General features: G+C 45.9%; 1 protein-coding gene across 1 annotated transcript; it reads left to right on the top strand.

Moving 5' to 3' along the window:
* Window positions 1-34,318: 34,318 nt before the first annotated feature.
* On the top strand, window positions 34,319-62,047 carry LOC120977557 (myelin protein zero-like protein 3). The gene is made up of 3 exons (XM_040405555.1): window positions 34,319-34,455; window positions 61,075-61,452; window positions 61,941-62,047. Exons 1-3 carry the CDS (start codon window positions 34,392-34,394, stop codon window positions 62,039-62,041), a joined length of 543 nt encoding a protein of 180 aa, XP_040261489.1. The 5' UTR covers window positions 34,319-34,391; the 3' UTR covers window positions 62,042-62,047.
* The last annotated feature ends 10,042 nt before the right edge of the window (window positions 62,048-72,089 follow it).

The raw sequence follows: 72,089 nt of genomic DNA, 5'->3' as shown, positions 1-72,089 counted from the left end.
AATTTTGTGTCTATGAGGGTAAAGATCAGACCCTGGAGCCGGTCGGTTGCCCTGACTACCTGGGGAGCAGTGGGAAGACAGTCTGGGACTTGGTGTCCCCCTTATTTGGCAAGGGGTACCATCTTTATGTGGACAATTTCTACACAAGTGTGCCCCTCTTCAGGCATTTGTTTCTAAAACAGATTGGCTGCTGTGGCACCGCGCGAACTAGTCGCCGGGGCTTCCCCCAACGGCTTGTTACCACTCTTGCAAGGGGGGAGAGGGCTGCCTTGTGTAACGAAGAACTGCTCACGGTGAAATGGAGAGACAAGCGTGACGTTTACATGCTCTCCTCCATTCACGCAGACACGACAATCGAAATTGAACAAGCAACTGGAGTCATTGAAAAGCCCCTCTGTGTCCACAACTATAATTCGCTCATGGGAGGGGTGGACTTCAATGACCAGATGTTGGCTCCTTATTTACTTTCCCGCAGGACCAGACGCTGGTATAAGAAGGTGTCTGTATACCTAATTTAATTGGCTACGTACAATAGTTCAGGAAGAGATCCTCGAGAACCTCCTGTATCCAGGAGGTTCCGTGGCCCCAACCACCAGTGTAGTGAGCCGTCTACACGAGCGAAATTTCCCCAATGTCGTTGCTGGTACCTCAAACCAAGCGCCACCCCGGAAAAAAATGTCGTGTCTGTAGCAGGAGTGGAATAAGGCGTGACACCCACTATTTCTGTCCTGACTGCCCTGACCACCCTGCCCTATGCTTAGGGGAGTGTTTCCGGAAGTACCACACACAGGTACACTATTAGTATAGGGATTGCGTGACACAGGACAGGCACACAGGGGTCTTAGGGCCCTTTCACTCACAGCTGCTGCAAACCTCTCCTTTCCAAAATGGGGTCACTTGTGGGGTATTTATACTGACCTGGCATTTTAGGGGACCTAAAGCATGAGAAGTAGTTTGGAATCCAAATGCGTAAAAAATGCCCTGTGAAATCCTAAAGGTGCTCTTTAGAATTTGGGTCCCTTTGCGCACCTAGGCTGCGGAAAAAGTGTCACACATGTGGTATCGCCGTACTCAGGAGATGTTGGGCAATGTGTTTTGGGGTGTCTTTTTACATATACCCATGCTGGGTGAGAGAAATATCTCTCTAAAATGACAACTTTGTATAAAAAAATGTGAAAAGTTGTCATTTACAGAGATATTTCTCTCACCCAGCATGGGTATATGTAAAAATACACCCCAAAACACATTGCCCTACTTCTTCTGAGTATGGCGATACCACATGTGTGACACTTTTTTGCAGCCTAGGTGCGCAAAGGGGCCCAAATTCTAAAGAGCACCTTTAGGATTTCACAGGGCATTTTTTACGCATATGGATTTCAAACTACTTCTCACGCTTTAGGTCCCCTAAAAATGCCAGGGCAGTATAAATACCCCACAAGTGACCCCATTTTGGAAAGAAGACACCCCAAGGTATTTTGTGAGGGGCATGGCGAGTTCATGTAAAATTTTATTTTTTGTCACAAGTTAGTGGAATATGAGACTTTGTAAAAAAAGAAAAAAAAAACATTTTTCGCTAACTTGTGACAAAAAATAAAAACTTCCATGAACTCACTATGCCCATCAGCGAATACCTTAGGGTGTCTACTTTCCGAAATGGGGTCATTTGTGGGGTGTTTCTACTGTCTGGGCATTGTAGAACCTCAGGAAACATGACAGGTGCTCAGAAAGTCAGAGCTGCTTCAAAATGCGGAAATTCACATTTTTGTACCATAGTTTGTAAATGCTATAACTTTTGCGCAAACCATTAAATATACAATTATTGCATTTTTTTTATCAAAGACATGTAGAACAATAAATTTAGAGAAAAATTTATATAGAAATATAGTTTTATTTGAAAAATTTTACAACTGAAAGTGAAAAATTTCATTTTTTTCCAAAAATTTCGGTCAATTTCGATGAATAACAAAAAAAGTAAAAATGTCAGCAGCAATGAAATACCACCAAATGAAATCTCTATTAGTGAGAAGAAAAGGAGGTAAAATTCATTTGGGTGGTGAGTTGTATGACCGAGCAATAAACCGTGAAAGTAGTGTAGTGGAGAATTGTAAAAAGTGGTCTGGTCATTAAGGGGGTTTAAGCTAGGGGAGCTGAGGTGGTTAATATACACTCACCTAAAGAATTATTAGGAACACCATACTAATACGGTGTTGGACCCCCTTTTGCCTTCAGAACTGCCTTAATTCTACGTGGCATTGATTCCACAAGGTGCTGATAGCATTCTTTAGAAATGTTGGCCCATATTGATAGGATAGCATCTTGCAGTTGATGGAGATTTGAGGGATGCACATCCAGGGCACGATGCTCCCGTTCCACCACATCCCAAAGATGCTCTATTGGGTTGAGATCGGGTGACTGTGGGGGCCATTTTAGTACAGTAAACTTATTGTCATGTTCAAGAAACCAATTTGAAATTATTCGAGCTTTGTGACATGGTGCATTATCCTGCTGGAAGTAGCTATCAGAGGATGGGTACATGGTGGTCATGAAGGGATGGACATAATCAGAAACAATGCTCAGGTAGCCCGTGGCATTTAAACGATGCCCAATTGGCACTAAGAGGCCTAAAGTGTGCCCAGAAAACATCCCCCACACCATTACACCACCACCACCAGCCTGCACAGTGGTAACAAGGCATGATGGATACATGTTCTCATTCTGCTTACGCCAAATTTGGACTCTACCATTTGAATGTCTCAACAGAAATCGAAACTCATCAGACCAGGCAACATTTTTCCAGTCTTCAACAGTCCAATTTTGGTGAGCTCATGCAAATTGTAGCCTCTTTTTCCTATTTGTAGTAGAAAGGAGTGGTACCCGGTGGGGTCTTCTGCTGTTGTAGCCCATCCGCCTCAAGGTTGTGCGTGTTGTGGCTTCACAAATGCTTTGCTGCATACCTCGGTTGTAACGAGTGGTTATTTCAGTCAACGTTGCTCTTCTATCAGCTTCAATCAGTCGGCCCATTCTCCTCTGACCTCTAGCATCCACAAGGCATTTTCGCCCACAGGACTGCCGCATACTGGATGTTTTTCCCTTTTCACACCATTCTTTGTAAACCCTAGAAATGGTTGTGCGTGAAAATCCCAGTAACTGAGCAGATTGTGAAATACTCAGACCGGCCCGCCTGGCACCAACAACCATGCCACGCTCAAAATTGCTTAAATCACCTTTCTTTCCCATTCTGACATTCAGTTTGGAGTTCAGGAGATTGTCTTGACCAGGACCACCCCCCTAAATGCATTGAAGCAACTGCCATGTGATTGGTTGACTAGATAATTGCATTAATGAGAAATAGAACTGGTGTTCCTAATAATTCTTTAGGTGAGTGTATATTACAATTGGTAAGTTTATTATCTTTGCAAACAACTTTTATGGGAAGAAATATTAATGCACTGTCATCCATATATGTTTACAGGTAGTTTAGTGATTTTGAGTTTTACAAGAATTTGGTTAAATAATTCATGTACACAGACACATAATAACTATAAATAACTGCATATGAGGTGTTAATCTTTAACTTTTTTTGATCCACAGGATCTACAGAATCCACAGAATGTTCTGTTAAAACAATCTGTATCGTGATAGAAGCCACCCGCTTAGCATCTCTCGCCATCATCATCATCCTACTAGGTGTAATCGTCAAGAAGCTGTCCTAATCTGTTGCTGATATGAATATATCTTTCTCAATAGCCAATGTACAGTCTAGTCTAAAGTGGTAGTCATGATTCTGCAGGCTTTAGAGCTAAAATCTTTTAGCATTCCCTGCTGGCTTTATGCCTGTGTTCTGAGGAGTCAGAGAAACGCCCCCACCACACACTGAAATCTATTCACTAATCTAAGCTGTTAAAGGGGTTTTCTGGGGAAATGTTTTTTTTTAAAGGGTTAAAAAATAAACCACACTCACCTTCAACGATCCCCAGCTGCAGCCTTTCAACGCCGGTTCACTCCTCGCTCTTCACTTCCTGGTCCTGGCTTGAAACACCACAAACAGCAGGAGAGGTCCACCCGATCAATCACTGGCTGAGGCTGGTCCCTGGTAAGGCCGTGATTAGCTGAATGTGACTTTACTGGCCATTTCTGTGGTGTCGAGCTGGTACCAGAAAGAAAAGATCACTGGCGAGCGGACCGGCAGTCAGGCATTTTTGAGGGTATTATTTTTTTTTTACCCCTTGTGGCCCAATTTAAAAATTTCCACGGAAAACTGCTTTAAAGTTGTTTTACATCAGCAACGTTGTTGACTGTTTCCATTCAGCCAGCTGAATTGTGACTGCAGCTCTGGAGTACAATACTGGCTGTAAAGGGATAGGTAATGTAATGTATTTACAAAGCTACCCAATAATATAGATGACATCTGTATGTTGTGTATTGTAACAGCGTGGAGTCTTTCTGCTCAATTCTACTATAATGTTGCTGTGAAAATACTGTAAAATTGTAAATGTACAAACACGTCCTGTATGTAAAATTTATGTTGGATCTACAAAAAATAAAATATCATCTATACTGTCTTGGGGGATGCAAGAGGGTACTAGTGATGTCTCATCGTTTGTCTCTTTTTTTCAGTCCTATAGCGTTTGCATGGAACAGCAGATCATGCGCTCGAACACTACTGCATCCAAACTCCAGCTGACCACAGCCATGTGCATGACAAGGAACAAGAGACTCCAGAAACCCATTCGAGTGATTGATGGCTCTGGATTGCTTTAAGCTTCTGTCCTATATACATCAAGTGCTCAAGAATTCTGTAGAAAAAGTAGTTGAGCAGTAAAGTGCACAGAGGGCGGGCCCAAGTTACTCAGTGCACCTTTGCTCTTTCTGCCTTCTCTGTCAGCCCTTCCTTCTCTTCTTCATTGACAGGGTCAGGTTTCTGTGTAGACATCTAGGCTGGCCCTGTCAATCAAGAAGAAGAAGGAAGGGCTGAGAGAGGAAGCAGGAGAAGCAAGGTTGCACAAAGTGGTTGGGTCCGCCCTCAGTGCACTTAACAGCTCATTTTCATGTGGAATAAAAGGCCTTTTTCTGCAGAATGAAGCAACGGATTGCAACGTGAAATGTATCATTATATTCAGCTGAGCTAGCCCTACAAGTCCTTGAACCTGGTGTAACAGTGAATTTCCTGGTGACAGACTCCCTTTAAGGGGGTATGGACATCTCACAGGATATGCAATAAATAACCAATAGGCAGGGGGTCAACATCTAGACTACACCAGGAGAATAAGGCCTCATACAGATAGTTTTTTTTATGCCAATTCCTCAGTGGAATGCTTCAAATTTGCCTCCCGTTGTTTACAGTGCCCTATCTTGCCACACTGAGAAAGGTGCGGAGACCGCGGTGGGTGACCACATGCTGATTATACCCACATGGGGCTAATCAGCGTGCAGAGCGCAGCAGAATTTGCCTTGGCTTTCTGCCGCAGGTTCTATAGGTAAAATATTCATCAGATTTTTCCACTGAACATACCCTAGGAGTCTGACGCAGCAAAGTGATGTCTAATGCTTGGATCATTACGAGTTCTCTTAGACGCAATGCAGCCACTTTTTCTTGAGGCAGATGCAGGTTTGTACTGGCAAAGGGGGCATCCCGTCCCATTCATGATCAATACGGCCTATTTTTAGGAAGGGATACAATCCAGTTCATGGCTCTAGATGTTCAGAACCTTATCATGTTCACCTGAATGTAGAATACCGCCTGTACCTCCAGCCCAGTAACCGGAAGTAGACCCCAGCTTCATTTCATGCAGAAAGCTTAGTCTCATTGCTTTGGTACTAAATGACCCCAATGATCTTAGGTGGTTTTGGTCCTTGTGCTGTGTGAGTACATGCAAAACCTTGGGCTAGTTGTCAGATGAGAGCTATGCTAATACTTCTTCTTCTTGTTTATTGTGTGATATCCTGTGTTAACCACTGCACCCAGTACCATGATGATTGTGTCGTGCTGCATACACTATACGGACACGGGGCTGGGGGGTGAAACCACTGGCTGAACCAGAAATGCATAAGTTAATTGTTTCCAGACTGAATGCACATATCATACACAGATTTTTACTTTCATTACTATTTATATAGCTATTAGTAGAGTATGATGTTTAATATCTCGAGACCTACTCAATCTACTTACCTATCTATTGGACCAGAGGAGTAACTACAATTACTTCTTCACCATGTCCCCATACAGTGACTCTATAAACAATCCATAATTGCATCTATAGTGGCATTTTGTTACAAGTGCATAACCAGTACAGCTTTCTCTAGGGAATTCAGGGTGAAGTCGGCCTGATGGGTGCGCTAGTACCTGATTGAGATGGGCTTTGGCCTTCATCTGTTCCAACCAATCAGATAATAACATAGATTTACCATCAAATTTGAGCACATTCATAATGACAGCCCCCATAGCGACGATAAATTGGGGTCATAGTTCTTCTGGTAGCTTCTGCACCTTTCAGCTGTGGTTCATCCTGTCGACTATGCCAAATGTAAGACAGAATCCAGACATACGCATCAACCAGTAGTTATTGCTCCAATGCAGAAGTATGATACTGACGGACTTTGCACTGATTTTGGGGAGCTCGACCACCGCAGGAGTGCTCACCCATGCCAGGAGGAGCTTCAAGGTGACTGAGGTTGCTGCAGCCCCTCTCTACCATGTCGCCCCTCTCACCAAGGGGTGTATATTCTGTGGTCTGCATTAGTCACCTTGAAGAACTGGCTCAGCATCTCTGTGGGTCTTCATGGGAAGCTGATCCACCTTGCATGAGGACCAGCTACACTCAGCAACAGGGTTATGTCATCCGCCATCGTGGCGCTGCAGTTAAAGAGAACTGCTGTGCAGATTACAGAACACAGTCCAGATGCAGATTGCGTGTTAAAATAGGGCGCTGGTGGAGTCATGTGACGTGGCCATCGTCACATGACTCCTGAGCTCTGATGCAGCCGAGCCCTATTGCAGTTGCCACGGGAACGGCCGTCCCGCCTCCCGGAACTCCGCATCGTGACAGTACCCCCCCTTTTACGCAGGGCCACTGGACCCAAGGCCCCAGGCGCCAGCTTCTCAGGATGTTCCATATGAAATTTCTTAACAAGTCTAGAGGCATGGACATCCTTAGCTGGTACCCAGGACCTTTCCTCCGGTCCGTAGCCTTTCCAGTGCACCAGGTACTGTAAAGAGTTATGGACTCTCCTAACATCCAAGATCTTGGAAACCACTAACTCCTCAGAATCATTAACCAGTACCGGCGGCGGAGCGGACTGTGAAGGAACAACAGGAGTAATATGTTTTTTCAGCAGAGATTTGTGGAAGACGTCATGGATGTGGAAAGCAACTTCAATCTAAAAGACACTGGATTAATTACCTTCGTAATCTCGTACGGACCTATAAAGCGAGGTGCAAACTTTTTGGAGACCACCTTAAGAGGCACATTTTAAGAAAATAGCCACACCTTATCCCCAACCTGAAAATCCATCCCCTTAGAACGTTTCTTATTAGCTTTTATTTTTTGGCTATTTTGAGATTTTTCTAGGTTCGACTGAACCTGAGCCCAAACTGTGCACAGTTCTGACAAGACCTTATCCACCTCAGGGTAAGACGAGGAGACGGATGACCCAGAATGAAAACAAGGATGGAAACCGTAATTACAAAACAATGGGGAGACACCAGCGGAGGAATTAAAATGGTTATTTATCGCAAATTCTGCCAAAGGAAGGTACTTAACCCATAACTGTTGATCATCAGAGACATATGACCTGAGAAACTGTTCTACAAACTGATTAAGTCGTTCCGTCTGCCCGTTACTCTCAGGATGATAGGCAGACGAGAAGGACAATGAGATTTGGCACCTCTGACAGAAGGTTCTCCAAAATCTAGACACGAACTGGACACCCCTATCAGACACAATGTTCCCGGGGACACCGTGCAAACATACAATTTTTTTCCACAAATACAGAGGCCAGAGTCTTAGCATTAGGAAGCTTAGCAAGGGGAACAAAATGTACCATCTTACTGAACCTGTCGACCACTACCCAAACCACAGTTTTACCCTCAGCAGGTGGCAGGTCCGTGATAAAATCCATAGAAATATGAGACCAGGGTCTACTGGGAATGGGTAGGGGTCGCAACTCACCAGCATGGCGAGTTCTAGGGGTTTTAGACTTGGCACATATCTCGCAGGCCAACACATAGGACTTGACATCCTTGAATAGGGTGGGCCACCAGTAAGACCTAGATACCAGCTCTTTAGTACTCTTGATACCAGGATGTCCATACAAAACAGTCATGACACTCACCCACAGCCGGAGACGGAATTGTTCAGGAACAAACAACTTATCTGTTGGTGTGGGTGCTGAGGCCAGATGTTGTTCTGCCTTAATAAGAGACGCAAGATCTTGGGACATGGCTGCTAAAAAGACATTAGCTGGCAATATAGTTTCAGGCGGTGCGTCCGTCGGCTGAAACGCACAGAAACTCAGAGATAGAGCATCTGTCTTCCCGTTCTTACTTCCTGGCCTGAAAGTGATGGAGAAATTAAATTATGTAAAAAACAATGCCCATCTGGCTTCACGGGGATTCAACCTCTTAGCAGTTACCGTTGTGATCAGTAACAACGGTAACACAATGTTTAGCCCCCTCAAGAAAATGTCTCCACTCCTCAAACGCCCATTTAATGGCCAGCAATTCACGATTCCCCACGTCATAATTTCTCTCGGTTGGAGAAAATTTTCTGGAAAAGAAGGCACAAGGCCTTAAATTAATAAGACTAGTGGGACCTTGAGAGAGGACCGCCTCTACTCCGTCCTCGGAGGCATCCACCTCAACAATGAAAGGTCTCTCTTTATCCGGCTAAATCAAAACAGGGGAGCAACTGAAAGCCTTCTTAAGAGTTTCAAATGCTTTAGTAGCTTCAACAGACCAGTTCTCCAGGTCCGCCCCTTTTTTGGTGAGGTCGGTCAAGGGCCTAGCAATTACCGAATCTTTTTTTTATAAATCTACGGTAAAAATTAGCAAATCCTAAAAAACATTGTAAGACCTTTAAAGGGATTCTGTCATCAGATTTTACCCCTATAACCTAAAGATATCCTCATGTCCGGACTAATAAGAAGAATCCTAAGCTGGCCTTATTAAACCTCACTGTAGCTCTATTTGTCCAAAAAACTGGTTTTTATAACCTGCCAATCACTTACTTAAGGTGCCCAAGGGGAGGTCCGTTAATACAGGGTGCCCGGCCGCACCCCTCGCCGTCCGGTGCCCAGCGCCGCCTTCCGTCTTCATCGCCGCCTTCCCTGTCTTCAGCGCCGCCTTCTACAGCTCAGCGCCGCCTCCACAATCCTCCCGTCCCTCTGCCAGATCCCGCGCCTGCGCACTAAGCTCAGCCAATCTGCAGGTCATATTAGGGTTGAGTGAAGTGCGCATCAGGCCGGCGCATGCGCACTTCACTCAATGAAGCCGCTGCCAGGAGTCCGCACGGGCGCATCAGGCCGAGCCTAGTGCGCAGGTGCGGGATCTGGCAAAGGGACGGGAGGATTGCAGTGGCGGCGCTGAGCTGTAGAAGGCGGCGCTGAGCTGTAGAAGGCGGCGCTGAAGACAGGGAAGGCGGCGATGAAGACGGAAGGTGGCGCTGGGCACCGGAAGGCGGCGCTGGGCACCGGACGGCGAGGGGTGCGGCCGTGCACCCTGTATTAACGGACCTCCCCTTGGGCACCTTAAGTAAGTGATTGGCAGGTTAGAAAAACCTATAAATATATCACCAGTCCGCAAAAATTGCTATGCAGCAGGTCCGAAAAGTGATGTGGGTTCAATCACGTTATAAACAGGTACAATATATGGGGTTCGGACCGCGCTTCTAGTCCAGGTCAGTGTGCAAGTTCTTAGTCCTTCTTACTTCTTCGTTCACAAAGAGAGCCTGAGGGCTGCAAATATCCCTTAAGTAGATATCCTGCAACCAATGGAATTATAATAGTGTGAGTCCGTATGTGACAGTAACCTGCATTGCACTGATTATACTCACAAGATGTGTATCACACAAAGCGTAAATGTAATCCCTCCGTGGTAAGTTGCACTTGTTCTATCGGAACATCCACGTTTCCATACAATCTGGTTAGATCCCCACACGGACCCAGATGGTGTATACCTCAGACCAATCTATATTTCTTTTCTTCAGATTCCTGAAGGTTTTCTGTGGACAAGAATGGCTTCTGCAATAGTGAAGCTCCGTATTCCTTTTTAAAAACTTTTTATTTGTCCATACTTACAAGACAACTTCTTAAAACAGCTTTTTAAAACACATAAAATTCCCAGCGTCTGCTGCTTCTGCCCGACCCGGGTTTCACTCCTAGAGCTTCGTCAGGGGCACACTTGTTTTCACCCTCCCCCTCCTTCTTATTCATCCATTGCAACTAATCAGGAGTCAGGTGTGTTCCTCCACAGTATTTTCCTATCCTGCTATTAACCCTATACTGGACTCTCCTCATCCCCAGGGGAAAGAAGGCAGATATTATTAAGTCCCTATTCACATGAGCATGCTTTTTTGTACATCATTTGTTCGCTAATTCAATACAGCTTGCAGGTCGAAATCCACGTTCAGACCTCCCAGCTGTAGTGTACCTAATTCGTATATCCACTTGGTTTCTTGCCTATTAATTTTTTCCAAAAGACTGCCTCCCCTTCCTGTAAGTCCGCATACAGGAACATATAAGAAATATAAAAAAAGGTCTTGAAAGTCATGGAGTATCGGCCCATTATAAAAGATACCACCAAAAAAATCCAGAAGGTCTAAAGTTTATGGGAGTAGAATCCGTACAAAACCATTGGAGGGGAGGCAGTCTTTTGGAAAAAATTAATAGGCAAGAAACCAAGTGGATATACGAATTAGGTACACTACAGCCGGGAGGTCTGAACGTGGATTTCGACCTGCAAGCTGTATTGAATTAGCGAACAAATGATGTACAAAAAAGCATGCTCATGTGAATAGGGACTTAATAATATTTGCCTTCTTTCCCCTGGGGATGAGGAGAGTCCAGTATAGGGTTAATAGCAGGATAGGAAAATACTGTGGAGGAACACACCTGACTCCTGATTAGTTGCAATGGATGAATAAGAAGGAGGGGGAGGGTGAAAACAAGTGTGCCCCTGACGAAGCTCTAGGAGTGAAACCCGGGTCGGGCAGAAGCAGCAGACGCTGGGAATTTTATGTGTTTTAAAAAGCTGTTTTAAGAAGTTGTCTTGTAAGTATGGACAAATAAAAAGTTTTTAAAAAGGAATACGGAGCTTCACTATTGCAGAAGCCATTCTTGTCCACAGAAAACCTTCAGGAATCTGAAGAAAAGAAATATAGATTGGTCTGAGGTATACACCATCTGGGTCCGTGTGGGGATCTAACCAGATTGTATGGAAACGTGGATGTTCCGATAGAACAAGTGCAACTTACCACGGAGGGATTACATTTACGCTTTGTGTGATACACATCTTGTGAGTATAATCAGTGCAATGCAGGTTACTGTCACATACGGACTCACACTATTATAATTCCATTGGTTGCAGGATATCTACTTAAGGGATATTTGCAGCCCTCAGGCTCTCTTTGTGAACGAAGAAGTAAGAAGGACTAAGAACTTGCACACTGACCTGGACTAGAAGCGCGGTCCGAACCCCATATATTGTACAGGTTAGAAAAACCTGTATTTTGGACAAATAGAGCTACAGTGAGGTTTAATAAGGCCAGCTTAGGATTCTTCTTATTAGTCCGGACATGAGGATATCTTTAGGTTATAGGGGTAAAATCTGATGACAGAATCCCTTTAAGGACGATGGCCTTACCCAGTCCATAATTGCTAATACCTTGCTAGGATCCATTTTAAAAGCGTGAGGAGTGAGAACATACCCGAGATACAACATTTCTTGTACCCCAAAAACACATTTCTCATGTTTGGCAGCCAATTGATTCTTCCTCAAAACCTCCAATTCTTGTCTAACATGAGACACATGACTCTCAAAATCAGGGGAAAAAATCTAATCATCATCAAGGTAGACAAAAGGCATTACAAGATATTCGAAGTGTGCAGCTGGAGTATTGAAATTATATGCCCCCTTCAAATGAATTTTAGAGAACCAGGAAGCCCCCATAACTTGATTAAACAAATCAAGAATCAATGGGAGGGAGTATTGATTCTTGATCGTAATTTTATTTGACTCCCAATAATCGATACAAGGTCTGAGGCCTCCATGTTTCTTTTTGACAAAGAAGAATCCCGCCCCCATAGGATATACAGAAGGCCTAATGTGTCTCTTACTGAGACTCTCTTTAACATAATCCTCCATGGCCTTGCATTCAGGTCTAGAAAGATTATAGATACGTCCCTTGGGAAACCTTGCACCCTCTACCAATTAAATGGCGCAATCACAAGATCTATGCGGCGGTAGCAACTCTGGGTTCGAGGAGGAGAAAACATCCATATATTCCTTTAAGACTAAAGGCAATGTATTGGATTCTGCGGAGACCCCCGCTTGCACCACAGACAAGCACGAGCCGCATTCAACCCCCCATTTCACCAGTTCCCCCTTGGTCCAGTCAATAATGGGATTATGTTACTGGAGCCAAGGGATTCCCAGTACTACCTCTACTGGTAAGTTTTCTAGAACCAACAGGGAGCATATTTTAGAATGACACCCCCCCACAGTCAAGGATATCTCAGGGGTGGAATACTTCATGGTACCACCCACCAGGAGGGTGGAATAGATAGCCATGATGTGGATGGGAGTGGGTAATGTCAAAATCGGAATACCCAACCTTAATGCAAATTTCTGATCAATAAAATTGGCAGCAGAACCAGAGTCAATGAACGAACTACCAGAACATTTGTTAGTACCCATGGAGACAGTAATAGGTACTAGTAACTTATTCTTGACCACATTAGGAAATACCTGGTTCTTAAGCTCCCCCGTCTTGGTAGATTTACCATAAGAAGGTCTCTTGGAGCACTGGTTAATCCAATGGTCTGACTCACCACAATAGAAACAAGCCCCTTGTCGGCGATGCTGATCTCTATGAGTCATCCCGACCTGCATGGGTTCCTCAGAAGAGAAATGGGCTCTGCTCATAGGACAGACCTCCGACTGGACCACTTACTGGGAAAAAAGCAAACGTTCCTGCCGTCTCTCTCCCTAACACGTCTGTCAAGTCAAACAGTGAGTGTCATAGTCTCTTCTAATGTCTCCGGAAGCTGGTAGTTCACTAATAGGTCTTTAAGATTTTCAGACAAACCTGACCTGAACTGGCTTTTTAGGGATGGTTCATTCCAGCCAGAGGGAACACACCATCTTCTGAACTGGGTGTAATACTCTTCGGCAGGTTGGTCTCCCTGTACCAAAGCCTTAAAGGGTTTCTGTCACCCCACAAAACTCATTTTTTTTTTTTTGGATAGTTAGATTCCTTATAGGGCGATATAGGAGAATATAATAGTCTTACTTACTTTCATGCGGCCGATTCTTTATAAAACGAAGTTTTATAATATGTAAATGAGGGCTCTACCAGCAAGTAGGGCGCCTGCGCCGATGACGTCTTCTCTTTCGGTGATGTCATCGGCGCAGGCGCACTGAGGAGACGAGCCTTCTCATCTCAGAGCGCCTGCGCCGAATGACCAGAGGCGCGCGATTTTTGAATTACTGACAGGGCCGGCCGGAGGAGGAGATCACGGCTGGCCCTGTCAATCAACACGGCGAGGGGGCGGATTGCTGCTGCGGCTACCAGCAAGTAGACGCCCTACTTGCTGGTAGAGCCCTCATTTACATATTATAAAACTTCGTTTTATAAAGAATCGGCCGCATGAAAGTAAGTAAGACTATTATATTCTCCTATATCGCCCTATAAGGAATCTAACGATCCCAAAAAAAAAATATGAGTTTTGTGGGGTGACAGAAACCCTTTAAGAGTGATCTCAGCTACCATGGCCCTGTCTGGTTTATCATACAAGGTTCCCAGTGCCTGGAAGAACCCCTCGACAGAACTGAGACAACCAGCGTCAGAAGGCAAGGAAAAAGAGCGTAATCTGAAATAAAGCTTACAATTCTGTTTGAAAGAAAGAAACTTGTTACGGTCACCAGAAAATGGTTCAGGAAGTTTAATCTGATGCTCCATAAGATGGCTAGATGAATGCAGGGTAGAGACACTCTGACCCGACTCATGTAAATTGAGTTTCTCCCCCATTTCCTGAACCATCTGAGTCAAATTAGAAACATGCTCCATCAGAGTAACCAAAGGATTCATGGTAACAGTGGTAATTTGGGCTTGTTCTGTCACACACACAGAGGGTGGGGAAGTGACCAGTGAACACCACCCGCATCCCGATCCCTGCCTACTTGCCTCGCAAGTCCTAGCGACAAGGGACAACTGGTCAACAAACCCTTAGCTAGGAAAGTGGCCAGCAGATTGCCTGTTTAAATAGGGCACTGGTGGAGTCATGTGACGTGGCCAGCGTCACATGACTCCTGAGTTCCGATGCAGCCGAGCGATCAGCTCGGCGCTCAGCCCTATTGCGGTTTCCACGGGAACGGGCGACACCGGGCTCGCTGATGACGCGAGCCCCTGCCGCCCCCGCCTCCCGGAACTCCACATCGTGACAGCTTGTTTGTTTTGGATCACCTGCTTCTCCAGACATTCCAAAGCTAAGTGCTTGTTGCCTTTTCGGTTTGTTGTTCACTAGTGTGTTTTGTTCTAGGCCTCAGGGAGACGCGGTTCCTTCATCTCGGGATAAAAACAGCTGTCTCGTCTCCTGCTACCTATCCTATGGATCATCAGTTTTTAGCAGGGCCTAGGTATACGGCGTATAAGCATTTCCACCATCAGGATCGGCTCATACTGGCAGGAGTTAGGGAAAGGCCTAGGGATTACTAGGTCACCATCCCCCTCCTTAGCTTTTGAGGCCTAGACTGTTTTCTATTTCCTTTGTGTGTATCTGGTGTTTTCCCCTTTCCCATTACCCGTGACAAGTTCACAGTCAGCAATAGTTAAACAGTTAATAACATCACCTCTTCAGAATTACAGTGGTCAGCAAAACCTCTTGTGAGCCCGACCAAGACAAGTGTACATCACTGAATGGAATGACACCATCAAAATCAAAGCAGGCATACCACCATGTAGGGTAGAAGTCCTGAAACATAACCATATATTTCTTGTGAAAATACATTCCTCTAAAGCCTCATTCGCACGTCCATCTCCGTGCTCAAATCTGTGAGAAGGTGATCAGTGATGCATCCATGAAGCTGTCCGTGAAGGATCCGTGTTGGGTTGGTTTTTTGTTGTCCGTGTTGCATCCGTGAACAGCTGAATTTTTTTTTTCAAAGCATCTGTTCTTAATGATCCGTGAAACACGGATGCAGCACGGATGGCATCCGTGGTTTTCACGGACCCGTAGACTATAATGGGCGTGATGGATCCGTGAACACGGACAAAATAGAGCATGCATCCGTGCTAAAAACACTGACCCACGGACCGTGCTAAAACACGGATGTCTGAATACACACATTAAAATGAATGGGTATGTGTGCTGTCCGTGGAGAACACTTACAGCACACATCCGTGAAACACTGACGTCTGCATGAGGCTTAATTCTGAGAAATTCTTCTTTTTACTTCTATGCAAATAAGGTTTTCAGTGCACCATGGGAGGGGTCGCATTATTTGGAGCCCCTGGAGTCCCCTGTGCCATTGCTGCCGGCTCAGAAATCTCCCCTGAAGAGCAGTGGTGTCGCCGAGGGGGGGGGCCTAGAGGGCCCCCCTACATCACGCTGTGCCCCCCCATCTAAAATGCCCCCCCAACTGAGCGGCTGCAGCCGGGCACAGGGAGATGAGCGCTTCCATTGCGCTCATCTCTATAGTCATCTGCCTGTGCTGCGGCGGGGCAGGGGAGGGAGAGACGTGTCCCTTCCCCTTCCTCTGATAGGCTGCAGGCACTAGGCCGGCAGCCTATCAGAGGCCGGCACAGGCGGCGCGATGACATCATCGCGCCGCCTAAGCTATACAGCGCGGGACACAGGCTGGAAGAGGCCTGCATCGCATCGCTGACATGCAGGTAAGTATAAGTGTTTTTATTTATTTTTTTACAATAGTTTTACAGGCACATTAGGGGGGCTCTTGTTACTGGCACATTGGGGGGGGCTTATTACTGGAACATGATGGGGGGCTTATTACTGGCACATGATGGGGGCTTATTACTGGCACATGATGGGGGGCTTATTACTGGCACATGATGGAGGGCTTATTACTGGCACATGATAGGGGGGCTTATTACTGGCACATGATAGGGGGGCTTATTACTGGCACATGATAGGGGGGCTTATTACTGGCACATGATAGGGGGGCTTATTACTGGCACATAATAGGGGGGCTTATTACTGGCACATGATAGGGGGCTTATTACTGGCACATGATAGGGGGCTTATTACTGGCACATGATAGGGGGGCTTATTACTGGCACATGATAGGGGGGCTTATTACTGGCACATGATGGGGGGCTTATTACTGGCACATGATTGGGGGGCTTATTACTGGCACATGATGGGGGCTTATTACTGGCATATGATGGGGGGCTTATTACTGGCACATGATGGGGGGCTTATTACTGGCACATGATGGGGGATTATTATTGGCACATGATGGGGGCTTATTACTGGCACAGGATGGGGGGCTTATTACTGGCACATGATGGGGGGCTTATTACTGGCACATGATGGGGGGCTTATTACTGGCACATGATGGGGGGCTTATTACTGGCACATGATGGGGGGATTATTACTGGCACATGATGGGGGCACTTATTACTGGCACATGATGGGGGCACTTATTACTGGCACATGATGGGGGCTCTTATTACTGGCACATGATGGGGGCACTTATTACTGGCACATCATTGGTGGGCACTATAGGGGCATCTACTGAGGCCACAAAGAAGGTATTTTATATGGGGGGCTCTGTACAGTAGCATTTTATACTGGGACACATTATGGTGGGTACTATGGGGAAGGGGGGAGAGGAGTACTATGGAGTGATCTACGGGGGGCACTAAGAAGGGGTATTTTATACATGCAAATTATGGGGGACACTGATGGCATCTACTGGGGCACAATATATGGGGCATTTTATACTAGTACATTATGGGGGGCACTAGGAGGAAGGGGGGATAGGAGCACTATGGGGGCATTTACTGGGGGCACTATATAGGGGTATTTTATACTGGCACATTATGGGGACATTACAAGGGGGTATTTTTTGCACTTACACATTATAAGGAGAATTATTTCTACTGGGGGGGCATTATGGCGGGCTTTATTACTCCCCCATGGCATGAGCGCCCTAGTAGCAGCACCAGCCTCTTCTCATTAGGATAAAACACAACATCAGCTCAGCCGAGCCCCCGGCCAAAGTGTTGAAGTGGTGTCCAAGATCCCCAAGGGTCAAGCCAAGTAATTGTCAGTTTTCATGTAAAATATATTTGTTATACACATATAGCATACACTGTGCCCCACAATATACAGTATACCGCTACACTGTGCCACACAATATACAGTATACCTCTACACTGTGCCCCACAATGTACAGTATACCTCTACACTGTGCCCCACAATGTACAGTATACCTCTACACTGTGCCCCACAATATACAGTATACCTCTACACTGTGCCCCACAATATACAGTATACCTCTACACTGTGCCCCACAATATACAGTATACCTCTACACTGTGCCCCACAATATACAGTATACCTCTACACTGTGCCACACAATATACAGTATACCTCTACACTGTGGAGTCTAATCTATAAGCACCATTGTTCTGTGGCGGCGGACAGAAAATAATCTGGAAGTGCCCCTCTCGAGACCAGGCTCTGGATCCGCCACTTTAGGGAGGGGGATCTGTGGATGACACTGTTATAGGGAGGGGGATCTGTGGATGACACTGTTATGGAGGGGGATCTGTGGATGACACTGTTATGGAGGGGGAAATGGGGATGACACTGTCATGGGGTGGATCTGTGGATGACACATATAGCATAAGATGCTATATACGGTATGTGTCATCCACAGATCCCCCCCATAGCAGTGTCATCCACAGATCCTCCTCCCTATAAAAGTATCATCCACAGGCAACTAGGACATGTTGAAATCTGAGTGATATACACTCACCTAAAGAATTATTAGGAACACCATACTAATACGGTGTTGGACCCCCTTTTGCCTTCAGAACTGCCTTAATTCTACGTGGCATTGATTCAACAAGGTGCTCATAGCATTCTTTAGAAATGTTGGCCCATATTGAATAGGATAGCATCTTGCAGTTGATGGAGATTTGAGGGATGCACATCCAGGGCACGAAGCTCCCGTTCCACCACATCCCAAAGATGCTCTATTGGTTTGAGATCTGGTGACTGTGGGGGCCATTTTAGTACAGTGAACTCATTGTCATGTTCAAGAAACCAATTTGAGATGATTCGAGCTTTGTGACATGGTGCATTATCCTGCTGGAAGTAGCCATCAGAGGATGGATACATGTTCTCATTCTGTTTACGCTAAATTCGGACTCTACCATTTGAATGTCTCAACAGAAATTGAGACTCATCAGACCAGGCAACATTTTTCCAGTCTTCAACAGTCCAATTTTGGTGAGCTCGTGCAAATTGTAGCCTCTTTTTCCTATTTGTAGTGGAGATGAGTGGTACCCGGTGGGGTCTTCTGCTGTTGTAGCCCATCCGCCTCAAGGTTGTGCGTGTTGTGGCTTCACAAATGCTTTGCTGCATACCTCGGTTGTAACGAGTGGTTGTTTCAGTCAACGTTGCTCTTCTATCAGCTTGAATCAGTCGGCCCATTCTCCTCTGACCTCTAGCATCCACAAGGCATTTTTGCCCACAGGACTGCCGCATACTGGATGTTTTTCCCTTTTCACACCATTCTTTGTAAACCCTAGAAATGGTTGTGCGTGAAAATCCCAGTAACTGAGCAGATTGTGAAATACTCAGACCGGCCCGCCTGGCACCAACAACCATGCCACGCTCAAAATTGCTTAAATCACCTTTCTTTCCCATTCTGACATTCAGTTTGGAGTTCAGGAGATTGTCTTGACCAGGACCACCCCCCTAAATGCATTGAAGCAACTGCCATGTGATTGGTTCACTAGATAATTGCATTAATGAGAAATAGAACATGTGTTCCAATTAAGGTGATTGTATATTTTTTTTAAACCACAGACAGCAGGACTTTTCTACCCTGTTGCGGTTTTAGGTATTGGGTAAAGTATCGCAGCATTTCTAAGCATACTTGTGTAAATGTATCGTTGTTATAGCTGCCCCCCCCCCCCTACTTTTGTCCTGGCCCCCAGTGTGCTCCCCCAAAATTTGAAAGCTAGAGACACCACTGCTGAAGAGGAGAAGCTCTGGGCAGCATTACTGATGTGGAGATGTGCATCAGATGGAGGCCCTGCCCATGGTACACCAAAAACCTTATTTGCAGAAATATTAAAAGAAGCATTTCTCATAATTAGAAGATGGGATTTCCACAAGCACCTATCCTACATGGCAGCATGCTTACTTTGAAACCAATTTTGGAGGTGGCAAACTCCCTTTAACTAAGCCCCACTTTCCTAAGGTGTCCTCTATCTGACACTACCTCCTATGTCCGCTCACAGTTACTCTCTGGGACCGCTCAGTCCTTGTTCCATACGATTGGTTCTCAAAGGGTACACTTTAACATAAAATTGGCAGGGGCTTAATATAATGGTGGCAGTACTGTTCCTTAAAACACAGGCTTCCACACTTCCTACTCACTTTTCATCCCATTCTTATGTATCTTGCTCTCCTCCGTATCCAGTCAATCAGAACTAATGGCGAGAAGCCACTATGCAGCGTTAGCCATGACCTCGAGGTCCAGCCTGGCGCACCTTCATGCCGGTGTCAGCTACTGAACTCTACGCCTACTTCATAGGGACTGTTTGCCTCACTGTGGCCCCACTCACACCCCATCCTTGCTCTGCTCTGACATGGCCTTGTGCTTGAAAGCAATGATGCAGCTTCGATCTCTTGACATTTGCACACAGATATGTCCAAATATTGCCTTTTGCAGTTTCCCATATATATATATATATATATATATATATATATATATATATATATATATACACAGTTGCAAGAAAAAGTATGTGAACCCTTTGGAATGATATGGATTTCTGCACAAATTGGTCATAAAATGTGATCTGATCTTCATCTAAGTCACAACAATAGACAATCACAGTCTGCTTATACTAATAACACACAAATAATTAAATGCTACCATGTTTTTATTGAACACATCATGTAAACATTCACAGTGCAGGTGGAAAAAGTATGTGAACCCCTAGACTAATGACATCTCCAAGAGCTAATTGGAGTGAGGTGTCAGCCAACTGGAGTCCAATCAATGAGATGAGATTGGAGATGTTGGTTACAGCTGCCCTGCCCTATAAAAAACACACACCAGTTCTGGGTTTGCTTTTCACAAGAAGCATTGCCTGATGTGAATGATGCCTCGCACAAAAGAGCTTTCAGAAGACCTACGATTAAGAATTGTTGACTTGCATAAAGCTGGAAAGGGTTATAAAAGTATCTCCAAAAGCCTTGCTGTTCATCAGTCCACGGTAAGACAAATTGTCTATAAATGGAGAAAGTTCAGCACTGCTGCTACTCTCCATAGGAGTGGCCGTCCTATAAAGATGACTGCAAGAGCACAGCGCAGACTGCTCAATGAGGTGAAGAAGAATCCTAGAGTGTCAGCTAAAGACTTACAAAAGTCTCTGGCATATGCTAACATCCCTGTTAGCGAATCTACGATACGTAAAACACTAAACAAGAATGGATTTAATGGGAGGATACCACAGAGGAAGCCACTGCTGTCCAAAAAAAACATTGCTGCACATTTACAGTTTGCACAAGAGCACCTGGATGTTCCACAGCAGTACTGACAAAATAGTCTGTGGACAGATGAAACCAAAGTTGAGTTGTTTAGAAGAAACACACAACACTATGTGTGGAGAAAAAGAGGCACAGCACACCAACATCAAAACCTCATCCCAACTGTGAAGTATGGTGGTGGGGGGTATCATCGTTTAGGGCTGCTTTTCTGCGTCAGGGCCTGGACAGATTGCTATCATCGAAGAAAAAATGTATTCCCAAGTTTATCAAGACATTTTGCAGGAGAACTTAAGGCTATCTGTCCACCAGCTGAAGCTCAACAGAAGATGGGTGTTGCAACAGGACAATGACCCAAATCATAGAAGTAAATCAACAACAGAATGGCTTAAACAGAAGAAAATACGCCTTCTGGAGTGGCCCAGTCAGAGTCCTGACCTCAACCCGATTGAGATGCTGTGGCATGACCTCAAGAAAGCGATTCACACCAGACATCCCAAGAATATTGCTGAACTGAAACAGTTCTGTAAAGAGGAATAGTCAAGACTTACTCCTGACCGTTGTGCACGTCTGATCTGCAACTACAGGAAACGTTTGGTTGAAGTTATTGCTGCCAAAGGAGGTTCAACCGGTTATTGAATCCAAGGGTTCACATACTTTTTCCACCTGCACTGTGAATGTTTACATGGTGTGTTCAATAAAAACATGGTAACATTAATTCTTTGTGTGTTATTAGTTTAAGCAGACTGTGATTGTCTATTGTTGTGACTTAGATGAAGATCAGATCACATTTTATGACCAATTTGTGCAGAAATCCATATAATTCCAAAGGGTTCACATACTTTTGCTTGCAACTGTATATGCATTATTCCATGAGTAATGTAAAAATGAAAATAAGACATCATACAGTACATACATAAACTATTTTTAACAAAGCTAGAACCAGACCTGTACCACCTATGAATCCAGAGATCTCCCCATTCATTGCTGCAATTGCTCTTCTAGATTTTCTTCAGGCCGGCAGCTCAGGAGCATGTCTTTTCTCAGAGGGCATGTCCTGTCTGTCGCAGCTCTCTCTCTCCCTATCACAGCTCAGGGGCTTGTCCTTTCTGCTGTAGCTCTCTCCCTGTAACTGTCACAGCTTCTAACATTACAGGGAGTGCAGAATTATTAGGCAAGTTGTATTTTTGAGGATAAATTTTATTATTGAACAACAACCATGTTCTCAATGAACCCAAAAAACTCATTAATATCAAAGCTGAATATTTTTGGAAGTAGTTTTTAGTTTGTTTTTAGTTTTAGCTATTTTAGGGGGATATCTGTGTGTGCAGGTGACTATTACTGTGCATAATTATTAGGCAACTTAACAAAAAACAAATATATACCCATTTCAATTATTTATTTTTACCAGTGAAACCAATATAACATCTCAACATTCACAAATATACATTTCTGACATTCAAAAACAAAACAAAAACAAATCAGTGACCAATATAGCCACCTTTCTTTGCAAGGACACTCAAAAGCCTGCCATCCATGGATTCTGTCAGTGTTTTGATCTGTTCACCATCAACATTGCGTGCAGCAGCAACCACAGCCTCCCAGACACTGTTCAGAGAGGTGTACTGTTTTCCCTCCTTGTAAATCTCACATTTGATGATGGACCACAGGTTCTCAATGGGGTTCAGATCAGGTGAACAAGGAGGCCATGTCATTAGATTTTCTTCTTTTATACCCTTTCTTGTCAGCCACGCTGTGGAGTACTTGGACGCGTGTGATGGAGCATTGTCCTGCATGAAAATCATGTTTTTCTTGAAGGATGCAGACTTCTTCCTGTACCACTGCTTGAAGAAGGTGTCTTCCAGAAACTGGCAGTAGGACTGGGAGTTGAGCTTGACTCCATCCTCAACCCGAAAAGGCCCCACAAGCTCATCTTTGATGATACCAGCCCAAACCAGTACTCCACCTCCACCTTGCTGGCGTCTGAGTCGGACTGGAGCTCTCTGCTCTTTACCAATCCAGCCACGGGCCCATCCATCTGGCCCATCAAGACTCACTCTCATTTCATCAGTCCATAAAACCTTAGAAAAATCAGTCTTGAGATATTTCTTGGCCCAGTCTTGACATTTCAGCTTGTGTGTCTTGTTCAGTGGTGGTCGTCTTTCAGCCTTTCTTACCTTGGCCATGTCTCTGAGTATTGCACACCTTGTGCTTTTGGGCACTCCAGTGATGTTGCAGCTCTGAAATATGGCCAAACTGGTGGCAAGTGGCATCTTGGCAGCTGCACGCTTGACTTTTCTCAGTTCATGGGCAGTTATTTTGCGCCTTGGTTTTTCCACACGCTTCTTGCGACCCTGTTGACTATTTTGAATGAAACGCTTGATTGTTCGATGATCACGCTTCAGAAGCTTTGCAATTTTAAGAGTGCTGCATCCCTCTGCAAGATATCTCACTATTTTTGACTTTTCTGAGCCTGTCAAGTCCTTCTTTTGACCCATTTTGCCAAAGGAAAGGAAGTTGCCTAATAATTATGCACACCTAATATAGGGTGTTGATGTCATTAGACCACACCCCTTCTCATTACAGAGATGCACATCACCTAATATGCTTAATTGGTAGTAGGCTTTCGAGCCTATACAGCTTAGAGTAAGACAACATGCATAAAGAGGATGATGTGGTCAAAATACTCATTTGCCTAATAATTCTGCACGCAGTGTAGATACGGCTGGTGGCAGATGATGGATGGAACTGAGCATGTGCGGCCACCTCGGCAAGGTGGACAGAGAAATAAGGAAAATAACAAGCAACAGGTGGCGCTATATGGATACACTTGGTTGAATTACTCAATAGCTATACTCAATTTTTAATTACATGCCAATGTGCACTCAGGTGTTGGTTTGAAAAATGTAGAATATATTTCTTGAAACAACCCCTTTAGGAGTGTACCAAAAATATTGTCTTGTACAATCTATGTGTCTATCTATGGAAGATTCATCTTTGCTACAGCTCCTGCTCGTTGTGCATCTGACCTTCTCAAGATCTGCAGGTAAGGACTAAACCTGGCCTGGCACCATATGTGAACTGGTAAAATTGGCAACATAATCATTTACTCTTGGATTGTGTTATTATTTTTACAAGACATAACCCCATTTTTCTATTTTGACATGTTTTAAAAAAAAAAAAAAATGTACAGAAGGCCTCATGCACACGACCGTGTTCCGTTCCGCAAAATGGGGTTCCGTTGTTCCGTGATCCGTTTCTGTTTTTGTTTCCGTGTGTCTTCCTTTATTTTTGGAGGATCACCAGACATAAAGGAAAGTAAAAAAAATATAAGACAGGTTTGCCATGCAAATAGTAACATAGTAACATAGTACATAAGGCCGAAAAAAGACATTTGTCCATCCAGTTCGGCCTGTCATCCTGCAAGTTGATCCAGAGGAAGGCAAAAAAACCTTGTGAGGTAGAAGCCAATTTTCCTCACTTTAGGGGAATAAAATATTCCTTCCCGACTCCAATCAGGCATCAGAATAACTCCCTGGATCAACGACCCCTCTCTAGTAGCTATAGCCTGTAATATTATTACACTCCAGAAACACATCCAGGCCCCTCTTGAATTCCTTTATTGCACTCACCATCACCACCTCCTCAGGCAGAGAGCTCCATAGTCTCACTGCTCTTACCGTAAAGAATCCTCTTCTATGTTTGTGTACAAACCTTCTTTCCTCCAGACGCAGAGAATGTCCCCTCGTCACAGTCACAGTCCTGGGGATAAATAGATGATGGGATAGATCTCTGTACTGACCCCTGATATATTTATACATAGTAATTAGATCTCCCCTCAGTCGTCTTTTTTCTAACGTGAATAACCCTAATTTTGATAATCTTTCAGGGTACTGTAGTCCCCCCATTCCAGTTATTACTTTAGTTGCCCTCCTCTGGACCCTCTCTAGCTCTGCTATGTCTGCCTTGTTCACTGGAGCCCAGAACTGTACACAGTACTCCATGTGTGGTCTGACTAATGATTTGTAAAGTAGTAGGAATATGTTCTCATCACGGGCATCTATGCCCCTTTTGATGCAACCCATTATCTTATTGGCCTTGGCAGCAGCTGCCTGACACTGGTTTTTAGCAGCTTAGTTTGCTGTTTATTAAAATTCCTAGATCCTTTTCCATGTCAGTATTACCGAGTGTTTTACTATTTAGTATGTACGGGTGACTTGCATTATTCCTTCCCATGTGCATAACTTTACATTTGTCAGTGTTAAACCTCATCTGCCACTTCTCTGCCCAAACCTCCAATCTATCCAGATCCCTCTGTAGTAGTATACTGTCCTCTTCAGTGTTAATTACTTTACACAGTTTAGTGTCATCTGCAAAAATTGATACTTTACTATGCAAGCCTTCTACAAGATCATAATAAATATATTGAAGAGAATAGGGCCCAATACTGACCCCTGAGGTACCCCACTAGTGACAGTGACCCAATCTGAGTGTGTACCGTTAATAACCACCCTCTGTTTTCTATCATTGAGCCAGTTACTTATCCACTTACAGACGTTTTCTCCCAGTCCGAGCATTCTCATTTTATATACTAACCTTTTATGTGGTACAGTGTCAAATGCTTTGGAGAAGTCCAGATACACGACATCCATTGATTCGCCGCTGTCAAGTCTAGAACTTACCTCCTCATAGAAACTGATTAAATTAGTCTGACATGACCGATCCCTCACGAAGCCATGCTGATATGGCGTTATTTGCTTATTTCCGTTAAGATGCTTTAACATAGCATCTCTCAGAAAACCTTCAAACAGTTTACCCACAACAGATGTTAACCACTTCCCATCTGGGCCCTTTGCCCCCTTCCTGACCAGGCCAAATTTTGCAAAACTGACATATCTCACTTTATGTGGTAATAACTTTGGAACGCCTTTATTTATCCAAGTCATTCAGAGATTGTTTTCTCGTGACACATTGTACTTCATGATAGTCATAAATTTGAGTCAAAATATTTCACCTTTATTTATGAAAAAATCCCAAATTTACCCAAAAATTTGAAAAATTCGCAATTTTCTAAATTTCAATTTCTCTGCTTTTAAAACAGAAAGTGATACCTCATAAAATATTTATTATTTAACATTCCCCATATGTCTACTTTATGTTGGCATCATTTTGGAAATGTCATTTTATTTTTTTAGGACGTTAGAAGGCTTAGAAGTTTAGAAGCAATTCTTCAAATTTTTAAGAAAATTGCCAAAACCCACTTTATAAGGACCAGTTCAGGTCTGAAGTCACTTTGTGGGGCTTACATAGTGGATACCCCCATAAATGACCCCATTGTAGAAACTACACCCCTCAAGGTATTCAAAACCGATTTTACAAACTTTGTTAACCCTTTAGGCGTTCCACAAGAATTAAAGGAAAATGGAGATCAAATTTTTAAATTTCACTTTTTTGGCAGATTTTCCATTTTAATCAATTTTTTTCTTTAACACATCGATGGTTAACAGCCAAACAAAACTCAATATTTATTACCCAGATTCTGCGGTTTACAGAAACACCCCACATGTGGTCGTAAACTGCTGTATGGGCACACGGCAGGGCGCAGAAGGAAAGGAACTCCACATGGTTTTTAGATGCCATGTCCCATTTGAAGCCCCCTGATGCACCCTTACAGTAGAAACTCCCAAGAAGTGACCCCATTTTGGAAACTAGGGGATAAGGTGCCAGTTTTATTAGTACTATTTTTGGGTACATATGATTTTTTGATCATTTATTATAACACTTTATGGGGCAAGGTGACCAAAAAATTGGTTGTTTTAGCACAGTTTCTATTTATTTATTTTTACAGCGTTCACCTGAGGGGTTCAGTCAAGTGACATTTTTATAGAGCAGATTGTTACGGACGTGGCGATACCTAATATGTATACTTTTTCTCATTTATTAAAGTTTTACACAATAATAGCATTTTTGAAACCAAAAAAATGATGTTTTAGTGTCTCCATGTTCTAAGAGCTATAGTTTTTTTATTTTTTGAGAGATTTTCTTATGTAGGGGCTCATTTTTTGCGGGATGAGGTGACGGTTTTATTGGTACTATTTTGTGGGACATACGCGTTTTTGATCACTTGGTGTTGCACCTTTTGTGATGCAAGGTGACAAAAATTGCTTGTTTTGACAGTTTTTTTTGTTTTTTTTTTACGGTGTTCACCCGAGGGGTTAGGTCATGTGATACTTTTATAGAGCTGGTTTTTACGGACGCGGCGATACCTAATATGTCTATTTTATTTTATTTTTTCTATTTTTAATTTTTTTTTTTTATTCCTTACTTGGGAACTTTTTTTTTTTTACATGTGAAACTTTATTTTATTTTATTTTTTCAACCCTTTATTTTTTTTATTTTTTTTTTACACTTTTTGTCCCCCATAAGGTCATACAAGACCTCTGGGGGACATTTACTTCACTTTTTCTTTTTTTTTTTCACTGTTGATTTCTCCTGTAACTGGGGCTGACATAGTAGCCCCAGTTACAGAAGAAATGCACCCCTATAGAGGCTGTACAGCAGCAATCCTGCGCTGTACAGCCTCACAGCAGGGCTGATCGAGGTCTCTGAGAGACCTCACACAGCTCCTGCACACTCCGGTCACATGACCGCCGGGCCGGAACAGGAAGTGCACAGCGCTTCCTTCTCTGCAGACACAGCGCTCGGTGAGCGCTGTGTCTGCAGCGATCGTGAAGGCAGGGACACCTGGGCACTGTCCCTGCCTTGTCTTAGGGTTGCCCTGCTGTCACTGACAGCGGGCAACCCGATCAGCAGCTGCACGATTAGCGTGCAGCTGCTATTTCTGACAGGACGTTTTAAAACGTGCTGTCAGAAATAGACGTCCACCCATAGGACGTTTATATCCTATGGGCGGACGTGAGGCGGTTAAAATTACCGGCCTATAGTTTCCAGGCTCTGTTTTTGGACCCTTTTTGAATATTGGCACCACATTTGCCAATCCTGTGGAACATTCCCTGTCAGTATAGAGTCCGAAAATATCAGAAATAAGGGTCTAGCTATGACATTACTTAATTCCCTTAGGATACGGGGGTGTATGCCATCCGGTCCTGGCGATTTGTCTATTTTAATCTTTTTAAGTCGCTGTTGTACTTCTTCCTGGGTCAGACAGGACACTTTTAATGGGGAATTTATTTCAACATTCAGCATTTCATCTGACAGTTTATTTTCCTCAGTGAAAACATTGATAGGAAAAAAACGGACGCGGACGCGCGGACGCGGATGACAATCTTGTGTGCCTCCGGGTTTTTTAGCGGTCCCATTGACTTGAATGGGTCAGCGAACTGTTTTCCGCAAAAATAATAGGACAGGTTATATTTTTTTTACGGACTGGAACCACGGATCACGGACGCGGATGACAAACGGTGCATTAGCCAAGTTTTCAACGGACCCATTGAAAGTCAAGGGGTCCGCAGAAAATCACGAAAAACGGAACAACGGACACGGAATAAAACAACGGTCGTGTGCATGAGGCCTAAGAGTTAGAAAAACATGCAAATTTTTAAATTTGAAGGCAGTCATAACACACAAATTAGTCAATATATTAAATACATTATATAGTACATGTCTACTTTATGTTGTATCATTTTCTTTAAAGTCCCTTTACTTTTTTTTATGTTATATGGTTTTATAAGTTTAGCAGCAATTTTTACATTTTCAAGCAAATTCCAAAATCTATGTTTTAAGGACCAGTTCAGTTCTAAAGTGTCTTTGAGACAGAGATGGACAGGGAACTTAAAGTGGCCCCGGAAAAAAGTGGCCACATGTTGTAGGTGGGTCCAAATTGACAGAAGGTGGGCCAACATAAGCAGGCGAGGCCAACTGAAGTAGGCGGAGCCAGCAATATAGTAGTGCAGAACAAACTACTGCCCTGGCAGAACCAAATAACACAGTGCTGATGGTCAGGTGCATAAGTACCTGCTGCTCCTAAAGGAATTAATGTTGAGGGCCTCAGATCACTATGTAAGAGGCCGGCAGCCAAAAGGAGCACTCAGTAGGGTCTATGGCTAAGTAAGGTGCATAAGAAGGTGAGAATAGATCAACAAAATGCAGGATTATTACCCCAATTACGTATTTATTTTTATTTTTAGGAATAACCCTTATATGCCCCTAGTGTGCAACTTGAAACACAGGCCTCAGAATTGAAGAAGCAGCTTGTAGATTTTTTTTAGGATGTTCTTCAGGAAACATTTTAGGTTTGTGAAGGCCTTGAAGGACCAAAACATAAGAAACAAAGTGTAAAGTACACCCCGTAAAGGGGTTGTCCCATCTTGGACATTGGGGGCATATTGCTAGGATATGCTCACAATGTCTAATAGGTGCAGGTCCAACCTCTGGGTCCTGCACCTATCCTTAGAACAGAGCTTGCAATGTGCCAGAGGGAGCACCGCACATGCGCAGCCGTCCACCTTAAGGAATGTATCATTTGTTTAGTCTAGGAGCAAACTACCCCTATGTTCCTAATGTGCATCCCATAAAAAAAAAAAAAAACATTTACCTGTCCGCAGTCCCGCTTTGCCGGTGCTGCTGCCTCTCCCAAATTTTGAATTCTGTCGGCTCTGTTTTCTCTGTCTCTCTCTGGGAATCACGCTCCATGTGAGAGAGAGACTGTGCGGTCTGGACCACAGAATGATTGATAATGCTGTGTGCCTCTGCCTGACCTCTCTGTACCGGAATCATACTGACAGCTTTATGTCAGTATGATTCTGTAGAAGTAAGGTCAGGCAGAGTCACACAGCATTATCAATCATGATAATGCCGTGCGCTTCTATAGTCCAGACCACACAATCTCTCTCTCACACGGAGCGCGATTCCCGCAAGGGACATGCTCGTGTGAAAGAGCCCTTACACTGCCCCATGTTTTTATGAACGCTCGTTAGTGATAATCTGCTTATGTAAAGGTGCCGCCAATTACCTGATGAATGAGCTCGTTCATCAGGTAATAGGTTAGTTGGTGTGGACACCTAAATCATCCTTTGCTGGCAGCAGATCATGGCATCTAAACAGCCTCTGCTGCCGGCAAACGAGTCTGTATGGGGACGAGTGGTGGCATCAGTGATCGCTCCTCCCCATACTGTGGAGGGGATCGCTGCATGTAAATGCTGGTGTCTCCTTCACTGACCAGTAGGCGATTGTTGGGAAGGACCGCTTCTTTCCCGAAAATCGTCTTCTCCATCCGGCCATATAATGGAGTGTCTAAACTATATACACCACTATCGCCTGAAGATAAGAGCTGCAGTCATTGGGACTCAACATTGTACCACCATGCAGTCCAGTGAGGTTCTGGTGCCGGTCAATGGGTGGCATACCGGCCGTATATTGTAATCTATCGCCTACAGGACCTTAAAAATGCACGGTATCCAGAGGGGTCATAGTGTCACCACTAATACTGCAGGGAGATATATAGTGGGCACTGTGACTGGTACTTATATAGGACTGCTCTATGGGTGGCCCTGCAGCTGACCCTTAGAAGCCATATTGGCTGGAAGTGTATTTTCTTGAGATGTAATTGATATGATTCAAGGTCAATGGGCTGCTGGTGGTTATGGCTTGTATATTAAAAGGGATGTCTCAGCTGGGGAGGGGAAGCCATGGCCAGTCACATTATATAGTATTACATGATGAATGGCTGTCAATGTAATACATAGATTTCTTAAAGGGGTTGTGCCAGAATGACCACTTATTACCTATATATACAGAAAAGGGAAAAGGTGTTTGGTTGGTGGCAGTCTGACTGTTGGGAGCGCCTCGATCAAGACAGCGGGTTTCCCTTGTTCTCCATCTAAATGGAATGGCGGTCAAGCATGCGCACCACTCCGAAGTCTATAGAACTGGGGTAGATAGCTTAGTGTACAGTGCTCGGCTATCTCCCACATACCCATAGGTTTTTAATGGAGAGGTAGTGCGGATGCTCAACTGCAACTCTATTTAAACACAAGACCCCCTTGATGGTGGATGTCCCATCGGTTGGCCCACCACCAATCAGACACAGGATAGGTGATAATTCTTCAGTCTGGACAAATCCTTCTTCGATTCTGCCCAAACCCCTGAAGAAGCCAGTGATCTTGTGAAACATGTTGGGGGGCAGTTGAATGTTTTAAACAATTGTTGTCCACTCCAATGTTGCTTATTAGCTTAGAAGTCCTTGTGTAGGACATTTTATTCAATATAACAAGGTTTTTGAGCTAGGTGGAGAGCTTAGCAGCGTGTGTGCAGTGTGTGAATGCATCTTGACAGCTACTGTCGTAGTGTCAGACAAGTGTGCTGTGCTGTGAACGTTTGTGTGTAGGAGCACAGTCACCTATTCCATTTAATCAGTTTTTGCAGGCAACTACAGGTAGTTTGCTTACATTAGTCCATCCACACATTGCCCCCCTATGTTCAAACTCTGCAGATATAGTTGTGGTGAATGGGAGATGGGGCACATCTTCCTCACCCTGGCAGCAATTAAGTAGTCAACTCTTTGGGGCGGAAACCAAGTGTTTTAATTGTTTGTTATGGCTCACAGCCGTTTTATCATTATGTCAAATTAAAAGTGAAGTTTTATTACACACTTTATACCTGGGTCAAGATAGGTCTAGGCCATTCTTGGCATTAATATATATGTGTATTTTCCGGTATTGAGATCCGTCATAGGGTCTCTGTGACACAATCAGAGATTTGGTCTGGGAAAACAGGTATTTTCCTCCCAGCAGGTTAGGTCAAATACCAGACCGGATTTTAAGTGCCGGTCCAGGTTTTGGCAGCACCTGGCTGTCCTTAAATAGGCAGCTGGGCTCAGAAGCTAGGTCTCTGTGTTGGGATCTGGGAGCCTTGTGTCTGGATGAAGGCTTGCTACATGTTTGGCGTGAAAACAGGTTGATGTTGCTATCAGCAAGGACGCTTTGAGGCAGAATTGCCGCATTGTGTGAATTACCACCAACACTGCAAGGTGACTTTTTGCTTGTTTATGACTGCATGTTTTGTCACTTGCCTAAAGTGTGAATAAAACACTGAACTGTTTGATCCAAAGAACTTGTTGTTGCCTCTATACTGCGTCCGCTAATCCTGTCTACCAGAGCGAAACCCCACAATTGGTGAAGGATGCGGCCAAGAGCAGTGAGGCTGGCGTGAACGCCAATATTTTTGGTTTCTGCATTTTTCAGGCACAGTTGTATGTCGTACATTTAAACTAGCTGTATTACAACCAGTGTCCCATGACAAAATGGAGGCTGTTGTGAAGGCCCTCATAGAGACTAATCTGCAGCAGCGAGAGACAAACCTGCAGCAATGCGAGGCTAATAAGCAGCTTTAGGAGACTTACCAGTTGCTGCTACAACATGTGATGCCCGAAAAGCAGTCCGTGCCGCGATTCCTAAGATGACCCCCGCAGACGACACTGAAACGTACCTGGCAATGTATGAGAAAGTGGCCATCAGGGAAAAGTTACCCCGTGACTAGTGGGCTGAGGTCGTCTCTCTGTTCCTGGCATCCGATTCCCAGCGGGTGCATCAGTGGGGGTTCAACCCGGCTGAGCCTGCAAGACCTTAGTATTATAACTTATTTCACCTCTTGCAAAAATGGCTACAGCCTGACGTGCTGAGTCCCACTGCTATGGTGGATCGTCTGTTAGCCGACATGTTCTGGAGGGCTTTGCCATACCCTCTCCAGCACTAGATCGGTCAGATGTCTCCTGGCAACGCCCTTGAGATGGTGGACCTGGTGGAACGCTATGAAGCTACCAGGAATCTAAAGGAGGGTTCTGTCGGGAGGCGGGTCGGCAAACCCCGGAAATCTCCACCCCAGGCCCGGAGATTTGAGCCGATAAAACCCGCCCGGGATGTACCCACGGCAGACCTGGCTCCGATAGTCTACTGGCGGTGTCAGAAGCCTGGCCATGTAAGGGCTGACTGTCCCCATAGGGTTGAGCCCATGGACACTAACTATGGCTACCGTCAGTCGCTATATGCCAGGAGGCTGTGTGCAACAGGTACCCCAGAGTCTCTAGATCATTTGTGCCAGGTGGAAGTGGGAGACACTCCGGCGGAGGCTCTGCTGGACTCAGGGAGTCTGGTGACCTTAGTAAGGGCTACCCTGGTGCGGTCCACTAAGTATACTGGCCGGAAAGTCAGGGTGATGTGCATCCACGGAGACTTAAAAGACTACCCCACCGTGCTGGTGTCTCTAACCACGGTGGCCGGTAGATGGACCCATAAGGTGGCTGACGCCATAAATCTACATTATGAACTCATAATAGGGAGATACTTCCCGGCACTGTGGCCTGCTATGAGATTGACTGATACCCATGAGACAGGGGTAACCCTAGCAGAGTGGCCCGGCTCAGGGGGGAGACCAGAACCCTGGGAACCTGAGACCGACGGACCAGCGGTAGGTGTGACCGCCACTTTGGTGGAAGAGGGGGAGACAACCCCGCTAAGTGTGATGGTGGGAGACGTGGAGGACTTGCCGCCGCATCTTGAATTGGCAGACCTCAATGTCTCCGTGGATAATTTTGGTACCGTCCAACGTCGAGACCCAACCCTCTCCCGCGCCTGGGAAAATGTATTAATATCAGTCAGTGTTTTGCCGTTTTATGGTTCATCAGGATATGTTTTATAGGGTAAACCAACTACGGGGTGAGCCTATTGAACAGTTGGTGGTCCCCAAGGCTTATCGCAAGCTTGTGTTAGATCTAGCCCACCAACACATTCTCGAGGGTCACCGGGGGCTGCAGAAAACTCTGGATCATATTCTACAGTGGTTTTACTGGCCCAGCATATTCAAAGAAGTGGAAGAGTTTTGTAAGTCTTGCCCGACCTACCAGATAACTAGCCCCCAGCCACATTTCCGTAGTCCCCTAATACCTCTCCCGATTATCGAAGTACCGTTTGCCTGAATAGCTATGGACCTTATAGAATGCATTCCGTTCCGTCTGGTTGCGTTCCCATACCGGAGAGCAAACCGCAGTATGCTGCGGTTTGCTTTCCGTCCTGGGATGCGGAGCAAGACAGATCCGTCATGACCCACAATGCAAGTCAATGGAGACGGATTGTTTAACTCTGACACAATCAGACACAATAGAAATCGGATCCTAAATGACTTTCAATGGAATTAATGACGGATCCTTCTTGGGTATGTTACAGATGATACAACCCGATCCGTTCTGAACGGATGCAGATGGTTGTATTATCAGTAACGGAAGTGTTTTTGCTGAACCCTGCCGGATCCAGCAAAAACACTAGTGTGAATGTAGCCTTATACCAACATCCTCTATTCAGGAGGAAACCCATATACACAGAGACCATTGGCCAAAAAGCTGTCACCACCACATCCGGCCCTTAGATTAGAAGCAGCGCGCCCCTGCTATAAACACTCAGCCAAGACAGAAGATGGAAGGTTCATCTCTGCTACATTTACTGCTCATCGTGCATCTGACCTTCTCAAGATCTGCAGGTGAGAACTGAACCTGGTCTGGTACCATATGTGACCTGGAAACATTAGCAACAAAATCATTTGCTATTGGGCTCTATTATTATTTTTAACAATTAACCCTTTAACTTCTGAGGTCAGCCTAGTTTGTGCTCCATTTTTCCAAATTTGACATGTATATAAAAAAAATAAAAACTTAGAGAAGATTTGAAATTTTTCAGATTTGGAGAGCCATACCACACAATATTAGTCAATGATTAAAATCTGTATGCTTTATGGTGGAATTTTTTTTTTAAACGTCCTTTTATTTTTTATGATGTTATACGTTTAGCAGCAATTTGTAAATTTTTAAGAATATTCCAAAATCTATTTTTTTTAGGCTAGGTTCACACCGAGTTTTTTGGAGGAGATTTTGAGGCAGATTTTTTCTGCAGGTTTTTCAGCCAAAGCCAGAAGTGGATTCATGAGATATCAGAAACCTAAAGGAAGGACATTATACTTCTCCCTGCCGGATCCACTTCTGGCTTTGGCTGAAAAACCTACAGAAAAAAAAAATCTGCCTTAAAATCTCATCCAAACAAACTGCATGTAAACCTACACTAAAAAGAACAAATAGGTTTGGGCATATCTACCCTTAAATGGGTTATCCAACCCCTATAATGCCCCCCCCCCCCAAGTGCGCGAGCACTTCACACGGGTGGCGCTTGGGAGGCTCATCTCCCTCACGGCCTGCTATTGGCTGCCCCCCCTATATATTTTCATTGACGCAATAGGGAGATGGGGTGGCGGCCGTGCGGCATCAGAAGGGATGCGGGTGCCGGGAAGCGAGATAAGTACAATCTGTGTGAGGGACCCAGGCATGGGGGGGGGGGTGGTGTATAGGGACCAACTCAGTTTCAAAGTGCCTTTGAGAGGCCTAGTCCATTCCGGTTTTTTTGCAGACCGTATGCGGAACTATTCATTTCAATGGGTCCGCAAAAAATGTATCCGTATGTCCGTTCCGTAGCCCTGCAAAAAAGACAGAACATGTCCTATTCTTGTCTGTTTTACAGACAAGGATCGGCATTGTGATATTGGATCTGAAAAAAAAAAAAAAACGGATGCAATACGGATGTCACACAGATATCATCTATATTTTTTGCAGATCCGTGTCATGTGCATGAGCCCTAAACTGACTCCATTTAAAAAATGACACCCCTCAAACTCTTCAAAACGGTATTTAATGGTAACCCTTTAGGTGTTTTGCAGGAAACAAAACAAAGTGGAGGGGAAACTTCAAAATTTTCTTTTTTTTCTTTTCTATTTTAGTGTTTTTTTTCCTGTAAAACATCAGGTGATAACAGATAGACAGAACTCTATATTACCCCGATTCTGCAGCTTTTTTTATATTTTATGTAGCTCTAGCGTGCAATTTGACTTAGGGCTCATGCACATGTGTGCGCACCATGCCCGTCCTGCAGACCGTAAATAGCGCTCCACAATGCACTGGCACCGACCGTGTTCGCATGGACATGGACCCATTCACTTCAATTGGTCTGCGATCTGCAAGATTCAGACGGCACCACAAAAAAATAGATCACAGAGGCACGGACTGAAATCCCACAGAAACCCAGGCCTCAGAAATGAAGGAAAACCTGGTGAATTTTTGTTTTATTATCGTGTTTCTTGATTATGTTTTTTCAGGCATCCTTTTAGGTTTACGAACGCCTTGAGAGACCATAATATAAGAAACAACATACAAACAAAGCCTCCTATGGTCTTAACTTGTGCCCCATAATAAATAAATAAAAACACACTCCCCTGTCCGAGGTCCCACTCTGCCTGCACTACGGCCCCTTCCCAGCTGCTTTTGATCCTCGCAGGACCAGGAAGTGGCTTGGACCTGTGACCACTGCGGCCAATCACGAAACTCACCAGTCACATCTGCTTGAACGATATGTCATTACTGTGATGCTGAGGCCTGTGATTGGCTGCAGCGGTTACAAAACCAAACCTGTTCCTGAGGAGGCAGAAAGCATCTGGTAACGAGGCATGGAAGAACCACAGACATATGGAGTTTTTTTTAAACTTTTTATAGAACACAAGTTGACGTCTAGGCTGGACAACTTCTTTACAGGGGTTGTCTTTAGAGTTGAGCGGACACCTGGATGTTCGGGTTCGACCGAACTTTGGAAAAAAGTTCGAGTTCTTGACCCGAACTTGACCCCGAACCCGAACCCGAACCCCATTGAAGTCAATGGGGACCCGAACTTCTGAGCACTAAAATAGCTGTAAAAATGTCATGGAAAGGGCACCCCAAAACATTGGGAAATATAACCTGTGATAACCCCCTCCAGTCATGCTAAACACACGTTCAGACAATACACTGGCTGCAGGGCAGGCCAGCACCTCCAAGGGGTAAAGGGCAAGCTTAGGCCATGTGCCTAATTTGGAGACCGAGAAGTTGCAGGGGCTGACCCCTGTCAGTCAGTTCGTGTAGGCGTGTGCATACTTACTGCCCCACCATGACGCACGTCCCCGTGATGTTCATGATCCAATTTGATATCTGCTCTATCAACTTTCGATGTTCTTTTATGCGCCTACAATGGTGATTACGGGTGGCGGGGAATCAGGGTTCCAGGCCGGAGAGGGAGCGTGAGAAAGAGAGACCACATCCAAGGGAGGATTCATTTTTTTTAAATTTTAAATTAGAGTTGAAATATGTGAGAAATTATTAAAGCATAAAAGTGTGACAACTTTACAAAGTTTAAGCATTGAATGTAAGGATGTGTCGCGCATTAATTACTGAATAATTTATTAAATTGTATTCCCTGTCACCTATGCATAGCAGAAGTTTATTCACATCTAAAATTGTATAATGTCAACCCAAGAAAGTAACATAAAAATTATTGAAATTTATTAAGCTGTCAACTAGGTAGAGAAGGGGTATGTTACACTCAAAAATTGTTGAATTTCACCCAAAAATGTAACTGACAATTTTTTTTTCCGGTCTACTAGGTATAGGAGTGGTACATCACACCCAAAAATTGGTGAATTTCACCAGAATATATAACTGACAATTTTTTTTTTTAACCTGTCTACTAGGTATAGCAGTGGTACTATACACCCAAAAATGGTACAATTTTTTTTTTTTTTACCGTTCCACTAGGTATAGCAGTGGTACTATACACACCAAAATTGGTGAATTTCACCCTAAAATGTAAATGACAATTTATTTATTTTTTAACCGGCCTACTAGGTATAGCAGTGGTACTATACACCCAAAAATTGGTTAATTTCACCCGAAAAAGTAAATGACAAAGTAGTGAAATAATATTATATAAAACACGTACAAAAAAAATAATGGATTTATGAGGTGGAGTTCCATATGGAGTAGGAGTTTGAGGAGGTGGTGGACGTAGCAGAGTAGGTGGAAGCGGCGGTGAAGGAGGACGAGATAGCCAACACAGGTTTTTGGTTTTTATGTAATTTTGTGAAATTAAGGTACACTCCAAAAGAGTGTGAAATATCCAAAATACAAACATGAGCAATTGCGCTGCAGTATAACAATGGCTGCTTAGTGCCGGTATACATGTCTATTCTGCACAAGGTACGGACAAGTCCTGTGGGATCGATGCCTGGTTCATTTTAATGAACGTGAGCTTGTCCACATTGGCTGTGGACAGGCGGCTGCGCTTGTCTGTGATGACGCCCCCTGCCATGCTAAACACACGTTCAGATAATACACTGGCTGCAGGGCAGGCCAGCACCTCCAAGGCGTAAAGGGCAAGCTCAGGCCATGTGCCCAATTTGGAGACCCAGAAGTTGAAGAGGGCAGACTCGTCATTCAGTACGTGTAGGCGTGTGCACACATACTGCTCCATCATGTTGGTGAAATGCTGCCTCCTGCTAAGACGTTCCATATCAGCTGGTGGTGCTGGTTATTGTGGCATGCTGACAAAGCTTTTCCACATTTCGGCTATGCTAACCCTGCCTTCTGAGGTGCTGGCGGTGCCCCAGCTGCGTTGGCGACCTCTTCCTCGTCCTCTGCCTTCGCCTTGTGCTTCCACTGTGCCCCCGCTGTCAGGTGGGAATGCCACCAGCAGCGCGTCTACCAGCGTGTGCTTGTACTCTCACATCTTACGATCACGCTCCAGTGACGGAATTAAGGACGGTACGTTGTCCTTGTAACGGGGATCCAGCAGCGTGGCTACCCAGTAATCAGCACAAGTTAGAATGTGGGCAACTCGGCGGTCGTTGCGGAGACACTGCAGCATGTAATCGCCCATGTGTGCCAGGCTGCCCAGAGGCAACGACAAGCTGTCCTCTGTGGGAGGTGTATCATCTGTGTCCTCTATATCCCCCCATCCACGCACCAGTGATGGCCATGAGCTGGTCTGGGTGCCAACCTGCTGTGAACATGGTTCCTCCTCCTCCATCTCCTCCTCCTCATCCTCCACCTCGTCATCCTCCTGAACTGTGCCCTGGCTGGACAATTGTGTACCTTGGGTTTGTGGGTGCAGGAACCCACCCTCGGAGCCACTTGGGAATGAATGGCCGGAAACCCTATGAAATGATCCCTCTTCCTCCTCCTCCTCCTCCTGTGCCACATCCTCTTCCATCATCGCCAGGAGTGTTTTTTCAAGGAGGCATAGAAGTGGTATAGTAACTCTGAGAACGGCGTTATCGGCACTGGCCATGTTGGTGGAGTACTCGAAACAGTGCAACAAGGAACCCAGGTCTCGCATGGAGGCCCAGTCATTGGTGGTGAAGTGGTGCTGTTCTGCCGAGCGACTCACCCGTGCGTGCTGCAGCTGAAACTCCATGTCACGAGGGTATCAAGAGCCACGTCTGACTCCGTTATACCCGGGGTCAGGAAGTCGCAGCGGGTGGCTGCGCGCTCTATATCTAAAGATCACGTTGTTTCTTAGTGATTGTGTTCTGTGTTTGCCTTGCTATCCTTTTTGTCTCACTCAGGGATCCGTAGCTTCTCCTCCTCAGCTGTTTCTTGTCTGCCACTCCCAACCTCCTTATATTCTCCCCTCACACTTCTCTAGTTGCCAGTTATAGAGCTTCCTGCCTGGACATCTATACTGACCCACTGGAGTTGTGAATCCTGGTTGTCGTTCCAGAGTGCTACCCTCCGGATCCCTGTTGGGCTTATTGTTGTCTCCTGTTGTCGCCCACCTGGGATTATGTGTTGAGTCCGTGTTGTCTGTCCTCCCCTTGGTGTTTTCCCTTAGAGCTAGTGGTACGGACTAGTGTTCCCACCGCCCTGTTCACTATCTAGGGCTCAGCTCAGGGAAAGCCAGGGCTTTAGGCACGTGATCGGCGTACGGGTGAGGAACCCGTCTAGGGACGTCAGGGCAGCCAGGTGCCAGCCGCAAGGTAAGTCAGGGGTCACCACCTTCCCTCTCACTTGGGCAGGGCCTTCCTCGTTCCCTCCCTCTGTGTCACGTATGTGATAGTCACGCCGACCATGATATTATAACTGGCCCTTACTTTTTGAGAAAAAAAAAAATATATATATAATTTTTTATTTGTTTTTTTTTTTTCTCTACTTAGAATCCAATATGGATCCTATTGATGCCTTGGCAGAACAGCTTCAAGGCTTTGGAGGTGGCAGGATTGAAGGCGTCTGTTCTCCAACAACAGCAGCTAATGCAGCAGACCGCACCCTCAGCGGTTGCTATGGGTAACCAGGTTGTTACAGAACCCAAGGTTGCTCTTCCTGACAGATTTTCTGGGGGAAGGGACAAATTCGCGACGTTCCGTGAGGCCTGCAAATTATATTTTAAGTTGCGCCCTTACTCCTCAGGTAATGAAGAACAGCGGGTAGGGATTGTCATTTCCCTGCTTCAGGGGGATCCGCAATCCTGGGCGTTCTCGTTACCCCCTGGGTCTCAGGCTCTTCGGTCAGTGGAGGGATTTTTTGGGGCTTTGGGTCTCATATATGATGACCCTGACCGAGTCGCCCTGGCTGAGTCGAAGTTACGGAGACTCCTACAGGGAGATCGGTCAGCAGAGGAATATTGCTCAGAGTTCCGTAGGTGGGCTACGGATACTCAGTGGAACGACCCAGCTCTCAGGAGTCAGTTCTGCTCTGGGTTATCTGAAAGGGTTAAGGATGCACTGGCGCTGTATGAGACCCCCCTTTCCCTTGATGCTGTTATGTCCCTCTCTATCAGAATAGATAGACGTCTTAGGGAGAGATCGAAAATTCCTGAGCAATTGGTTACCTCTCCCAAGCAACAGTCTGCCTGTACTGACTTAGATGAGCCTATGCAGCTAGGCGGAACTTCTCGTCAGGTCCGTCCTCCCGAGGTTCGCCGTAGGGGGGGGGCTTGTTTTTTCTGTGGGGGGAAGGGTCATTTCATTAATGTCTGTCCCTCCTTTCTCAAAAACAAAAGACCGTCGGAAAACTACTAACCCCGGGCTGTGCGGAGGATGTCAGCCGGGGGGTATACGTTTCCTCCATACGAACATCTCAATTTGTGTTACCAGCGGTCATTGTTTTTGGTGTTAAGACGGAGTCTATTTCTTTTTTTCTAGACAGTGGAGCAGGGGTAAACTTGATTGATGCCCATTTTGCCCGCACTATGGGTTTGTCTCTCTGTACGCTGCAGAGACCTATTCCCGTATTCGCTATAGATTCTGCTCCTCTGTCTCAGAGAAACCTCACCCACATTGTTCATAATTTACACCTTCGGGTAGGGGACCACCATAATGAGTGTCTTTCATGTTACGTTCTGGAGGGCCTTCCCTCTCCGGTGGTATTGGGTCTTCCCTGGTTGGTAGCGCACAATCCAGTGGTGGATTGGCAGGCCAGGGAGATATTGGAGTGGAGTGAGCATTGCAGAGAGAATTGCTTAAATAACAATTCTTAATCGCCTCCATAGCTCCCCTACCTACATTTATTTCGGACTTTGAGGAAGTTTTTTCTGAAAAGGGTTGTCAGAAGCTACCACCTCATCGTCCTTATGATTGCCCGGTTAACCTGGTTCCCGGGGCAAAATTACCCAAGTCCAGGTTGTATAATCTTTCGGGTCCCGAGAGACAAGCCATGAAAGATTATATCTCCGAGAGTCTGGCTAAGGGACACATCAGACCCTCTTCTTCACCCGTGGCTGCAGGGTTTTTCTTTGTTAAAAAGAAAGATGGGGGCCTGCGTCCTTGCCTAGATTTCCGGGAGTTAAACCAGATAACCATCCGTGACCCATACCCTCTTCCTCTCATTCCTGACCTTTTTAATCAGATTGCGGATGCTAAGTGGTTCTCCAAACTTGATCTTAGGGGGGCCTACAATCTGATTCGTATCAAGGAAGGGGATGAGTGGAAGACAGCTTTTAACACCCCTGAGGGGCATTATGAAAATCTAGTTATGCCTTTCGGTCTGACCAATGCCCCTGCTGTCTTCCAACATTTCGTTAATGATATTTTTAGTCATCTCATCGGCAGGTTTGTAGTCATATACCTAGATGATATCTTAATTTATTCGGCTGATCTGAAAACACATGAGGTGCATGTCAGGCAAGTACTGCAGGTCCTACGGATGAATAAATTATATGCGAAAATTGAAAAATGTGTCTTCGCCGTTCAGGAATTACAGTTCCTGGGATATCTATTATCTGCTTCAGGTTTCCGCATGGATCCTGGGAAGGTCCAGGCAATTTTAGATTGGGATCTTCCTGAGAACCTTAAAGCCCTACAATGGTTTTTGGGTTTCGCTAATTTCTATAGAAAGTTCATTAAAAATTATTCAGTGATCATTAAACCCCTTACCGACATGACTAGGAAGGGGACTGATTTTTCCAAATGGTCTGACGCCGCTAAAGATGCATTTTCCTCTCTTAAGGAGAGGTTTACCTCGGCACCTGTTCTAATTCAACCTGATGTCTCCCAGCCTTTTATTGTCGAGGTAGATGCGTCAGAGGTGGGAGTGGGGGCTGTATTGTCTCAGGGTCCGTCTCCTGGCAAATGGCGTCCTTGCGCCTTCTTTTCCAAAAAATGATCTTCTGCAGAGAAGAATTATGATATTGGAAATAGGGAACTGTTGGCGATTAAACTGGCGCTTGAAGAGTGGCGTCACTTCTTAGAGGGAGCAATCCAACCCGTCACGGTGATTACGGATCACAAAAACCTTCTGTACCTAGAATCGGCTAAGCGTCTCACCCCTAGACAAGCTAGGTGGTCGCTATTCTTTACCAGATTTAACTTTGTAATCACCTATCGTCCTGGGGCAAAAAATACCAAGGCAGACGCATTATCTCGTAGTTTCCCTGGAGGGGGTAATATTAGTGATCCGGTACCTATTTTACAAAGAGGAGTGGTTGTCTCTGCTGTACACTCTGTTCTAGAGGGAAAGGTGTTAGAGGCCCAGGGGGACGCCCCGGCCTCTTGCCCCTCAGAGAAATTGTTTGTACCGTTAAACCTGCGTCTTGAATTATTAAAAGAACATCATAATTCGGCACTTGCTGGACACCCGGGTAGTAAAGCAACCTTGGAGCTATTATCTCGTCGTTTTTGGTGGCCAAGGTTGCGTCAGGATGTAATGGATTTCGTGTCTACTTGTTCTACATGTGCACGCGCGAAAGTCTCTCATACACGTCCAGCAGGGTCTTTATTGCCACTTTTCATCCCCAATAGGCCATGGACTCATCTGTCAATGGATTTCATCACTGACTTACCGTTGTCGGCGGGTAAAACAGTTATCTTGGTAGTAGTAGACAGGTTTAGCAAAATGGTACACTTTATTGCGCTACCCGCACTTCCTAATGCTAAAACTCTTGCTCAGGTGTTTATCAGTGAAATCGTGAAGCTTCACGGGGTCCCTTCCGATGTGGTTTCGGATCGGGGAACCCAGTTTATTTCTAAGTTTTGGAAAGCTTTTTGTTCCCGTTTGGGGGTTCACTTGTCCTTTTCCTCAGCTTTCCATCCTCAGTCGAATGGACAGACTGAGCGTACCAACCAAAACCTAGAAACATATTTAAGGTGTTTTGTGTCTGAAAACCAAGAGTTGTGGTCATCATATTTACCGTTAGCTGAGTTTGCCATAAATAATCATTATCAGGAGTCCATTGGCAAGTCACCATTCCTTGGTGCATACGGTTTTCATCCCCAATTTTGAACTTTCAAAGAGGGGGGGTCTTCTGGGGTTCCCGAAGAGGAAAGGTTTTCTTCATCTCTTTCATCGGTATGGCAGAAGGTGCAAGTTAACTTGAAAAAGATGAGTGGTAAATATAAATGCATGGCCGATAAGAAACGGTCGCCAGGTCCGGACCTACGAGTGAATGACTATGTGTGGTTGTCTACTAGGAATATTAAGTTGAAGGTTCCGTCTTGGAAACTGGGCCCTAGGTTCATTGGTCCCTATAAAATAGTAGCCGTCATTAACCCTGTGGCTTTTCGCCTGGAGCTACCTCAGACTTTTAAGATCCATAACGTCTTCCATAAATCGTTACTCAAGAAGTATGTTCCACCTCTAGAACCATCGCCGCTGCCACCTCCTCCTGTTATTGTGGCTGGTAATCTGGAGTTTCAAATAGCCAGAATTGTTGATTCTCGTCGGGTCCACCGCTCTCTTCAGTATCTGGTGCATTGGAGGGGTTACGGTCCCGAGGAAAGAATGTGGGTTCCAGCGTCAGAGGTAAACGCCAACAGGTTAATTCAGGCTTTCCATGCCTCTCATCCGGAGAGACCTGGTCCTGAGTGTCCGGAGGCCCTTCGTGAAAGGGGGGGTACTGTCACGAGGGTATCAAGAGCCACGTCTGACTCCGTTATACCCGGGGTCAGGAAGTCGCAGCGGGTGGCTGCGCGCTCTATATCTAAAGATCACGTTGTTTCTTAGTGATTGTGTTCTGTGTTTGCCTTGCTATCCTTTTTGTCTCACTCAGGGATCCGTAGCTTCTCCTCCTCAGCTGTTTCTTGTCTGCCACTCCCAACCTCCTTATATTCTCCCCTCACACTTCTCTAGTTGCCAGTTATAGAGCTTCCTGCCTGGACATCTATACTGACCCACTGGAGTTGTGAATCCTGGTTGTCGTTCCAGAGTGCTACCCTCCGGATCCCTGTTGGGCTTATTGTTGTCTCCTGTTGTCGCCCACCTGGGATTATATGTTGAGTCCGTGTTGTCTGTCCTCCCCTTGGTGTTTTCCCTTAGAGCTAGTGGTGCGGACTAGTGTTCCCACCGCCCTGTTCACTATCTAGGGCTCAGCTCAGGGAAAGCCAGGGCTTTAGGCACGTGATCGGCGTACGGGTGAGGAACCCGTCTAGGGACGTCAGGGCAACCAGGTGCCAGCCGCAAGGTAAGTCAGGGGTCACCACCTTCCCTCTCACTTGGGCAGGGCCTTCCTCGTTCCCTCCCTCTGTGTCACGTATGTGATAGTCACGCCGACCATGATACTCCACTATCGACTGCTGCTGCTCGCATAGTCCGGCCAGCATGTGCAAGGTGGAGTTCCACCTTGTGGGCACGTCGCATATGAGGCGGTGAGCGGGAAGGCCGAAGTTACGCTGCGGCGCTGACATACGAGCAGCAGCAGGGTGAGAATGCCGAAAGCGCGCACAGACGGCCCACACTTTATGCAGAAGCTCTGACATGTCGAGGTAATTTTTAAGGAATCTCTGCACCACCAAATTCAGCACATGCGCCAGACAAGGGATGTGCGTCAAACCGGCTAGTCCCAGAGCTGCTACGAGATTTCGCCCATTATCGCACACCACCAGGCCGGGCTTGAGGCTGACTGGCACAAACCACTCATCAGTCTGTTGTTCAAGGCCCGTCCACAGCTCCTGCGCGGTGTGGGGTTTGTCCCCCAAACAGATAAGTTTTAAAACTGCCTGCTGTCGTCTACCCCTGGCTGTGCTGAAGTTGGTGGTGAAGGTGTTATGCTGACCGGATGAGGAGCAGGTAGAGGATGAGGAAGCAGAGTAGGAGGAAGAAGCAACAGGAGGCAAACTGAAGCCCCCTGTAATCCTCGGTGGTGGAAGGACATGCACCAAACTGCTATCCGCCTCAGGCCCAGCCGCCACTGCATTTACCCAGTGTGCTGTTATGGAGATATAACGGCCCTGACCGTGCTTACTGGTCCACATATCCGTAGTCAGGTGCAACTTGCCACAGATGGCGTTGCGCAGTGCACACCTGATTTTGTCCCCTACTTGGTTGTGCAGGGAAGGGATAGCACGCCTTGAAATGTAGTGACGGCTGGGCACGACGTACTGTGAGACAGCCACCGCAATAAGGCCTTTAAAACTATCCGTCTCCACCAGACGGAATAACAGCATTTCAAAGGCCAGTAATTTAGAAATGCTGGCATTCAGGGCTAGGGATCACGGGTGGGTAAGGGGGTACTTCCTCTTCCTCTCCAGCGTTTGGGATATGGAGAGCTGAATGCTTCCGTGGGACATTGTGGAGATGCTTGGTGACCCAGGTGTTGGTGTTGCTGGCAGATCCTCTGTTTGCGGGGTGCCAGGTGGCACTGTCACTCCAGAGGTGGATGAAGAGGCCGCGACTGCAGCAGAAGAGGAAGCAGGAGGAGCCAGAGACCTTTCTTGGTTTTTGAGGTGTCTACTCCACTGCAGCTCGTGCTTTGCACTTAATAGCCTGGTCATGCAGGTTGTGCTCAGGTTGAGAACGTTTATGCCTCGCTTCAGGCTCTGATTGCACAGCTTGCAAACCACTTGTGTCTTGTCGTCAGCACATTGTCTGGAGAACTACCACTCCAGGGAACTTCTTAGAGCTGGCTTTGGTGTGCTCGGTCCCTTGCTGCGGTGGGCAGTATGAGGGGTACTGTCTATAGGACGGCCGCTCCGCTTTTGCACCCTGCTCCCTCTTCTGCTGTGCTGGTGGTTCTGTGCGACCACCGCCTCATCCTCCGAACTACATAGGTCACTCGCATGACCTTGATTCCATATGGGGTCGAGGACCTCATCGTCCTCCACATCATCTTCCACCCAGTCTTCACTCCTGACTTCCTTGTCGGTCTGCACACTTTCGAAAGCCCCAGCAGTTGGCACCTGTGTTTTGTCATCATCCGAGACGTGCTGCGATGGTCCTCCCATGTACTCATCTTAAAAGATAAGTGGTTGGTCAACGGTGCAATCAATCTCTTACACTTCTGGGGCAGGGCTAGGTAGATGGCCCTGGGAAACCCTGCTAACAGGGTCATCAAAAAGCAGAAGAGACTGCTGCATGACTTGGGGCTCAGACTGCTTGGCTGATTTGCAAGGGGGTGAGGTGAAAGACTGATGGACATCGTCTGCAGGTGCCAACTGTGGTCATTCAGCAGGAGACTGGGTGGGAGACAATGTGAAAGAACTGGATCCACTGTCAGCAACCCAATCTACTATCGCCTGTACTTGTTCAGGCCTCACCATTCGTAGAGCAGCATTAGGCCTGACCAAATACCGCTGCAGGTTTTGTCGCATACTCGCACCAGAGGAAGGGGTTTCACTTGTGCGTGTAGCTGGCACAGATCAACCACGTCCTCTCCCTGCAACAGGAGCTCCACCAGCAGCACCACGACCTGGGCCACATCCCTTATTTGACGCTCTCCTCATATTTTTTGAATTTAGGATCTTGCCCTAAATGGGTGTTTAATTAATAGTAGAATAGAATGACAGTATGTAAAGGGTGTATCTCACATGGCCTGAACCAGATTAGGCCTCAATAAAATATTTTTTTCCCCAAAATGGCTATATTTAAAATGCCTGAATTAGACCCCTATATGAAGAGGGGGAATCTCAAACGGGCTGAACCAGTGTAGGCCTGAAGTAAAAATTTCTTTGCACAAAATGGCTGTATTTCAAATGCCTGATTCAAACCCCTGTATGTAGAGGGAGTATATCACACGGTCTGAACCAGTGTAGGCCTGAAGTAAATATTTCTTTGCACAAAATGGCTGTATTTCAAATGGATGTATTTCAAATCCCTGAATCAAACCCCTGTATGTAGAGGGAGTATCTCACAGAGCCTGAACCAGTGTAGGCCTGAACTAAATATTTCTTTGCCCAAAATGGCTGTATTTCAAATGGCTGTATTTCAAATCCCTGAATGAAACCCCTGTATGTAGAGGTAGTATCTCACAGGGCCTGAACCAGTGTAGGCCTGAACTAAATATTTATTTGCACAAAATGGCTGTATTTCAAATGGCTGTATTTCAAATGCCTGATTCAAACCCCTGTATGTAGAGGGAGTATCTCACACGGTCTGAACCAGTGTAGGCCTAAAGTAAATATTTCTTTGCACAAAATGGCTGTATTTCAAATGGCTGTATTTCAAATCCCTGAATCAAACTCCTGTATGTAGAGGGAGTATCTCACAGGGCCTAAACCAGTGTAGGCCTGAACTAAATATTTCTTTGCCCAAAATAGCTGTATTTCAAATGGCTGTACTTCAAATTCCTGATTCGAACCCATGTATGTAAAGGGGGTATCTCACACGGTCTGAACCAGTGTAGGCCTGAAGTAAATATATCTTTGCACAAAATGGCTGTATTTCAAATGGCTGTATTTCAAATCCCTGAATCAAACCCCTGTATGTAGAGGGAGTATCTCACAGGGCCTGAACCAGTGTAGGCCTGAACTAAATATTTCTTTGCCAAAAATGGCTGTATTTCAAATGGTTGTATTTCAAATGCCTGATTCAAACCCCTGTATGTAGAGGTAGTATCTCACACGGTCTGAAACAGTGTAGGCCTGAAGTAAAAAATTTTTTGCACAAAATGGCTGTATTTCAAATCCCTGAATCAAACCCCTGTATGTAGAGGTAGTATCTCACACGGTCTGAAACAGTGTAGGCCTGAAGTAAATATTTTTTTGCACAAAATGGCTGTATTTCAAATCCCTGAATCAAACCCATATATGTAGAGGGAGTATCTCACAGGGCCTGAACCAGTGTAGGCCTGAACTAAATATTTCTTTGCCCAAAATGGCTGTATTTCAAATCCCTGAATCAAACCCCTGTATGTAGAGGGAGTATCTCACAGGGCATGAACCAGTGTAGGCCTGAAGTAAATATATCTTTGCACAAAATGGCTGTATTTCAAATCCCTGAATCAAACCCCTGTATGTAGAGGGAGTATCTCACAGGGCCTGAACCAGTGTAGGCCTGAACTAAATATTTCTTAGCTCAAAATGGCTGTATTTGAAATCCCTGAATCAAACCCCAGTATGCAGAGGGAGTATCTCACACGGTCTAAACCAGTGTAGGCCTGAACTAAATATTTTCTTGCCCAAAATGGCTGTATTTCAAATGGTTGTATTTCAAATGCCTGATTCAAACCCATGTATGTAGAGGGGGTAATCTCACACGGTCTGAACCAGTGTAGGCCTGAAGTAAATATTTCTTTGCACAAAATGGCTGTATTTCAAATGGCTGTATTTCAAATCCCTGAATCAAACCCCTGTATGTATAGGGAGTATCTCACAGGGCCTGAACCAGTGTAGGCCTGAACTAAATATTTCTTTGCCCAAAATGGCTGTATTTCAAATGGCTATATTTCAAATCCCTGAATCAAACCCCTGTATGTAGAGGGAGTATCTCACAGGGCCGGAACCAGTGTAGGCCTGAACTAAAGATTTATTTGCCCAAAATGGCTGTATTTCAAATGGCTGTACTTCAAATGCCTGATTCAAACCCCTGTATGTAAAGGGGGTATCTCACACGGTCTGAACCAGTGTAGGCCTGAAGTAAATATTTTTTTGCACAAAATGGCTGTATTTTAAATGGCTGTATTACAAACCCCTGAATCAAACCCCTGTATGTAGATGGAGTATCTCACAGGGCCTGAACCAGTGTAGGCCTGAATTAAATATTTCTTTGCCCAAAATGGCTGTTTTTCATATGGCTGTATTTCAAATCTCTGAATCAAACCCCTCTATGTAGAGGGAGTATCTCACAGGGCCTGAACCTGTGTAGGCCTGAAGTAAAGATACCTTTGCACAAAATGGCTGTATTTCAAATGGCTGTACTTCCAATCCCTGAATCAAACATCTGTATGTAGAGGGGGTATCTCACAGGGCCTGAACCAGTGTAGGCCTGAACTAAATATTTCTTTGCCCAAAATGGCTGTATTTCAAATAGCTGTATTTCTTATCCCTGAATCAAACCCCTGTATGTAGAGGGAGTATCTCACAGGGCCTGAACCAGTGTAGGCCTGAAGTAAATATATCTTTGCACAAAATAGCTGTATTTCAAATGGCTGTATTTCAATTTGCTGTATTTCAAATCCCTGAATCAAACCGCTGTATGTAGAGGTAGTATCTCACACGGTCTGAACCAGTGTAGGCCTGAACTAAATATTTCTTAGCTCAAAATGGCTGTATTTCAAATGGTTGTATTTCAAATACCTGATTTAAACCCCTGTATGTAGAGGTAGTATCTCACACGGTCTGAACCAGTGTAGGCCTGAAGTAAATATTTTTTTGCACAAATGGCTGTATTTCAAATCCCTGAATCAAACCCCTGTATGTAGAGGTAGTATCTCACAGGGCCTGAACCAGTGTAGGCCTGAACTAAATATTTCTTTGCCCAAAATGGCTGTTTTTCAAATGGCTGTATTTCAAATCCCTGAATCAAACCCCTGTATGTAGAGGGAGTATCTCACATGGCCTGAACCAGTGTAGGCCTGAAGTAAATACACTCACCTAAAGAATTATTAGGAATACCTGTTCTTTTTCTCATTAATGCAATTATCTAGGTGTGGTCCTGGTCAAGACAATCTCCTGAACTCCAAACTGAATGTCAGAATGGGAAAGAAAGGTGATTTAAGCAATTTTGAGCATGGCATGGTTGTTGGTGCCAGACGGACCGGTCTGAGTATTTCACAATCTGCTCAGTTACTGGGATTTTCACGCACAACCATTTCTAGGGTTTACAAAGAATGGTGTGAAAAGGGAAAAACATCCAGTATGCGGCAGTCCTGTGGGCAAAAATGCCTTGTGGATGCTAGAGGTCAGAAGAGAATGGGCCGACTGATTCAAGCTGATAGAAGAGCAACGTTGACTGAAATAACCACTCGTTACAACCGAGGTATGCAGCAAAGCATTTGTGAAGCCACAACACGCACAACATTGAGGCGGAAGGGCTACAACAGCAGAAGACCCCACCGGGTACCACTCATCTCCACTACAAATAGGAAAAAGAGGCTACAATTTGCACAAGCTCAACAAAATTGGACTGTTGAAGACAGGAAAAATGTTGCCTGGTCTGATGAGTCTCGATTTCTGTTGAGACATTCAAATGGTAGAGTCCGAATTTGGCGTAAACAGAATGAGAACATGTATCCATCATCTGATGGCTACTTCCAGCAGGATAATGCACCATGTCACAAAGCTCGAATAATTTCAAATTGGTTTCTTGAACATGACAATGGGTTCACTGTACTAAAATGGCCCCCACAGTCAACAGATCTCAACCCAATAGAGTATCTTTGGGATGTGGTGGAACGGGAGCTTCGTGCCTTGGATGTGCATCCCTCAAATCTCCATCAACTGCAAGATGCTATCCTATCAATATGGGCCAACATTTCTAAAGAATGCTATCAGCACCTTGTTGAATCAATGCCACGTAGAATTAAGGCAGTTCTGAAGGCAACAGGGGGTCCAACACCGTATTAGTATGGTGTTCCTAATAATTCTTTAGGTAAGTGTATATCTTTGCACAAAAAAGCTGTATTTCAAATGGCTGCATTTCAAATCCCTGAATCAAACCCCTGTATGCAGAGGGGGTATCTCACAGGGCCTGAACCAGTGTAGGCCTGAACTAAATATTTCTTTGCCCAAAATGGCTGTATTTCAAATGGCTGTATTTCAAATCCCTGAATCAAACCCCTGTATGTAGATGGAGTATCTCACAGGGTGTGAACTAAATATTTTTTTGCCCAAAATGGCTGTATTTCAAATGGCTGTATTTCAAATCCCTGAATCAAACCCCTGTATGTAGAGGGGGTATCTCACACGGTCTGAACCAGTGTAGGCCTGATGTAAATATTTATTTGCCCAAAATGGCTGTATTTCAATTGGCTTTATTTCAAATGCCTGATTCAAACCCCTGTATGTAGAGGGGGCATCTCAAACTGTCTGAACCAGTGTAGGCCTGAAGTAAATATTTATTTGCCCAAAATGGCTGTATTTCAAATGGCTGTATTTCAAATGGCTGTATTTTAAATCCCTGAATCAAACCCCTGTATGTAGAGGGAGTATCTCACAGGGCCTGAACCAGTGTAGGCCTGAACTAAATATTTATTTGCCCAAAATGGCTGTATTTCAAATCCCTGATTCAAACCCCTGTATGTAGAGGTAGTATCTCACACGGTCTGAACCAGTTTAGGTCTGAAGTAAATATTTTATTGCACAAAATGGCTGTATTTCAAATCCCTGAATCAAACCCCTGTATGTAGAGGAAGTATCTCACAGGGCCTGAACCAGTGTAGGCCTGAACTAAATATTTCTTTGCCCAAAATGGCTGTATTTCAAATGGCTGTATTTCAAATCCCTGAATCAAACCCCTGTATGTAGAGGGGGTATCTTACAAGGTCTGAACCAGTGTAGGCCTGAAGTAAATATTTCTTTGCCCAAAATGGCTGTATTTCAAATCCCTGAATCAAACCCCTGTATGCAGAGGGGGTATCTCACAGGGCCTGAACCAGTGTAGGCCTGAACTAAATATTTCTTTGCCCAAAATGGCTGTATTTCAAATGGCTGTATTTCAAATCCCTGAATCAAACCCATGTATGTAGCGGAGTATCTCACACGGTCTGAACCAGTGTAGGTCTGAAGTAAATATATCTTTGCACAAAATGGCTGTATTTCAAATGGCTGTATTTCAAATCCCTGAATCAAACCCCTGTATGTAGATGGAGTATCTCACAGGGTGTGAACTAAATATTTTTTTGCCCAAAATGGCTGTATTTCAAATGGCTGTATTTCAAATCCCTGAATCAAACCCCTGTATGTAGAGGGGGTATCTCACACGGTCTGAACCAGTGTAGGCCTGATGTAAACATTTATTTGCCCAAAATGGCTGTATTTCAATTGGCTTTATTTCAAATGCCTGATTCAAACCCCTGTATGTAGAGGGGGCATCTCAAACTGTCTGAACCAGTGTAGGCCTGAAGTAAATATTTATTTGCCCAAAATGGTTGTATTTCAAATGGCTGTATTTCAAATGGCTGTATTTTAAATCCCTGAATCAAACCCCTGTATGTAGAGGGAGTATCTCACAGGGCCTGAACCAGTGTAGGCCTGAACTAAATATTTATTTGCCCAAAATGGCTGTATTTCAAATCCCTGATTCAAACCCCTGTATGTAGAGGTAGTATCTCACACGGTCTGAACCAGTGTAGGTCTGAAGTAAATATTTTATTGCACAAAATGGCTGTATTTCAAATCCCTGAATCAAACCCCTGTATGTAGAGGGAGTATCTCACAGGGCCTGAACCAGTGTAGGCCTGAACTAAATATTTCTTTGCCCAAAATGGCTGTATTTCAAATGGCTGTATTTCAAATCCCTGAATCAAACCCCTGTATGTAGAGGGGGTATCTCACAAGGTCTGAACCAGTGTAGGCCTGAAGTAAATATTTCTTTGCCCAAAATGGCTGTATTTCAAATCCCTGAATCAAACCCCTGTATGTAGAGGGAGTATCTCACAGGGCCTGAACCAGTGTAGGCCTGAACTAAATATTTCTTTGCCCAAAATGGCTGAATTTCAAATGGCTGTATTTCTAATGGCTGTATTTTAAATCCCTTAGTCAAACTCCTGTATGTAGAGTGGGTATCTCACAGGGTCTGAACCAGTGTAGGCATGAAGTAAATATTTCTTTGCACAAAATGGCTGTATTTCAAATGGCTGTATTTCAAATCCCTGAATCAAACCCCTGTATGTAGAGGTAGTATCTCACAGGGCCTGAACCAGTGTAGGCCTGAACTAAATATTTCTTTGCACAAAATGGCTGTATTTCAAATGGCTGTATTTCAAATGCCTGATTCAAACCCCTGTATGTAGAGGGGGTATCTCACACGGTCTGAACCAGTGTAGGCCTGAAGTAAATATATTTTTGCACAAAATGGCTGTATTTCAAATCCCTGAATCAAACACCTGTATGTAGAGAAAGTATCTCACAGGGCCTGAACCAGTGTAGGCCTGAAGTAAATATATCTTTGCACAAAATGGCTGTATTTCAAAGTGCTGTATTTCAAATCCCTGAATCAAACCCCTGTATGTAGAGGGAGTATCTAACAGGGCCTGAACCAGTGTAGGCCTGATCTAAATATTTATTTGCCCAAAATGGCTGTATTTCAAATCCCTGAATCAAACCCCTGTATGTAGAGGGAGTATCTCACAGGGTCTGAACCAGTGTAGGCCTGAACTAAATATGTCGTTGCCTAAAATTGCTGTATTTCAAATGGCTGTATTTCAAATCCCTGAATCAAACCCCTCTTTGTAGAGGGGGTATCTCACACGGTGTCGGGATTCGAACCCGTGACCAGCCACATCCCAGGCGGAAGCCCTGCTTGCTAGGCTACCGTCCTCTCTGGACATTTCTCTCTGAAGCCTATTAGTTAACCTCAGTCTTGCAAAGCCTTGCTCATCACCCTTGATTCCACACACCTGGTACTTCCCTATATAAGTCCAGCCCCTTGCACTCCAGTTTGCTGATTATTGAGCTCCTGAGCCTTGATCAAGCTTCTCCTCATCTGCTGCTGTTGCTACTACTGGAAGTCCACTGCTGACCAGGAATTGCCTACCGACTACTCTTCTGCTTTGTCCCTACCTACTGAACTGCTACCACTGTTGCCATCCGGATTGTCTGACTACGCTTACTGCCGCCTGCCCTGACCCACCGCCTGCCTACCGACTACGCCTCTGCCAGACTTCCTGCACCTACTACCTGCCTTCGGTCCTTGCCACTGGGCTCCACTCCTACCTCCAGCCAGCGGTCCTCTGACTCAGGTGAGCCTGTAGGACTGTTACAAATTAATCAGCCCCACTATGGAGTCCGCAATGGCCACTCTGCGTAAGCAGGTCTCCGAGCTTCAAGAATTTGGTACTACATATCAGGAGAAATTTGCCCAGCTCCAAGGCGTAGTCCAAAGCCAACAGAGGGAGATTATTGAACTACAGAGGCAACTCCTGGATGTCCGCGGCGCGCCCGCAGACACCCGCATGCCACTCCCATCAAGATTCAGCGGCGATAGACGCAAGTATCGGGGGTTTCTAAACCAATGCCGCATCTATTTTCAGATGTACCCGGCCCCCTTTACCACCAAGAAAAAGATGGTGCTATTCTTGGTCAATCTCCTGACGGATGAAGCATAAGCATGGGCATCACTATATGTGGAGACTAACAGTCAGCTCCTGGACAACCTAAACAACTTCATCACCGCCATGAGCCAAATCTTCGATGACCCCAACCGCTGTGCGACAGCCGAGGCGCGACTACATGGTCTGCGGCAAGGGAGACGCTCCATCGCCGAATACACCACCGAGTTTTGCCGTTGGGTTTCACCTGGAAACCAGCGGCACAGAGAAGCCAATTCCGGCGAGGCCTGTCCGAATTAATAAAGGATGAATTCGCCAGAGTTGAGGCCCCGGACGATCTGGATGACTTCATTCAGTTATACATCCGGATAGATCAAAGACTCTCCGAGAGGAAGAAAGAAAGACCCACTTACTCCTTCTCTTCCACCGCCCAGCGCGACCCCCAGTCAGTAACTGAACCTATGCAGGTCGACGCTCTACGTAGGTCTCTATCCACAGCTGAGAAGGAGAGAAGGCTGGCCGAAAACCTCTGCCTCTACTGTGGGGAGTTGGGTCATTTTGCCATCAAATGTCCTCATGAGAACCGAAAGACTATTGCCATCACGGAGCTAAAGGAGCAACCACAGACTCCAACCCCGCCAGCAGCCCCTGAAAATAACAACACGGTGGCTCATGGATCCCACTTCATCGTCCCCATCCTCATCGACATTGAGGGGCGACAACTCCCCTGTTCAGCGATGTTAGACTCCGGGCGGGAGGCAACTTCATGGACCTAACCTTCGACCGCGAAAAGAACATTCCACTGACAATCAAGGCAGCCCCCGTTGACCTGGAAACCGTCGACGGATCCCCACTCTCCTCGTGGCCGGCCACTCACGAGACCACCGAACTACAACTCCTCATAGAACTCGATCACCGCGAAAAGATCCACTTCTCACTGATCGCCTCCCCGAAGTTCCCGGTGATCTTGGGCATCCCATGGTTGGCCACCCACAACCCCTCGGTGGACTGGGAAACCCGCTGCATACGATTCCCGTCCGAGTTCTGCTCGCTAAATTGCTCCCACAAACCCGTCCTTCCATCCGAAGACACCACCATCTCAAAACTAATCGTCAATACAGCGAGTTCCAGGATGTCTGCGACAAGAAAAATGCAGACAAGCTGCCACCACACCGACCCTACGACTGCCCTATAGAACTGTTGCCCGGGGCCAAAATACCCTTTGGCAGTATCTACCCCCTCTCAGAGCCTTAACTCAAGGCTCTGAAAGAGTACCTGGATGAGGACCTGAGGAAGGGGTTCATCCGGCCCTCTACCTCCCCAGCGGGAGCCCCCTTTTTCTTCGTAGAGAAAAAAAGACTCCTCCCTGCGTCCCTGCATAGACTACAGAAAGCTTAACAACATAACCGTAAAAAACCGGTACCCGCTTCCACTGATTTCAGAACTCCTCGAGAGACTCCGGGCAGCGAAGATCTTCACTAAACTCGACCTTCGAGGGGCCTACAACCTCCTCCGAATCCACCCTGGGGACGAATGGAAGACCTCCTTCCAGACACGTTATGGTAATTTCGAGTACCTGGTCATGCCTTTCGGACTCTGCAATGCTCCCGCCACCTTCCAGCACTTCATTAACGACGTCCTCAGGGACATGCTGGATCTGTTTGTAGTCATTTACCTGGACGACATCTTGATCTTCTCTGAAGACTTTGAGTAGCACCGCGAACACGTCCGCAGGGTACTGCAGAGACTCCAACAGAACTCTCTCTATATCAAGCTAGAGAAATGCGAGTTTGAGCGAACCGCCACTCAGTTCCTCGGATACATCATCTCCCCTGAGGGCCTAAGTATGGACCCGGGGAAGGTCCAAGCTGTGATGAACTGTCCCGTTCCGAGAAACGAGAAGGAGATACAAAGATTCTTCTATCGGAAGTTTATCTGGAACTTCTCCAAGGTCATAGCACCAATCACCCAACTCACCAAGAAGGCAGTCCCCTTCTCCTGGACACTCGAGGCCCAGGAGGCCTTTACCAAGTTGAAACTCCTCTTCACTTCTGCTCCAATCTTAATCCACCCGAACCCCGAGCTGCCATTTACAGTCGAAGTGGATGCATCAGACTCTGCGGTGGGGGCAGTTTTGTCACAACGGACAGGGGAGAGGATGCTATTACACCCGTGCACATATTTCTCCCGCCAGATGTCCCCCTCCGAGAAGAACTATGACATCGGGAACAAAGAACTACTGGCGATCAATGATGCCTTCTCCGAGTGGAGACACCTGCTGGAGGGAGCCACCAACCCCATAATCGTACTAACTGACCACAAGAACCTCGAGTTCATCCGCAGTGCTAAGAGACTCTCAGCCAGACAGGCCAAATGGAGCCTATTCTTTTCCCGCTTCAACATTCTCATCACCTATCGTCCCGGATCAAAAAACAGCAAGGCTGACGCCCTCTCCAGAATGTTTTCCGAGCCCTCACAGAGTAACAAGGGCCAAAATAACATCCTACCCGAGAGAAGGGTCGTAGGGGCCACCTAGTCTAAAGAACTCCTGGGCACAATCAAAGAAGGATATGAAAATGACCCCTTCCTCGCCCACCCCCACAGGGAATGTCAGCCTTACGTTTAAGAACGGTCATTGGTTTCATCAGGACCTACAACTATATGTACCAGAAATTGCACGGCTAGAAGTGCTCAAAATCAACCATGACTCCAAGCTGCCCGGCCATTTTGGCACAAGAAAGACCCAGGAGCTTCTCTCCCGCTCCTTCTGGTGGCCAACATACAAGGAGGACATCAAGAGGTACATCTCCTCGTGCACGGTCTGTGCCCGCAATAAGACTCCTCGTTCCTCTCCCGTGGGTCTGTTACAACCCCTCCCGATTCCCTCCCGCCCCTGGGGCTCGATCTCCATGGACTTTGTGGTAGACCTTCCTCCTTCAAAAGGGATGAACATCATCCTGGTCGTGGTCGACCGTCTCACCAAGATGGCCCATTTCATCCCCTACAAAGGCCTACCCACCGCCAAACAGACGGCCGATCTTATTCTCAGAGAGGTCTTCAGGCTACATGGGATCCCGGACGACGTGGTCTCCGACCGAGGCGTACAATTTGCCTCAAAGTTCTGGAAGAACTTCTGCCTGGCGCTCGGGTTTAAAGTGAACCTGTCCTCCGCTTTCCACCCTCAGTCAAACGGGCAGACGGAGAGAACTAATCAGACCCTAGAGCAGTACCTACGCTGTTTCAGCTCCCACCTGCAGGATGACTGGCTTGATCATCTCCCCACGGCCGAGTTCGCCTACAACAATGCTGAGCACAGCTCAACCAAGCACAGCCCCTTCTTTGCTAACACAGGCTCGCACCCGGTGTTCATTCCCCACCTACCCATCGCCTCCACCCTCCCAGCAGTGGCCGAACGCCTAACAACCCTACAGGAGGCACAAAAGAACATTATGGACAAACTCCAGCTTGCCCAGAGGCGCTTTAAACAGGGAGCAGACAGACGTCGCAAACCCACCCCGGGCTTCCATGTGGGAGACGAGGTGTGGCTGTCCACCAGGAACCTCAGATTGAAGGTCCCCTCCAAAAAGTTGTCCCAAAGATACATGGGTCCGTTCCGGATCACCGCACAAATCAACGAGGTCACGTTCCGGCTCGACCTTCTGGACTCCATTAGGGTTCACCCTGTCTTCCATTGCTGCCACTCGCCCCCTCCACCACCCGTGAGGGTACAGGGTGAAGAAAAATACGCTGTCGCAAAGATCCTCGACTCCAGGATCCACTGGGGAAGACTACAATACCTAATTGGGTGGGAGGGTTACCCTCCCGAGGATAACTCCTGGGAGCCAGAAGAAAATGTCCACGCCCCCAGACTGGTAAAAGAGTTCCACCAACGGCACCCCGGTAAGCCTGCCCCTGCGGTGCCTGGAGGTCACCTTGGAAGGGGGGGAGTACTGTTGGGATTCGAACCCATGACCAGCCACATCCCAGGCGGTAGCCCTGCTTACTAGGCTACCATCCTCTCTGGACATTCCTCGATAAAGCCTATTAGTTAACCTCAGTCTTGCCAAGCCTTGCTCATCACCCTTGATTCCCCACACCTGGTACTTCCCTATATAAGTCCAGCCCCTTGCACTCCAGTTTGCTGATTATTGAGCTCCTGAGCCTTGATCAAGCTTCTCCTCATCTGCTGCTCTTGCTACTACTGGAAGTCCACTGCTGACCAGGAATTGCCTACCGACTACTCTTCTGCTTTGTCCCTACCTACTGAACTGCTACCACTGTTGCCATCCGGATTGTCTGACCACGCTTACTGCCGCCTGCCCTGACCCACCGCCTGCCTACCGACTACGCCTCTGCCAGACTTCCTGCACCTACTACCTGCCTGCGGTCCTTGCCACTGGGCTCCACTCCTACCTTCAGCCAGCGGTCCTCTGACTCAGGTGAGCCTGTAGGACTGTTACACACGGTCTGAACCAGTGTAGGCCAGAAGTAAATATTTCTTTGCCCAAAATGGCTGTATTTCAAATGGCTGTATTTCAAATACCTGATTCAAACCCCTGTATGTAGAGGGGGTATCTCACACGGTCTGAACCAGGGTAGGCCTGAAGTAAATATATCTTTGCACAAAATGGCTGTATTTCAAATGGCTGTATTTCAAATCCCTGAATCAAACCCCTGAATGTAGAGGGAGTATCTCACACGGTCTGAACCAGTGTAGGCCTGAAGTAAGTATTTCCTTGCCCAAAATGGCTGTATTTCAAATGGCTGTATTTCAAATCCCTGATTCAAACCCCTGTATGTAGAGGGAGTATCTCACACGGTCTGAACCAGTGTAGGCCTGAAGTAAATATTTTCTTGCCCAAAATGGCTGTATTTCAAATCTCTGAATCAAACCCCTGTATGTAGAGGGTATATCTCACAGGGTCTTAACCAGTGTAGGCCTGAATTCAATATTGGTGCACCAAATGGCGGTATTTTAAATCTCTGAATGGAACCCAAATGTATTAAGGGTGTATCTCACAATGACATCTGCATCAAAGGCTGCCAAGTTTTTGTGCCTAAACGAGTGTTTGTTTAACAACTGAATTTGACAGCAGTATATAAGCCTGTAATTTCACACGTGCTGATGCTGCAAGGCCTGAAAATAGTGGTTTTTGTCAAAAGTGGGTTTTTCAAACCCCAGAAAATGATGGGTGTATTTCTACCTTAAATTGCACACTGACTAATCCAGATGTTGTAGTTTGCAAAAAAAATTGTGATTTGCAACCAAAAGCGCCAAGAAAGCGGTGAACACCGAACCCGAACCCAAACTTTTACGGAAATGTTCGGGTCCAGTGTCCAAAAATCCTAAAGTTCAGTACGATCCCGAACTTTACAGTTCGGGTTCGCTCAACCCTAGTTGTCTTACAAAAAATACTTAACGTTTTTTAAACCAGCACTTGAATATGAATACTTCTGTAATTGCATGTAATAAAAAATCCAGTACAGCCTCTATAACTATACACCGTATTTTGTTTATAAATAAAGTTAAAAAAAAGATACTGGTAGTTATTCAAAAATATATCTGGATAGCGCCACCTGCTGTTTGTTCTTTACTTCATCTCTCTGTCCATCTTGCTGAGGTGGACGCACATGCTCAGTTTCATCCTTGAACTGCCACCAGGCCTATCCTCTGTTACAATTACAGGACTTGTCTCTTGAGAAAGGACACACCCTCTGAGCTGCCAGCCTGAAATAAATCTAGCAGAGTAATTGGGACAATGAATATGGAGATCTCTGGTTCCATGTGAGGTACAGGGCTGGTTCTGGCTTCGTTCGAAAGAGACTGTCATGTACTATATGATGTCTGATTTTACATTAATCATGGGATAACCCCTTTAAAGGGGTTGTCTCATCTTGGACATTGTGGGCATATCGCTAGGATATGCTCCCAATGTCTGATAGGTGCGGGGCCCACCTCCTTAGAATGGAGCGAGCAAAGTGAAGGAGGGTGCACCGTGTATGCACGGCCGCCCTCCATTCATTCTATGGAAGTGTCTAAAATACTGGCTCGGCTATTTCCATCAGCCCCATAGAAGTAAATGGAGTGCTGGTTGCACTTGCGCAGTGCGCTTACGATTCATTCCAATTTCACTTTCAAAAATAGCCGAGCATGCCAATCCGATAGAAATGAATGGAGGGTGGTCGTGCTTGCGCGGTGCGCGCTCCCTAACTTTGCAGGCTCCATTCTAAGGATAGATGTGGGTCCCAGAGGTGGGACCCGCACCTATCAGACATTAGGGGTATATACTAGCGATATGCCCCCACTGTCAAAGATGGGAATACCCCTTTGACTTTATTAAAGTCAAAACTGTAGTAAGTCTCAGATGAACCATTAATGTGTTGCTTTACTTCTTTATAGTAAATGGGCAAAAACAGCTGGCAGTAACACAACCAGAGGTGGTGAGAGCAGAGGCTGGAGGATCGGTGGCCATCACCTGCTCGTTTGCATCTGATATTCCCGTCTACTCTGTGACATGGACCTTAGGGTGCAATACTTCTGAGAAACTTCAGGATCTCCCGTGTTTCCAACGCAAGGTAAACATCTCTTCCCCAGATCCTGTTCAGACACCACACAGCCCACATGGAGAACCCAACTATGAGGTGAATGTGACAATCACTATCATCAACCTGACAGAGAGCGACTCAGGAACCTTCTGTTGTCATGTAAAGACTCCTAGTATGGAGGGAACTGGACCCGGAACAAGACTGGAGGTCACTCCGAGATCTATTCCTGCAGGTATTTTATAGCTGTGAATATAAGACAGAGCACAGGAACCCCTTAGCATGACATAAAACATACATCATAAAAATTCAGACTAAACTGAAATAAATACAGATCTCCCAATCCCCTGCATAGCCATAAGTGATAAACTTCTGAATACCAGCAGCCACCACTAGAGGGAGCATCCCACTTATACGCCGAACTCAATAATACAAACGGTATACAATGAGCTCCTCAGCTCCCCCTAGTGGTGGCTGTAACTACCAAGATTTTTATTTTTTTCTAAATTCATTTTATCCATGCGATTTGGAGCTCTGTATCAGAAAAACAAAGCTGTATTAAGAAATAATCATCACTGAACGTTGGACCTAAAAATGATATGGTTTTAAAAGGTGGACATTCACTTTAACCAATGTCTGAGGGCCCACTACCATTCACAATGTGACCCACAATCCTTATCCCCCTCCTCATTAATCTTGACTAATTGTGTCTTTATTTTACAGAGTCCATTCAAGTAGTGTTCCTCCTAGTGGAAATCATACACATCACCTGCCTCATTGTCCTAATAATACTCCTGGGCGTTGCTGTCAAGAAGTCCTGTTAATGCGCCATTTTCGCTTATGACCCCCTATATACTATTGATTTCCTTTCTCTATAGTATATTAGTAATGATCGGCACAAAGCCTCATACCTGAATTGGACGACCGCACGACGGACCACACATTATTAATCAGCAGTGATTTTAGAGCTGCTGTAAGAATTGATAAAGGGGTACTCTGACGAGAGACGTACGTGCCAACGTCTTTTAAAAGCTGGACCACAAAAAAGGGTGGAGTTTGCGTAGAATTTTCATGAAAATAGGTGTGTCTGGCAGATTTAGGGCGTGGCTTCCAGATGACAGACGTCTCTCCTTCCCTGTCTTTGCTCCTCTCTCTCTCTTTCTTATCATGTGGTTCAGGACTTAACATGAAATGTATTGGAATTAATAGAAAAAAATAAAGCGGAATAATCCCTTGCTTCTCTGGTTTAACATGAATGTCCCTCTTGGAGTCTTCACTTGTTAGAGCAGAAGTTTGTCCCTCAGAGCTTCTTTTCCTTATTGGTAAAACGGAGATACAAACCTGATAGAAATATTTGGGGTTTTCTGGTACTTAGATATTGATGATGTATCGTCAGGATAGGTAAAAGGCCCCTAATAGGCTGGTTACTGACAGGTAGAAATCCTACACTGCACTACATAGAGGATCGCAGGTACAAGTCCATTTGTGGGACTACTAAATATAGCTAAACAAATATTTTAAGTAAGTAAAAAGATCAGCAAAACACATAAAAAGTTATTTTACCAGAAAAAAAACCACAAACCAACAAATTAACATAAATTTCCTTAGCGGCAATACCAGTCTCATCTCATAAGTCCCAACTGTCCTGAATCCGGCGGGAAAGGACTTAAGTGGATGTTTCATGGTCCCGGAATGGCTGAGGTATGTCCCGCCGTCTCTATGTCCACAGGACGCAGAGACAGCTGATTGTAAGGGTGAAGCAGGCAGACGTCTGCTCCCCGCTTCACCATTCAGCTGCCGGCGCTCCCCAGCAGCAACATGATGCGGTAACACATTGCGCTGCTGGACTGTGTGGGAGGAGCGGTGGAATCAGCCTGTGGACTCTTCCTCCTCCTACACAGCAGCACAATGTGTGACAGTATCCTGGTGCTGTGGAGCGTCGGTAATCATCGAAGGAACCATGTGAGAATTTACTGTTTGTTTTTTATTTCCTTCCTGTGAGGGGCACATATCAGGGCATAACTACTGTGAGGGGGCGCATATCAGGGCAAAACTACTGTGAGGGGGCACATATCTGGTCATAACTACAGTGAGGGGGCACAAGTCTGGTCATAACTACTGGGAAGGGGGCACATATCTAGGCATAGCTACTGTGAGGGGACACATATCTGGTCATAACTACTGTGGGGGGGCACATATCAGGGCATAATCACTGTAAATGGCGCACATATCTGGGCATAACTACTGTGAGAGAGCACATATCAGGGCATAACTACTGTAAGAGGGCACATATCTTGGCATTACTACTGTGAAAGGGACACATCTGGGCATAGCTACTGTGAAGAAGGCACAATGTGGGCATTGCTTCTGTGTGCTGACACAAAGGGGGAATAATTACTATCTGGGGAAAGTAAAGAGGACCTTTCATTAGTTTGTACTTTCTACAATCAATACCTCACGTTGCAGGCCAAGATTAGGAGATGTCATTGCGCTATATATATTTTTTTACTGATATGCTCCCCCGTTGCCTCACTGTGCCCCCCCCCCCCTGTTTTGCCGCCATGCATGCTAATCCATACCATCGGTACAGGGAGGAGGAGACAGCGGTGTTTCTCAGGGGGCGTCTCCTTCTCCCTATCGCAGCGGAGGGCATCACAGCCATTGACAAAAAACAGGTCACCTTCTCCCTGGCTGTGAGAAAGTAAACCCCCCATGAAAAACACGGCCGTCAACACCTCCCTGTACTAATGCCATTGATTAGTATACAGAGCGCCAAAAAAGAACGGGGGGCACAAAAAAAATGGTGCAATGACATCTCTTAATTTTGGCCTACAACGTAAGGTATGATTGTAGAAAGTATAAACTGTCCACAGTAATTATGACCAGATATGTGCCCCCTCACAGTCCTCTTTATCGGGACTGAGTGTGTATACTTATGTTGTCATGACGCCAATTGCAGCGTGAGCAGGGTACTATCCCAGGGCCTATCCAAGGTGTTATAACGCATGTCCCAGATTAGGAATGCCAGAGTGGTGTAATGGCCTATAATGTCTATATAAGGTGGTGATAATTGTGTCAACTGTATCTACTACCTGGGTACAGCTGGACTCCTGGCTCACTTGCAATAAATTTGAGTGTAGTGATAGTAGGAGTAATAGAGGAATTTTGCAGCAGAAATTATGTCCAGACCTTTAGATAAGTTCAAACGTTTCTTTTACTGAAGATAACTTTCATCCAAGCAGTATACAGCTTTGGTCTCTGGTCCCAGCAGGTTTTAGCAATGGTTGGCAGGAATAAATGCTTCTGCTTGATATGTGGGGAGCTTGCAGGATAGAACGTCTTCTTGGTAGCTCTGTAACTGTTAATTAATCTTCTGCACTTTTCTGTACCTTCTGCTGTATGGGAACAGACTAGCTGAGGAGGAATGGCTTCTCCTAGGTCTCTGGACTTAACTCACAGATGATTTCTAAGGGGATGCTTCCTTCCAGGAACTCTGGAGGTTGTCTGTAGTTTTCTGCTTTCTGCATCCAGTTGAGTTGCAGGTGCTCAGACTGGGGATGTGATCAGGTCTCAGCCGAGACAAGATCCTTGCTATACAGGGGATCTCCTGAACACTATCACACAGCCTTCCCCTAGCAGGGGGGAGGGCACAAACCCTAACTTCCTTCTCCATCCATGCTGCAGGATGTGGGAACAGCCCACTCTGCTCACAAATAAACCATTCCAGCCTAGATACACTAAACTAGGCCTAAATACCTGGCCAATGAGTTCCTGCCACCTGCTGTTGAACCTGGGAAATTACAAGGAACAATTACATTTAACATGGTTTTGTATGCACATTTGTGAAGGCATAATATAAATTACATCAGATGACAGTGTAAAGGCTCTTAGAAGATAGTAGTGGGGTAGAGGCGTGTAGTAACACAACTCTAGGGTGTTGCATAAGTACAAAGCTGGTCTGTACGGAGCAGTGTAAACAATGAAGGAGACGCAACACTTACCCGAATGCCCTGGCCCCTTCATATAGCAGACCGGCACAGACTCATAGGATATGCCTCAAATGTCTATTAGCTGCAAAGAAAAGGGGGTTAAGTCAGCACATCCCAATGCGCAGGTGCACGTTGCCATGGCAAAAAACATAGAGAAAGAAAGACAATGCAACAGCACTCTGCAAACCAGATAAAGTACAATAATGCCATAGTCAGAAAAAATATTATATTGCTAATACTACGCTTATTTTTAAAGTGAGATGCTTGGCAAATGCACCTAGAGGCTCCATCCTCTCACCGTTCGGCACACCCTTGTAAAGGTGATTGAAATCCTTGGTCTCCTCCATGCCCCGCAAATCCCGCGCCGCCCATTCTAGTATTAGGCGCAGGCGCAGTGAGTGAAGGTCGCTCGCCTGCTACCGTACTTCACTGATGCCCAGGATCCGTTTTTTTTTTTCTGTTCTTCTGACAGATCAGAAAAATTGAAAATGAAATAGAGATGTGAACTCTCCTTTAGGGCTCATGCACAAGAGTGCATGTGTCCCATATTGTGGACCTCAAATAGGGGGTCCGCAATACACAGGCACTGGCCGTGTGCGCTCCGTATCACGGATGCAGACTTGACTTGAAAAGGTCCACAATCCTCAAGATACGGAGAGGTGCAGAGGCACAGATTGGAAGCCCATGGAAGCACTACGAAATGAATGGGTCTGCATCCGTAAACACCATGCACACGGCTATTTGCAATCTACAGCACGGGCACGGGGCACACACGCTCTTGTGCATGAGCCCTTAGGGGATGAATACTTTTGCAAGGTGCTGTATTATTAGGCTACTTTCACACTAGCGTTTCTATTTTCCGGTATTGAGATCCGTCATAGGGTCTCTGTGACACAGTGAGAAGTTTGGTCTGGGAAAACAGGTATTTTCCTCCCAGCATGTGCTGCTGGGCTGATTTACAGCCAGATGAGGTCAAATACCGGACCGGATTTTAAGTGCCTATTCGGGTTTTGGCAGCACCTGGCTGTCCTTAAATAGGCATCTGGGCTCAGAAGCGAGGTCTCTGTGTTGGGATCTGGGAGCCTTGTGTCTGGATGAAGGCTTGCTACCTGTTTTGTGTGAAAACAGGTTGGTGCTGCTATCAGCAAGGAATCTTTGAGGCAGAATTGCTGCATGGTGTAAATTAACACCAACACCGCAAGGTGACTTTTTGCTTGTTTATGACTGCTTGTTTTGTCACTTGCCTAAAGTGTGAATAAAACACTGAACTGTTTGATCCAAAGAACTTGTTGCCTCTATACTGCTTCAGCTAGTCTTGTCTACCAGAGCGAAACCCCACAATTGGTGGAGGATGCGGACAAGAGCAGTGAGGCTGGCGTGAACGCCGATATTTTTGGTTTCTGCATTTTTCAGGCACATTTGTATATTGCACATTAAACCAGCTGTATTACAACCAGTGCCCCACGACAAAATGGAGGCTGTTTTGAAGGCCCTCATGGAGGCTAATCTGCAGCAGCGAGAGACAAACCTGCAGCAACGCGAGGCTAATAAGCAGCAGCAGGAGACTAACCAGTTGCTGCTACAACACGTGATGGCTTTTCAGACAGCAGGAGCAACCCTGAGCGTCCACGATGCCAGAAAAGCAGTCCGTGCCGTGATTCCTAAGATGACCCCCGCAGACGACATAGGAACCTACCTGGCGATGTACGAGAAAGTGGCCATCAGGGAAAAGTTACCCCGTGGCCAGTGGGCTGAGGTCGTCACTCCGTTCCTGGCATCCAATTCCCAGCGGGTGCATCAGTGGGGGTTCAACCCGGCTGAGCCTGCAAGACCCCAGTATTATAACTTATTTCACCTCTTGCAAAAATGGCTACAGCCTGACGTGCTGAGTCCCACTGCTATGCTGGATCGTCTGTTAGCTGATATGTTCTGGAAAGCTTTGCCATACCCTCCCACTGGATCGGTTAGGTGTCTCCTGGCAATGCCCTTCAGATGGTGGACCTGGTGGAACGCTATAAAGCTACCAGGAATCTAAAGGAGGGTTCTGTTGGGAGGGTGGTCGGCAAACCCTGGAAATCTCCACCCCAGGCCCGGAGATTTGAGCAGATAAAACCCGCCCGGGATGTACCCATGGCGGACCTGGCTCCGATAGTCTGCTGGCGTTGTCAGGAGCCTGGCCATGTAAGGGCTGCCTGTCCCCATCGGGTTGAGCCCATGGACACTAATTATGGCTACCGTCAGTCGCTTTATGCCAGGAGACTGTGTGCAACAGGTACCCCAAAGTCTCTAGATCACTTGTGCCAGGTGGAAGTGGGAGACACTCCGGCAGAGGCTCTGCTGGACTCAGGGAGTCTGGTGACCCTAGTAAGGGCTACCCTAATGCGGTCCACTGAGTATACTGGCTGGAAAGTCGGGGTGATGTGCATCCACACAAACTTAAAAAACTACCCCACCGCGCTGGTGTCTCTAACCACGGTGGCCGGTAGATGGACCCACGAGGTGGCTGTCGCCACAAATCTACATTATGAATTTATATTAGGGAGAGACTTCCCGGCACTGTGGCCTGTTATGAGAGTGACTGATATCTATGAGACAGGGGTAACCCTAACAGAGTGGCCCGGCTCAGGGGGGAGACCAGAACCCTGGGAACCTGAGACCGAAGGGCCAGCGGTAGGGGTGACCGCCACTTCGGTGGAAGAGGGGGAGAACACCCCGCTAAGTGTGATGGTGGGAGACGTGGAGGACTTGCCGCCGCGTCTTGAATTGTCAGACCTCAATGTCTCCGGGGATAATTTTGGTACTGTCCAACGTCGGGACCCAACGGGGTGAGCCTATGAACAGTTGGTGATCCCCAAGGCTTATTGCAAGCTTGTGTTAGATCTAGCACACCAACACGTTCTCGGGGGTCACCTGGGGCTGCAGAAAACTCAGGATCGTTTTCTACAGCGGTTTTACTGTCCCAGCATATTCAAAGAAGTGGAAGAGTTTTGTAAGTCTTGCCCGACCTGCCAGATAACTAGCCCCCAGCCACATTTCCGTAGTCCCCTAATACTTCTCCCGATTATCGAAGTACCGTTTAACCGAATAGCTATGGACCTTATTGGCTCAGTACCGAAGTCCGCCAGAGGGCATCAACACATCTTAATCATTCTAGACTACGCCACTCGGTACCCGGAGGCGGTGTAACTGCGACATACCTCGGCCAAACTCATAGCTAAGGAGCTAATGGAGATGTTTTCCTGAGTGGGACTACCTAAAGAAGTTCTGACCGACCAAGGGCCCCTTTTTATGTCCAAGGTGATGAGAGAACTCTGTAATTTGCTGCACATAAAACAACTATGGACATCCATTTACCATACGCAAATGGACGGTCTGGTAGAACGGTTTAACCAAACATAAAAAAATATGTTGAAAAAGGTAGTGTCTAAATATGGGAAGGACTGGGACCTCCTTCTGCCCTATCTCATGTTCGCCTGGGGTACCTCTCACGGGTTCTCGCCCTTCGAACTGCTATATGGCAGACACCCTCGCAGTCTCTTGGACGTGGCCAAAGAGGCGTGGGAACAACAACCCACTCCACATAAAAGTGCCATTGAGTACGTTAGCCAGATGCAAGATCAGATAGAAACAGTGTTGCCTCTTGTTAGGGAGCATATGGAGGCAGCTCAGTGAGCCCAGAGTTGGGTCTACAATCAGCAGGCTCGGGTCCCGATCTTTAACATTGGTGATCGGGTTTTTGTTCTGGTGCCGACCGTGGACAGTAAGTTCCTGGCTAGGTGGCAGGGGCCCTACAAGGTACTCCAAATAATTGGAGATGTAAACTACAAGGTACACCAGCCAGGGCGGAGAAGCCGGAGCAGGTTTACCATGTGAATTTACTCAAACCGTGGAAAGATAGGGAAACCTGTACAGAAGACAGCCAGCTGCCGGGTTTTCTAGGAGAAGAGGTACCGGCCCCTCTGTCTGATGCATGAGAGGCGGCTGCCACAGTAAAAATTGCTGACAGCCTCTCCTCTAAACAGACTCAGGAGGCCAGGGAGTTTGTTAGTCGGAACAGGGATGTGTTCTCGCACCGACCTGGATACACTTTCATAATCCAGCATGACATTGTCACTGAGCTTCAGGCAAAAGTCAGATTAAAACCATATTGGGTACCCGAGGCTCGACGACAAGCCATATCAGAGGAGGTGCAGCTAAACGTCATTGAGGAGTCAAAAAGTGAGTGGGTCAGTCCTATAGTATTAATACCCAAGCCGGTATTGTAACGACTTTCGAAAACTTAACCATGTTTACAAGTTCGATGCGTATCCCATGCCCCGGGTGGATGAGCTTATCGAGAGGTTAGGAGAAGCCCGGTATTTTTCTATTTTGGACCTCACGAAAGTGTACTGGCAGGTGCCCTTAACGGAGGCTGTCAAAGAGAAAACTGCCTTCATCACGCCTGAGGGGCTGTATCAATATAAGGTCTTAACCTTTGGTCTGCATGGCGCCTCCGCCACTTTTCAGCGACTAATGGACATTGTGCTTCGTCCACATCGTCGTTACGCTTTGGCTTGCCTGGACGATATTGTCATCCACATTACTGACTGGGAAAGTCACCTACCCAAAGTGCAGGCTGTAGTGGACTACCTTCGGAAAGCTGGCCTAACCGCTAACCTAAAAAAATGTGCGATAGGAGTCATCAAACCCCAAGTGAACAAAATAGAGGCGATACGGAATTGACCCCAACCTGTTACCACTAGGCAAATAAAGTCATTCCTAGGAATGGTGGGCTATTACATGAGGTTTGTTCCCCACTTTGCTACTCTAGCCGCGCCCTTGACATGACTCTTGAAGGGAAACAAGTAAACGAATGTTCGCTGGAATGATCGGGCGGGAGAGGCTTTCTCCACTTTGAAGTCGGCCCTGTGCGGTTCCCCGGTTTTGGTGACGCCCGACTTCAAAAGGGAGTTTATAGTACAGACCGATGCCTCCGAAGTAGGCCTCGGTGCTGTACTGTCTCAGGAAGTCAACGGGGAGGAGCATCCCGTTGTCTTCCTCAGCCGTAAGCTCACCCCAGCCGAGACCCGGTATAGTATAGTGGAGAGAGAGTGCCTGGCTATCAAGTGGGCACTAGAATCTCTCCGATATTATTTATTGGGGAGAAAATTCCGCCTGGTGACTGACCACTCCCCTCTCAAGTGGATGAGCCAGACCAAGGACAGAAATGTCTGGGTCACCCGATGGTTTCTCTCCCTACGAAACGTTAAGTTTTCGGTGGAACACAGGGCAGGCTGGTTACAGGGAAATGCGGATGCCCTGTCCCGGGTACACTGTCTGGCGTGTGTTCACCCCCTCAGGTTTGAACAAAGGGGAAGGGGGTATGTGACACAGTGAGAGGTTTGGTCTGGGAAAACAGGTATTTTCCTCCCAGCAGGTGCTGCTGGGCTGATTTACAGCCAGGTGAGGTCAAATACCGGACCAGATTTTAAGTGCTGGTCCGGGTTTTGGCAGCACCTGGCTATCCTTAAATAGGCAGCTGGGCTCAGAAGCCAGGTCTCTGTGTTGGGATCTGGGAGCCTTGTGTCTGGATGAAGGCTTGCTACCTGTTTGGTGTGAGAACAGGTTGGTGCTGCTATCAGCAAAGACTCTTTGAGGCAGAATTGCCGCATGGTGTGAATTACCACCAACACCGCAAGGTGACTTTTTGCTTGTTTATGACTGCTTGTTTTGTCACTTGCCTAAAGTGTGAATAAAACACTGAAGTGTTTGATCCAAAGAACTTGTTGTTGCCTCTATACTGCATCCGCTAATCCTGTCTACCAGAGCGAAACCCCACAGTCTCAATACCGGAGAAACACGCTTCAGTTTTGTCCCCATTCATTGTCAATGGGGAAAAAACGTAACTGAACAGAACGGAATGCTCCAAAATGCATTCCGTTCCGTCTAATTGCGTTTCCATACCAGAGAGCAGCATGCTGCGGTTTGCTTTCCGTCCTGGGACACGGAGCAAGAAGGATCCGTCATGACCCACAATGCAAGTCAATGAGGACGGATCCGTTTTCTCTGCCACAATAGAAAACGGATCCATCCCCCATTGACTTTTAATGTTCATGACGGATCTGTCTTGGCTATGTTAAAGATAATACAACCGGATCCGTTCATAACGGATGCAGAAGTAATGGAAGCGTTTTTGCTGAACCCTGCCGGATCCAGCAAAAACGCTAGTGTGAAAGTAGCCTAATACCAACATCCTTGATTCAGGAGGAAACCCATATACACAGAGACCATTGGCCAAAAAGCTGTCACCACCACATCCGGCCCTTAGATTAGAAGCAGCGCGCCTCTTCTATAAACACTCAGCCAAGACAGAAGATGGAAGGTTCATCTCTGCTACATTTCCTGCTCATCGTGCATCTGACCATCTCAAGATCTGCAGGTGAGAACTGAACCTGGTCTGGTACCATATGTGACCTGGGAACATTAGCAACAAAATCATTTGCTATTGGGCTCTATTATTATTTTTAACAATTAACCCCTTAACTTCTGAGGTCAGCCTAGTTTGTGCTCCATTTTTCAAATTTGATATGTACAGGTGAAACTCAAAAAATTACAATATCGTGCAAAGTTCATTTATTTCAGTAATGCAACTTAAAAGGTGAAACCAACATATGAGACTCATTACATGCAAAGCGAGATATTTCAAGCTTTTATTTGTTATAATTTGGATGATTATGGCTTACAGCTTATGAAACCCCAAAGTCACAATTTTGAGGTCCCCTTTGCTCAGGGGGTATGGAATAATTAGCTGACGAGAGTGCGACACTTTGAGCTGAGAATAATTAACCTTTTCACAAAATTCTAATTTTAAGCTGCATTAATGCAATTCCTTTTAATTTACATT

This window comes from Bufo bufo, chromosome 8, assembly GCF_905171765.1.
Source record: "Bufo bufo chromosome 8, aBufBuf1.1, whole genome shotgun sequence".
NCBI classification, from domain to species: Eukaryota; Metazoa; Chordata; class Amphibia; order Anura; family Bufonidae; genus Bufo; species Bufo bufo.
This window is presented reverse-complemented; position numbering and strand designations above follow the sequence as displayed.

Bases quoted from the DNA above. Each gene is read 5' to 3' on its own strand.
- LOC120977557 (XM_040405555.1), top strand. From the start codon at position 34,392: ATGGAAGGTTCATCTCTGCTACATTTACTGCTCATCGTGCATCTGACC. The intron at 34,456-61,074 runs GTGAGAACTGAA...ACTTCTTTATAG, and splicing joins GACCTTCTCAAGATCTGCAG to TAAATGGGCAAAAACAGCTG. The intron at 61,453-61,940 runs GTATTTTATAGC...TTTATTTTACAG, and splicing joins TCCGAGATCTATTCCTGCAG to AGTCCATTCAAGTAGTGTTC.